Source organism: Glycine soja, chromosome 7 (assembly GCF_004193775.1).
Source record: "Glycine soja cultivar W05 chromosome 7, ASM419377v2, whole genome shotgun sequence".
Classification (NCBI taxonomy): Eukaryota; Viridiplantae; Streptophyta; class Magnoliopsida; order Fabales; family Fabaceae; genus Glycine; species Glycine soja.
In genome coordinates, this window is record NC_041008.1 from 27341198 (window position 1) to 27413286 (window position 72089).

Genomic DNA, 72089 nt, shown 5'->3' on the forward strand with positions numbered 1-72089 from the left:
AACTAAATAATTGACAATGTTAGCAAACCAGGGAGTAGAAAGAGAGTCAGAAATACTATACAGTATATACAAATGATCATCCGGGAAATCATCCCGAATGGGTGAATCCGTATCAAATACACGTTCGATCCGACTCAAATGATCAGCAACTAAATTTTGTGCTCCGCTCCTATCACGGATCTCCAAGTCAAACTCTTGGAGCCAGAGCATCCATCGAATCAACCTGGGCTTAGAATCAGCCTTCTTCAACAAGTACTTTAGAGCTGCATGGTCAGTATAAACAATAATGCGGGTACCAAGCAAATAAGATCAAAATTTTTCAAGAGCAAAAACTATGGCTAGAAGCTCTTTCTCAGTAGTAGTATAATTCGCTTGGGCAGCATCTAAAGTCCTAGAAGCATAGTATATCACCCTGGGCAATTTATCAATTTTCTGAGCAAGGATAGCCCCCGATGCATAATTTGATGCATCACACATAAGCTCAAAAGGGGTTGTCCAGTCGGGTGCCTGGATGATAGGGGTGGTAGTCAACGCTCTTTTGAGGCAATCAAAAGCCTCTTTGCATCTGTCATTAAAGTCAAACTCCACCTCCTTTTGCAACAAGTTGGACAGTGGAAAGGCTACTTTGCTAAAATCTCTTATAAAGCGCTTGTAGAATCTTGCATGACCAAGAAAAGATCGCACCTCTCACACACAAGAGGGGTAAGGCAATTGTGAAATAACAGAAATTTTTGCAGGATCTACTTCAATACCCTTCTTGGAAATAATGTGGCTTAAAACTATACCTTGCTCAACCATAAAATGACATTTTTCAAAATTTAGAACAAGATTAGTTTCGATGCATCTATTCAAAACTTTTTCCAAACTATCCAAACAACCATCAAAAGAGGATCCATATACAGTGAAATCATCCATAAACACCTCTATGCAATTTTCTAAAAAATCACTGAAAATACTAATCATGCACCGTTGGAAGGTACCAGGGGCATTGCACAGGCCGAAAGGCATCCTCCTATAAGCAAAAGTGCCGAAGGGGCAGGTGAATGTGGTCTTTTCCTGATCCTCAGGAGCAATAGTAATTTGCATATAACCAGAAAAACCATCAAGGAAACAGTGGTGAGATTTACCTGCCAGGCGTTCAAGCATCTGGTCAATGAATGGCAGGGGAAAATGGTCATTTTTGGTAACCTGGTTCAGCCTCCTATAGTCAATGCAGACTCTCCAATTGTTCTGCACCCGAGTAGGAATCAGCTCCTCCTTCTCATTTTTTATCACTGTGAGGCCTATCTTCTTCGGGACTACCTGGACGGGACTCACCCATTGGCTGTTGAAGATAGGATAAATGATTCCAGCTTGCAAAAGCTTGGTTATCTCCTTCTTCAGTACATCAAGAATCACCGGGTTGAGTCTTCTCTATGGCTGTCTTACTGGTTTAGCTCCATCCTCTAAATTTATTCGATGCATACATGTGGATGGGCTAATACCAGGAATGTCCGCCAGGGTCCAGCCTATAGCCTTCTTATGCGTCTTGAGAACAGACAACAACTTCTCCTCTTGCGCATCAGCAAGGGAGGCAGATATAATCACTGGAAAACTTTTGCTATCATCCAAGTAAGCGTATTTTAAATTTGATGGCAGAGGCTTCAATTCTGGTGTGGTCGGCTGGATAGTGGTAGAAGGAGATGGTTTCTCAGCCTGTACCTCATAAAGAAATTCAAAGGTATGTGTACTTCCTGAAACATGGTTAGTCCTATCTGACTCTATAAAATCAATCTCGAGAGGTAAAACACCACCACCAGACATGCAATCAATATCACTTTCAGATTCACTCTCAGCATCAAATTCAGACATATGATCAAGTACAATTTCAGACTCAATGGATGAAGAGTGAGAGGCATGCAGATTAGAGTAAAGATCAGTCATGTATTCATCAACAACATGGTCAATTATTTCAGCACGAAGTACAGAAAGATCTTCAGATGGGTATTTCATAGCATCCAGAATATTAAAATGAACAGTTATATCACCAAACTCCATGGATAGTGTGCCTGCATAAACATCTATCTTAGTTCTAGCAATTTTCATAAAGGGTCTGCCTAGAATGATGGGAACTGATCCTTGAGAAAATCCCTCCTCCATATTCAAAATATAAAAATCAAAAGGGAAAATCAGTTCACCAACTCTAACTAAGACATCTTCTATGAAACCAACAGGATAGGCAACACTTTTATTAGCTAAATGAATTACCACATCAGTTGACTGCAAGGGACCTAGAGAAAAAGAATTAAAAATAGACAGAGGCATAACACTAACAGAAGCTCCTAAATCTAGCATGGCATTGTCAAACTTACTATTCCCTATAATACAAGGTATGTTGAATGTACCTGGATCTTTACATTTTTCAGGAATTTGGGGAACAGATTTACCAATCAATGCGGAGACATTTCTGCCCATGCTAATTCGTTCACTTCCTTTAAGCTTCCGCTTATTAGTGCATAGCTCCTTCAAGAATTTAGCATATCTCGGAATTTGCTTTATTGCATCCAGCAGAGGTATGTTTACCTCTACTTTTCTAAATGTTTCCAAGATCTCTTTCTCTGCCTCTTCCATTTTTTTGTTGGAAACTGCTCTTGGAGGGAATGGAAGAGGAGGGATGTGCTGCTTTTGCAAATCAGAATTACCAGTGGAAGAAGATTCACCTGCACAAAAATTGTTAGGTAAATTTTTGTTATCACCTTTTTTTGGAGTAGAGTGAAGTTTGGCAGGTTCATTTGCAAATGAGGAAGGTGCTACAGGTTGAGGTCCTTGACACTGCTTTCCCGACCTCAATGAAATGGCACTGACATTTTTGGGATTTTGGACAGCTTGAGAAGGCAGCTTGTCAGAATTCTGGGACTGTTGTTGATTCAATTGTGTAGTTAATTGTCCCATCTGATTAGTTAAGCTCTGAATGGAAGCTTTGGTCTCTTGTTGAAACTGCATGTTCTGCATAGTCATTTGCCTCACAAGTTCTTCGAGGGAAGGTTGTGGAGGAGCCTCAACTGTTGGTTTTTTCTGGGGTTGTTGCTGTTGTTGGATTGGTGGAGGAATGTATGGTCTGCTTGGGCCAGCAGCATTTTGGAAGGAAAGAGCAGGCTACTGTTGTTGTTGCTGAGAGCTAGACCATCTGAGATTAGGGTGATTCCTCCATCCAGGGTTGTATCTGTTGCTAGAGAGGTCATAATTGTTCTGTTGTGGTTGATTTTGCTGCTGAGGTTGAGGAGGTCTATTGTAAATGTTTGCAGTATAAGCTTCGGGCTGCTCAATTGCTCCAGGTTGCTGCATGGAAGGGCAAAGGTCTGTATGGTGGTCAGCAGAGGAGCACAAACCACAGACCCTTGCGACAGGTGGAGATTTCTGGTTCAAGGCTAGCTGGGTTACCAAGTTAACCAATGCATCCAGTTTGCCTTCAAGCTTCTTAGTTTCAGATGATGTAGCTGAGTTTGTAGCTACCTTATGCACTCCTCTAATGACTATAGCATCATTTCTGGCGCTAAACTGCTGGGAGTTGGAAGCCATCTTCTCAATTAAATTTCTGGCTTCAGCAGGAGTCATGTCTCCAAGGGCTCCACCACTGGCAGCGTCTATCATACTTCTCTCCATATTACTAAGTCCTTCATAAAAATATTGGAGAAGCAGCTGCTCTGAAATCTGATGGTGAGGGCAACTGGCACATAGTTTTTTAAATCTCTCCCAGTATTCATACAGGCTCTCTCCACTGAGTTGTCTAATACCTGAGATATCCTTCCTGATGGTTGTGGTCCTGGAAGCAGGGAAAAAATTTTCTAAGAATACTCTCTTAAGGTCATCCCAGCTCGTGATGGACCTTGGAGCAAGGTAATACAGCCAGTCATTTGCCACTCCCTCTAAAGACTGAGGAAAAGCCTTCAGAAATATGTGATCTTCTTGGACATCTGGGGGTTTCATGGTGGAGCAAACAATATGAAATTCCTTCAAATGTTTGTGCGGGTCTTCACCTGCAAGTCCATGAAACTTTGGAAGCAAATGAATCAATCCAGTTTTAAGAACATATGGGACATCCTTATCAGGGTATTGGATGCACAAGCTTTCGTAGGTGAAATTAGGTGCAGCCATTTCCCTTAGAGTCCTCTCACGGGGTGGAGGTTGTGCCATGTTCTCAGAATGTTCAAAATCAGAATGCTCAGAATCAAAATGCTCAAAATTATAATGCTCAAAATCAGGATGTTCAAAATCACCAATAACAGAATGCACAGATTCACCAGTAATGGAATGCTCAGGTTGATCAAAAGGTATAAAATGATGCCTAACTAATCTATGAAATGTCCTATCTATCTCAGGATCAAAGGGTTGTAAGTCAAATGGATTGCCTCTAGTCATACACTACATTCAGCATGCACAACTAGTTGTCTTGTCATGTAAATAAAGGTGTAGGTTTGAACTACAGCTACCCTCAAATGATATCCAAATGACTTGAAATTTTGTGAGCAACCTTATAAAATGATGAGAAGATAGCACAAAAAAATTTCAGGCAAAAATTCAAAGTCTAACTATGGAAGCTAAAAATGGTAGGTTAAGAAAAATAAGTGAATAAAACTTAAAAAATAAAAAACTTTTGACAGAATCACTTTTTTTGGACGATGGAGACCTCAGCCGGCCTATGGCCAACCCCCACGATGTAGGAAATTTTTTTCTACCCCAAATACATATATAATAATTGCGATTCTGATAACTGGAGCAAAAGTTATGGCCGTTTGAAGTTTTGACAAACACAAAATTTGCTATTTTTTTGGAACTTTCAAATCTGACCAAACTAAAGGCTCTAGCTATTTTTCCCACAAAATATGGATTGAAAGAAGTTACCACAAAATAATTCAGCCAAAAATAACAACCCTAGCTACTAAAACAAAAAATCCAAAATAATTCAGCATGGGTGGTCGCTAAAATCCGTCGCTACATGATTTCTTCTACTACTTTGTTTTGCCGCAACCAAAAGTGGTCGCTAAGTCCATTGCAAAACACTATTCACAGCAAAACACCCAAAACTGAAATAGGGGAAACGCTTAAAAGGAAAACTGAAACAGAACACACACTAAACAAAATACCATGACATTAAACAACACTAACACACATACTAACAAAATACTAACAAGTAAACATAAAACACGAAGGAATTAAACACACAACGCTAGCTATTATGAACCTTTGGACACTGCTCCTCGGCAAAAGCGCCAAATTTGATCGAGGCCGTACCCGAATCAAATAAACATGAAAATGCAGTAACTAGGAAGTGATCCTAGGTCGTTTCCCAACGAGCAATGATAAACCTAATGTTCATAATACACTTGCAGTAACAGCAATGATTGGGGGGGTTTGTTTATTTTGTGATTTAAAGGACAGAACAAGTAAACTGGAATACGAAACTACTAATATTAAAAATGGGCTGTTTCCTCTGATTCAGAAGCCATTCTCTTATCTTGGGTTATGGAGAATTCGTCCCTAACAGTTAACCACTTAATCCAACCCTATTTCAATTCACTAAGCGAAAATCAACTTAGGGTTGTCAATACGTGATTAGGCACCACATACACCAGTTAGCCCTTCGTCCATTAAGCATGAACGCAAGTTAGGTTCAGAGGCAATTAATCGAACACGAAGCGTGCACTGATTAATGTTCACGAATTTGGGTTAATTGGTGAAGGGAAAACTGCCAGGGAACCACATTATAAACGAAACCTCAAAGAGAGTTGGGCTTTGTCCTCAAAAGGAAACAACACCAGAATATTTAGCCTTCCATAGATTCAAACAGAAAACGTAAATGAAACATGAAGCAGAAACGTAAATAAACAGAAACGTAAATGAGATAGAAACGAAAATGAAAACAGAAACGTAAATGAAAGTAGAAGAAGAAACAAGAACGAAATTGTAATTAGAAGCAGGAAATAGAAAATTGCATTACGTGAACAGTAGCATCCAAGCAGAAAAACGTAAAACCCTAAACAAAGCTCTGAATAATGAATGGCATAACAGAATAGCCTTCCACGAATCCCAAGGCTGCTATTTAAAAAGAGTCACTCAAAGTCACTGGGCCCTATTACAATACTCTGGCCCAAAACGAAATAAACACTAAATCACATAAAATAAAATTGTGAAATTTCCTAATTAGAAATTAACTAAGGTAAGCGCTACTTTATTTGCCCTCTTCAAGTCCACAACCAAAATCCGAATTAAGCTCAATGTTTCATTAATTCCTGAAATTAGATTAAAAACATCAAATTAGCTAAATGAGCCCAAATAATAAAATTGCCTAATTAATTGACAATTAAGACCAATCAGTAATTAAAATGATGCAAAAAGGGTTTAGAAGATAGAAGAAAATGATGGCACATCACAGAGATTCAAGGGACTAACCGCCTAAGAATTCTTTGTCTTAACACATTGGAGGGTACATCCTTTGTGGTACAAGTAGAGCATACATCTACTTGGGTTGTAATACTGAGAACAAGAGAGGGTACATTTCTTGTGGATCAGTTCAAGTGGAGTGTACATCCACTTGGTTGAACAAAGAGAACGAGGGTACATCCCTTGTGGATCTTTGCTTGTAAAGGATTTTACAAGGTTATTGGAAATCTCAAGAACCGGTGGTTGCTTGGGGACTGGACGTAGGCACGGGTTGTGGCCGAACCAGTATAAATCTTGTGTTTGTCTTTCTTCATCCCTACACTCTTTATTTTTCCACTGTGTACTTTTTATTTTCGCTTTACTTTTGTCTAAGTTATTGTTTATGTTCTTTACTTTCTCATAACTTATTAGTAAAGCCAAATTGAATCTAGTAACATTAAGAAGGATAAATTTTTAATTAGTCAGGACACGTTCATAATTAATTCAACCCCCCTTCTTAATTATTGCGAGGCCACTTGATCCAACAAACATAATCATCAATAACAACATCAACTCATATTGACATAATCATCAATAACAACATCATTTCATATCAATATCATCATAAACATCAACCTCACCTCATATCAATTAATGTCATCAATAGCAACATCAACAATAAGTCACATTCCGCATATATATACATCTATAGTTCATGCTAGAGATTCACACTTCCCAGGTTTCAAAAACAAGGTTAATAACCATATTCGGAGTCAAATACCCCTGTCAAAACATAAAGGGCTGAGGGGTGTTTCGGATTCTACTAGAAGGAGACATCATTTTAAAATTTTGATCACGCCAATGTGACCGGGGTTCAGTTAAGGTCACGAAAATAACATCAATGTTATAAAAAGATAACTTTTACGATGTCTCATTCTCTAGGGTTTTTCAAAGGAAGTGTAAAAACACCCTATTACAGTACCCAACACACAAGAGACACTAAGAGGAACTCAAACTAACTAGGAGAAGGGCTTAGAAGTCAAGATTACCTTAGAGAAGCTATGAAATGGAGGATTGGGGGAATTTTTTCTACTGAATCCTTGAGGAGGATTCTGAGGATTCCGCTCCAATTAAAGTGTTCCTCTTGGTGTAGGGGTTCGGGGGCAAGAAATGGCGGCTTGTGGCGGCCATCGATTGTCGTGGGTGGTAGAGAAGGAGGTGTTAGGGTTTGGATGGCATTTTGGAGAAGAGGAGAGTGAAAAATCACGTTTTTCATGCCGAGGAACGTTTTTATAATCTACAAATCTCACTTAGCAAGCTCATCTCGATAACCGGGAGTCCGCTTTTCTCGCTTAGCACACAAATTCACGCTCAGCGCAACTTCCTCTACACTATGGCTCGCTCAGCAGGCCATTTCTCGCTCAGCGCAATTCCCTCTCGGTTTGCAATTGCACTTGGCGCGCCCTTCGCGCTTAGCGACACATCAAAAGTTGTTATTTTCAAAATCACAAGGGTCAGGCTGTGGAGAAATGTCTTAGGAAGCTTCAGAAAACATTTTAAGACGATCCAACGGTTAACGAATCCAGGATCACGATTTTGCCGGAATAGGTTTAGAAATCTCATAATTTCAACTTAGATCAACAAAACTCCACATAACTCAACATCCACATCAAGAAATTCACACATGAATAATTCAAGTCATACCTCCACTCATTCAAGTCAACCATATAGTCAAATAACACAATAAATGTAATCAAACATCGATTTATAAATAGTAATATTTCAAGGTGTTACAAGCATACCTGTTATGTATATGTAATATGTAATTAGGGGGTTTCGGTTTTCTTTTTCTTTCTTCTTTTTTTATCTCTCATTTCCATTGGAAATTTCCTTCTTTTTCTTAATGGGAATTGCATATCCAACTATCAAGGATCCATCTTGTTAACCTATCATGTTCAATTGTACAAAATTACAGATTCCACGTGTTAACTATCATATTATACTTTTTTTTCTTCTCTGCTAGCTAAACATTGTTATTACTATCGTAACTTGATTTATTATGCGATGCGGCATGTCTCTTATTTGGTTCACGGATTGTTTAGTGATTATGTTAATTCGAGTATTTGTTCTGAACTTTGATACATGTGACTATTCCCATGTATTGATATTAAGGGTGTAATTTTGTTTTAGAAACTACAGAGTGAGTGACTGATCAATTAGGGATTTTATCCTTGTCAGTTGTCATACAATTAATTTCACTAGATTCTAGCAAATACGTATTCAATCTTTAAACTATTTTTAATACTTATTTTACCTTTTTGCAAGAACACAAGGATGGGACATGGCCTTCACAACCTACAGGTTTTAATTGTTATGCGAGGTGCTTCTTAATTGCTTTCTGTTTCTAATTTAGGGCCTACCAACATTAGTCTTGTGTTTTGTTTCCTTATATGATGCTATCCTCATATTCTTGTTTTTCCAGCTAGAAAATTAGTAATAGCCAATAGGGGCAGTCTCACATTGACCTTTTGTTCAAGACATTTGCTTTAGGCAATATATTATTTCACTAATCACTAGAAATCCTTGCTGAAGGAAAAGGCACCATTGTTGTTAAAACTCAAAATGGTAGCCAAAAATATATCCATGATGTTTTTTATGTTGGATCAAGTGGCCTCAGAATAATTAAGAAGAGACGGTTGAATTAATTATTCCTAAACCTTTACTAATTAAAAATTTACTCTTCTAAGGCTTTTACTATGTTGTTAAGTAAATGAAGAATAGAAAAGAAACTTAACCAAAAGTAAAAGCGGGAATTAAAGTGCACAACGGAAATTAAAAGAGTAGGGAAGAAGGAGGCAAACACAAGAGTTTTTATATTGGTTCGGCAACAACTTGTGCCTACATCCAGTCCCCAAGCGACCTGCGGTCCTTGAGATTTCTTTTCAACCTTGTAAAAATCCTTTTACAAGCAAAGATCCACAAGGGATGTACCCTCCCTTGTTCTCTTTGAACAACCTAGTGGATGTATCCTCCACTAGAACTAATCCACAAGAGATGTACCCTCTCTTGTTCTCAGTCAACAACCCAAGTAGATGTACCCTCTACTTGTACCACAAAGGATGTACCCTCCAATGTTTTAAGACAAATTTCTCAGGCGGTTAAACCTTTGAAACTTAGTGAACGGGGATACAAAAGAATTCTCAGGCGGTTAGTCCTTTGAAATCTTTTGTATATGGGAAAGGGAAGAATCAAAAGAATTCTCAGACTGTGTCGTTTTGAATTCTTTGACAAGGGAGAAGGGAGACACAAAAGAATTCAGGCGGTTAGTCCTTCGTTCTTTTGGAAAAGGGAGAAGAGAGACACAAAAAGAATTCAGGCGGTTAGTCCTTGGCGAATTCTTTTTGGCAAAGGGAGAAGGGAATGAAAAAGATGAATAGCACAGTTTTCAAGGTTTGGAAAACCAGAAAACTTTGGAAAGCTTTTGGCAAAAGGAAGAAGAACAAGTTCAAAGAGATTCAGAAATCAAAGTGGAAAAGTTGTTGTCAAAAGAATTGTTGAATGAATATTTTTTAAATGCAAATCAAAGTGTTGCTTTTATAGACTCTTCATGTCTGGTCAAGAAAACCATTAGAAGAGTTATAACCTTTAGAAAAACTTAAAAACCATTTGGAAAAGTTACAACTTTTATAAAAACTTGAAAACTATTGGAAGAGTTACATCTTTTGATTTTGTCCAGAAACTATCACTGGTAATCGATTACCAAATCAGTGTAATCGATTACACAAAGCTTTTTTGTGAAAGGATGTGACTCTTCACAGTTTAATTTGAATTCCAACGTTCAAACACACTGGTAATCGATTACCAAATCATTGTAATCAATTACAACATTTTGAAATCAATTGGAACGTTGTAAATTCAATTGAAAGCTTTTTGAAAACCATTTTGAGACTGGTATTCGATTACAGTAATCTGGTAATCGATTACCAGAGAGTAAAAACTCTTTGGTAAAAGATTTTGAGAAAAATTCATGTGCTACTCAGTTTTTGAAAAAACTTTTTAATACTTATCTTGATTGAGTCTTCTCTTGATTCTTGAATCTTGAGCCTTGAATCTTGATCTTGATTCTTGGAACTTGAATCTTGAAACTTGATTCTTGATTTTTGAAATCAAATTTCCTTTTGAACCATGAAGTGTTCTTGATTCAATCTTGAACTCATTCTTTGATTCTTGAAGCCATCATCTTTGTTATCATGAAGTGTTCTTGACTTTTGAGCTTTTTGTCATCATCTTTGTTATCATCAAAACTCCTTGAATCAATCTTGATTCATCATGAAGCTTGCTTCTACATTTTATGTGCTAGGTCTTACTCAAAATCTTCTAAGTGTTGGTCAACTTATTCATAAAAATTATAAAGTCATCTTTGATGATGATAAATGTAATATCATTGATAAAAGAAAGGGCCAAATTATTTCTATCAAAATGGCTCCTAATAAAGTATTTCCTCTATTTATGCCATTTGGGCAAAACAATGCATTGAAATGTGAGAATATGGATGAGTCCATACTGTGGCACTTGAGGTATGGTCATCTAAACTTTAATGGCCTCAAATTATTAAAACAAAAAAATATGGTGCTAGGGCTTCCTTTTATTTCATCTAACCTTAAAGTTTGTGAAGGCTGCATTTATGGCAAGATGCACAGGTTACCATTTCCAAAAACATCTTGGAGAGCTAAAGCTCCACTTCAATTGGTGCATGCTGATATCTGGGGACCATTAAGTACCCCTAGCTTTGGTGGAAGAAGATATTTTCTCTTCTTTGTTGATGACTACACTCGAATGATGTGGGTGTACTTCATCCAACAAAAATCTGATGCATTCTCTTGCTTCAAGGAGTTCAAGGCCCTAGTGGAAAAGCAAAGTGGGCATTCCCTCAAAATCTTGAGAACAAATCGCGGGGGAGAATTCAATGGGCACATATTCATCAATTTTTGCAATGATCATGGCATCAAGAAGGAGATGGTTGTTCGTCACACTCCACAACAGAATGGTGACGCTTAAAGGAAAAACAGAACCATTGTAGAAATGGCTCGATCGATGCTACAACATAAGAACCTGCCAAAGAATCTATGGGTGAAAGCTGTTAGCACAATAGTATACATCCTCAACTGTTCTCCAACTAAAGCAGTCTTAAATATGATGCCATATAAAGCATGGTTCAACAGAAAACCAACAGTTGATCATTTTAAAGATTTTGAATGTGTTGCTTATTCGCACATTCCAAAGGAGAACCGAGAAAAGCTCGATGAAAAAGGAGAAAAGTGAATCTTTGTCGGCTATAGTGACCAATCTAAAGGTTATCAATTATTCAAACCAGATTCAAGGCAGCTGATCATTTCAAGAGATGTCATCTTTGACGGAGGAGCAAGCTGGCAATGGAGTACTGAAGTCAATGAGATGCAAGAAGTAACCAATCCAAGCCCGTGCACACTGCCACCATCACTAACACAGCATGACCAACAGCACCAGCAAGAAGAAGTAGAAGAAGTCCCACAACAACAACTACGAAGATCAGGAAGGCCACACAAACTGATGCAATCCTCCCTAGGAAAGGACCAGTTACTAGAGCCATGAGCAAGAGGCTCCAAGAGGATTGGGCTAGGGTTGATAAAGAAGGCCTTAGGGTTCTCATGAACCTTAGGGTAGATTTTTGAGCCCATGGGCCAAGGTTGGGTCCACTCTTCTTTGTAAATAGTAGAATAGGTTGTTTTCTTATTTTGGGCCTTGTATTTTGGCCATTCTAGTAGTATAGGGTTTTAGCCTTGTATTTCAGGGCATTTTGAGTAGTCTTTGTAGTAGGATTTTTTTTTGTATTTTCATGTTTTTTTGTCATGGGGGTGAGCTTAGCTATTATAGGGGTGTGTAGCTAAGCTCTAGCTTCTCAAGAAAGCTTCTCAAGGAGGTGAGCTTAGTTTTTAGATGGGTGTGTGTAGCTAAGCTCTAGCTTCTCAAGGAAGCTTCTCAAGGAGGTGAGCTTAGTTTTTAGATGGGTGTGTGTAGCTAAACTCTAGCTTCTCAAGGAAGTTTTCTCAAAGAAACTTCTCAAGGAAGTTTTCTTAAGAAAGCTTCTCAAGGAAATTTTCTTAAGAAAGCTTCTCAAGGAAGCTACCTAGTCTATAAATAGAAGCATGTGTAACACTTGTTGTAACTTTGATGAATGAAAGTCTTATGAGATACACTTCAAAGTTCCACTTCTTTCCTTCTTTTATTCCTTCAATTTCGTGCTCCCCCCTTCTCTCTTTCTTTTCCTCCATTAAAGCATCCTCTTCAAGCTTCTTATCCAAGGCAATTCTTGGTGGTGAAGCTCCTTCTTCCTTGGCTTATTCCCTAGTGGATGGTGCCTTCCCTGTCCTCTTCTCCTTTGCCTTCCGCTGCATCTCCATGGTGAAAAATCACCATTGAAGGACCTCATTGAAGCTCAAAGATCCAGCCTCCATAGAAGCTCCACAAGCAAGCTTCCATCAAGTGGTAATCAGAGCACAAGAGCTTCAAGTAGGTGCTCCTTAAACCTCCATTAATTGTTTTTCTTTACCTTCTCTTCCATTGTTGTTTCTTCATTTTTTCTCCATGTATCTCCTCACATGTCTTGTTCTAAATGTTGTTAACATGATTCTTTAGAGTTTCCACCTATTAAACTTGCTATAGAAGCTAGATTTGATTTTCTATGGTTCAAATTTCTTGTTCTTGTTCTTGAACCATGAATTGTGTTGAGTTTAGGTTCCTTTGAGTTTTGTCTTGTTATTTTTTTTGTGGCTGAAACCTAAACCATAAAATTCTTACAAAAATATTAAAGTAGAAGAAAACCTCAAAAATCTAGAGTGACTTGTTCACCTATTGTAGTTTTGTCATAGAAGTCATGTCTAGTCATGAAACTTGTCACATAAGATTTCTTATGTTGTGCTGAATTTTATTTTCTTGTTTCTTTGTCTAACTCATTTGTTCATGAGTGTATGAAATTCTTTTAGCCTATTATTTGATTTGAGTCAAATCTTTCATGTTAATTAGTCCTTAACATGTTCATGCAAAATTCTTAGAGAGTCTTTGATTGTGAACCTTTTCTTGAACTTTTAGGTTTCTTTATGATTGTGTCTATTGTGAATTTGAGTTTTGGTGATTGAATTGCTGGCTGAAATGTTGATCCTAAGTGAATATTGAACTCCTAAAACTGTGGTAAACAATCCTAGTGAGTTCAACATACATAGGAAGGTTGAAAGTAAGCCCAAGGCAATCAATATACCATGCTTAAAGAAACAAATCGTTGGTGCTGGCAGCTTGGACATACAAACTTGTAAAAATTACTGAGAATTGGCTACTTCGAATTTTGAGCTGAAATTTTTACTGAATTTTCTAGACATCTGGAAAAAGTTATAAAAAAGAAACAAGTGATTTGGATAAATGGAAAAAATATGAAAAATCGCACAAGTTGGCAGGAAAATCAGTATCCAGAAAAAAAAGGTGAAAGGGAAGGGTGCTTGTTGTTTTGGCTCAAAATTTATTCTATAATTGGAAATTTCAATTCAAAATTAGTGTGAAGACAAGTGCCAAAGCTAGAGTTTTGTTGAGTCTTTTTTTTTCAGTTTTTTTTTACTCTACTCTAGAGCCATTCTAAGTTTCTCTTTGAGTCCTAGCTTGCTTTTATGTCCTTTTCATTGCTTTAATTGTTGAATAATCCTTGAAAAATTGTCTTGTTAAAACTCCATTGGTTTAGCTTTCATTTCATTTTTTTTTTTTGGTCTTTGGTTATTGCTTGTCTCTTTGTTTCCTTGTTTGTGGGTTGCCATATAGGGAATTGGAAGGAGGATTGGTGCCATCCCTTGAAGAATTTGAGTCCAGAAGCAAGGGGCCAACCACCTTAAGAGCTATTGGACTAAGAAGCACTCCAAATTGAGTGAATCACCAAAGAGAGAACAACCACCAAAATTGAGGACCATTTTGTAATTTTGTAATTTTCAATTTACTTACCTTCATTGCTTTCAAGTTTTTGTAACAAAAAGGCCTTTCATTGGAAGTGTGTTGGGAGCCTCCAATAGGTTACCAAACTTCCATTTGTGTGTAATAATTTTAGGCAATTTTTGCTTAGGATAGTGAGTGTTTTGTTGGGAACCTTGAATGTGGTCATCCAAACACTCTTAGGATTCACCTAGTTTACATTTCTTGCTTACTTTCATAGCTTATTTCTTTTACCTTCCATTGTCAAATCGCCTAGATAGCTTGCATTTTACCAATTAGTTTTTTTTTACCTTATCTTTCACACCTCTTTTAGTGTTTATTTTGGCTAGTTTCAACCATAGTTTCTTTTACCTTTTGTTTTCAAACCTCCAACAAGAAAGAACCACAACTTAGAAACCAACATGAGTCATCATTCAACTAGTGTTAATGATGAGGGTACTAGTCATAAGGACCCTCTATCTAGAATCTTAGATGAGTTGAGTTCTCTCAAGTTATGGAAAGAAAAACAAGAGAGAAAAGAAAAAGGAAAAAAAAGAGTGGAAGAAACAAGTCAAGATGAAAGAGAGAAAATAAGAGAGGAAGAAAGAAGAAAAATAATAAAAGAAATGAAAAGAGAAAAACATGCCTCCTATAGTAGTCATGACTCTTGCAAGAGTTTAAGTGAAGAACTTAGCGACTATTATAGAGGGCGCCATAGTTCACATACTAAACATCACTCCCAAAGAAGGGAAAGGGATAGAAGGCCTCAAGAGGTTAACATTAGTCTTCCATATTTCCATGGAAAAGATAATGTTGAGGCCTACTTAGATTGGGAAATGAAGGTTGAACAACTCTTTGCTTGCCATCATATTAGCGAAGAGAGAAAAGTTCCATTGGCTACCCTTAGCTTTCAAGGGTATGCCCTCTATTGGTGGACTTCCCTTGTTAGGGAACGAAGGATTCATGGGAATCCTCCAGTAGAGTATTGGAATGATCTTAAGAGTGCCCTTAGGAAGAGGCACATTCCTCCCTACTATGAAAGGGAGCTTATGGACAAGCTCCAAAGGCTTAATCAAGGGAGTATGATTATTGAAGAATACAGACAACAAATGGAACTACTCTTTTTAAGAGCTGGACTTAGGGAGGAGGAAAGGACAAGCATAGCGAGGTTCCTTAGTGGGCTTAATATGGAAGTAAGGGACAAGGTTGAACTCCTTCCATATAGGGACCTAGATGAACTAGTCCAACTTTGTATAAGAGTGGAACAACAACTAAAAAGAAAGCCTTCTTCAAAATCTTATGGCTTTCACTCTTATCCAAGGAAGGACCAAGCCCAAGGAGTTTTGGGGGCTACACCTTCAAAACCCAAGGAAGAAAAGGGTAAGACCATAGAGAAATACACCCCTAAGACTAGTTCCCAAGAAAGGACTAGCAACATTAAATGCTTCAAATGTCTTGGGAGAGGTCACATTGCCTCTCAATGCCCCACCAAGAAAACCATGATTATGAGGGGTCAAGACATTTATAGTAGTCAAGAGGAAACTACTTCTTGCCCTTCCTCTAGTGGAAGTGAAGATGAAGTAAGGGGTGAAGAGTCTAGTGAGGAAGTCTACCCCCATGAAGAAGGTGACCTCTTAATGGTTAGAAGGCTCCTTGGAGGTCAATCTTGTGATCTATCTCAATCCCAAAGAGAGAACATATTTCATACAAGATGCAAAATTTTAGATAAAACTTGTTCTCTCATTGTGGATAGTGGATCTTGTTGCAATTGTTGTAGCACAAGATTAGTTTCCAAGTTGAACCCCACTATCATTCCCCACCCAAAACCTTATAAACTTCAATGGCTCAAAGAGCAAGGGGAAATGATAGTTAACCAACAAGTGAAGGTACCTTTCTCCATTGGGACATATAAGGATGAAGTTAATTGTGATATAGTTCCCATGGAGGCAGGACATAAGGAAGGCCATGGCAATTTGATAGGAAGATCATTTACAATGGCCTAACTAATGAGATTACCCTCACCCATCTTAGCACTAAATTTGTGTTGCATCCTCAAACACCTTCACAGGTGGCCAGAGATCAACTAACTATGAAAGATAAGAGGGATGAGGAAGAAAAACTAGAAAAAAAAAATAAAAAGAAGGATCGTAAGGCCTTGTCTTCAAAGGCCAAGGGGAAGGAAAAAGAGGAAAAGGATTCCTCCAAGAAGATTGTTAAGAAGGAAAATCATTTTGCAACAAAAGGTGATATTAAAAGAGCACTCCTTCTTAAACAATCTTTCTACCTTTTCCTATCAAGGGAAACATCCCTTAGCACTGCCACAATTCCTACATTTGAGACCTTACCCCCAAAGGTCCAAGAACTCTTACATGAATTTGGTGATATATTTCCCAAAGAGATACCCCCTGGGCTACCTCCTTTAAGGGGAATAGAACACCAAATAGATTTAGTCCCAGGAGCAAGCCTTCCTAATAGGCCAGCCTATAGGACTAATCCTCAGGAGACTAAGGAGATAGAGTCTCAGGTAAAAGAATTGTTGAAGAAGGGCTGGGTCCAAGAGAGCCTAAGCCCATGTGATGTGCCAGTGTTGTTGGTGCCCAAAAAGGATGGTACGTGGAGAATGTGTACAGATTGCAGGGCCATCAACAACATCACTGTAAAGTATAGGCACCCCATTCCTAGACTTGATGATTTGCTTGATGAGTTGCATGGTGCCAATATCTTTTCAAAAATTGATCTTAAAAGTGGGTATCACCAAATCAGGATGAAAAAGGGTGATGAGTGGAAAACCGCTTTCAAGACCAAGTTTGGTTTGTATGAATGGCTAGTGATGCCTTTTGGGCTCACTAATGCACCAAGCACCTTTATGAGGCTTATGCATCATGTCTTAAGGGATTTCATAGGTAGATTTGTAGTTGTTTATTTTGATGATATTTTAGTGTACAGTAGGAGCCTAGATGATCACTTAGGACATCTCAGGCAAGTTCTTTCAGTCCTTAGGAAAAACACCCTCTATGCAAATATAGAGAAGTGTACTTTTTGTGTAGATAATATAGTTTTCTTAGGGTTTGTAGTTGGTAGAAATGGGGTCCAAGTGGACCCTGAGAAAATCAAGGCCATCCAAGAATGGCCCACCCCAAAAAGTGTGGGAGATATTAGGAGCTTCCATGGGTTGGCAAGCTTCTATAGAAGGTTCGTTCCTAATTTCTCTACAATTGCATCACCTCTCAATGAGCTAGTGAAGAAGAATGTGGCATTTACCTGGGGTGAAAAGCAAGAGCAAGCCTTTGCTTTGCTCAAAGAAAAGCTTACTAAGGCACCTGTTCTAGCTCTTCCTGACTTTTCTAAAACTTTTGAGCTAGAATGTGATGCCTCTGGAGTGGGAGTTGGAGCTGTTTTGTTGCAAGGTGGGCACCCTATTGCTTATTTTAGTGAAAAACTTCATGGTGCGACCCTTAACTACCCCACCTATGATAAAGAGCTTTATGCCTTAATAAGAGCACTCCGAACTTGGGAACATTACCTTGTTTCCAAGGAATTTGTCATTCATAGTGATCATCAATCACTTAAGTTCATTAGAGGGCAAAGCAAGTTAAACAAAAGGCATGCAAAATGGGTAGAGTACCTAGAGCAATTTCCATATGTTATCAAATACAAAAAGGGAAAAACAAATGTGGTAGTTGATGCCCTCTCTAGGAGACACACATTGTTTTGCTCACTAGGAGCTCAAATTTTAGGATTTGATAACATTAGGGATTTGTATGCTTTAGATGAACATTTCTCTCCCATTTACAAGAGTTGTGGGAAAAAGGCCCAAGATGGATACTATTTGGCTGAGGGGTATTTGTTCAAAGAGGGAAAGCTTTGCATACCCCAAGGAACCATCAAGAAATTACTTGTGAAGGAGAGCCATGAGGGTGGGCTCATGGTCCACTTTGGGATAGACAAGACCCTTGTCTTACTCAAAGAAAAGTTCTCTTGGCCCCATATGAAGAAAGATGTCCATAAGCATTGCACTAGGTGTGTGGCTTGTTTACAAGCCAAGTCTAGGGTGATGCCTCATGGGCTATACACACCCTTACCCATTCCATCTGCACCTTGGGTAGACATTAGTATGGACTTTGTCCTTGGGCTCCCTAGAACCCAAAGAGGTGTAGACTCTATCTTTGTAGTGGTGGATAGGTTTAGCAAGATGGCACACTTTATACCATGCCACAAGGTGGATGATGCTTCCCATATCTCAAAACTCTTTTTTAGGGAAGTTGTGAGACTCCATGGTTTGCCTAGGACCATTGTGTCAGATAAAGATGCTAAGTTCCTTAGCCACTTCTAGAAAACATTATGGGCTAAGCTAGGAACTAAGCTTCTTTTCTCTACCACTTGTCGTCCACAAACTGATGGGCAAACAGAGGTAGTGAATAGGTCTTTATCCACTCTTTTAATGGCTCTTCTAAAAGGCAACCATAAGTCTTGGGATGAGTATCTTCCTCATGTAGAATTTGCCTACAATAGGGGGGTTCATAGAACCACCAAGCAATCCCCTTTTGAGGTTGTCTATGGGTTCAATCCCTTAACACCCTTAGACCTCATCCCCCTCCCACATGACACTTCTTTTATACATAAAGAAGGGGAATCTAGGTCAGAGTTTGTAAAGAAGTTGCATGAGAGGGTTAAGACCCAAATAGAGAACCAAACAAAGGTGTATTCAACTAAGGGCAATAGAGGAAGAAAGGAGCTAGTTCTTAATGAGGGGGACTGGGTTTGGCTCCATCTTAGGAAGGAAAGATTCCCTACTAAAAGGAAATCCAAGCTTAGCCCAAGAGGGGATGGACCTTTTCAGGTCTTGGAGAGGATCAATAATAATGCCTATAGGTTGGACCTCCCAAGAGAGTATGGAGTCAGCACCACTTTTAATATTTCTGATTTAATTCCTTTTGCAGGTGGAGCTGATATAGAGGAGGAGGAACCAACAGATTTGAGGTCAAATCCTCTTCAAGGGGGAGGGGATGATGCAATCCTCCCTAGGAAAGGACCAGTTACCAGAGCCATGAGCAAGAGGCTCCAAGAGGATTGGGCTAGGGTTGATAAAGAAGGCCTTAGGGTTCTCATGAACCTTAGGATAGATTTTTGAGCCCATGGGCCAAGGTTGGGTCCACTCTTCTTTGTAAATAGTAGAATAGGTTGTTTTCTTATTTTGGGCCTTGTATTTTGGCCATTCTAGTAGTATAGGGTTTTAGCCTTGTATTTCAGGGCATTTTGAGTAGTCTTTGTAGTAGGATTTTTTTTTTTGTATTTTCATGTTTTTTTGTCATGGGGGTGAGCTTAGCTATTATAGGGGTGTGTAGCTAAGCTCTAGCTTCTCAAGAAAGCTTCTCAAGGAGGTGAGCTTAGTTTTTAGATGGGTGTGTGTAGCTAAGCTCTAGCTTCTCAAGGAAGCTTCTCAAGGAGGTGAGCTTAGTTTTTAGATGGGTGTGTGTAGCTAAGCTCTAGCTTCTCAAGGAAGCTTCTCAAGGAGGTGAGCTTAGTTTTTAGATGGGTGTGTGTAGCTAAACTCTAGCTTCTCAAGGAAGTTTTCTCAAAGAAACTTCTCAAGGAAGTTTTCTTAAGAAAGCTTCTCAAGGAAGTTTTCTTAAGAAAGCTTCTCAAGGAAGCTACCTAGTCTATAAATAGAAGCATGTGTAACACTTGTTGTAACTTTGATGAATGAAAGTCTTATGAGATACACTTCAAAGTTCCACTTCTTTCCTTCTTTTATTCCTTCAATTTCGTGCTCCCCCCTTCTCTCTTTCTTTTCCTCCATTAAAGCATCCTCTTCAAGCTTCTTATCCAAGGCAATTCTTGGTGGTGAAGCTCCTTCTTCCTTGGCTTATTCCCTAGTGGATGGTGCCTTCCCTGTCCTCTTCTCCTTTGCCTTCCGCTGCATCTCCATGGTGAAAAATCACCATTGAAGGACCTCATTGAAGCTCAAAGATCCAGCCTCCATAGAAGCTCCACAAGCAAGCTTCCATCACAAACTGAATCCAAAGTACACAAATGTTGGATTTTTTGCCTGTGAACCTCAAAAGTTTGAGGAAGCATCGAAAGAAGAAGTTTGGAGAAAATCCATGGACGAGGAAATCAAAATGATAGAGAAAAATCATACATGGGAGCTCATGCAAAAACCAGAAGACAAGGAGATCATTGGCCTGAAATGGGTTTACAAAATTAAATATAATGAGGATGGAACAATCCAGAAACACAAAGCACGACTTGCCGCTAAAGGCTATTCACAACTGCTAGGAGTTGATTTCAACGAGACATTTGCTCCTGTTGTGCGCATGGAAACAATCAGAACTGTACTAGCCTTAGCTGCACAGTTGAAGCTACAAGTCTACGAACTAGATGTAAAATAAGCTTTCTTGAATGGAGAGATTGAAGAAGAAGTCTACGTGGAGCAACCACAAGGATACAAATTTCAAGGAGAAGACAAAGTATATCACTTGAAAAAGGCGCTTTATGGTCTCAAACAAGCTCCCTGAGCATGGAACAGCAAAATAGACAAATACCTCGTCAAGCATAGATTCCTCAAAAGTCCAAGTGAGCCGTCACTATATGTGAAGATGCAAGGTAATCATTTCTTGATTTTGTGCCTATACGTAGATGATTTAATCTACACCGGCAACAACTCACAAATGATGGAAGAATTCAAAAAGGCTATGATGAAAGGGTATGAAATGATCGATCTTGGACTCATGAAATATTTTCTCGGCATCCAAGTCAAGCAAAGACCTGGACAAATATTTATCTCGCAAGAAAAATATGCGGATGACTTACTAAAGAAGTTCAACATGCAAGATTGCAAACCACTTGCCACACCTATGGCGATGAACAAGAAGCTTTCAAAAGATGATGGGCAAAACAAAGTTGATGCAACAGTTTATAGAAGCCTAGTTGGTTCGCTAATCTACTTAACCAACTCAAGGCCAGACATCGTACATACAGTTATCATCGTGTCTAGATTCATGAGTAACCCAAGCAAAGCACACTTTGCAGCTGCCAAGAGAATCCTAAGATATGTCAAAGGCACAAAGGATTTTGGCATTTTGTACGGGGCAGATAGAGACTTTAACTTGACAGGTTATACAGATAGCGACTGGACAGGAAGCACAGATGATAGAAAAAGCACAAGTGGATATGTGTTTCTTCTAGGCAACAAAGCAATATCATAGGCATCAAAGAAGCAAACGAAAATTGCTCTATCATCAGCAGAAGCAGAATACATGGCTGCAACAAGCACTGCATGTGAAGCGACATGGCTCAGAAAAATTCTGCAAGACGTACAACAAGACTCTAAGACTCCAACAATTATTCATTGAGATAATATGTTAGCTATTGCAATGACTAAGAATCAAGTATTCCACAGCCATACAAAGCACATTGAGATTAGATACCACTTCATTAGAGAGCTCATGGAACGTGGAGAAATCAAAATGGAGTTCTACAAGACTGAAGAACAATTAGCAGACATCTTCACTAAGCCTATTGCAACAGAGAAGTTCATCAAATTCAGAGACATGCTTGGAGTTCAAGACTTTTCTAGATTAAGGGGGAGTGTTGAAGATTAATCTAGAAAAGTGTAGATGTATAATTGGTGGTCCATTACCTAGAGAGTTTTATACCTATGGAGATGTTGTAGTGTGTAGAAACTTCTTGATGGATGTAGAAAAATATCTTATTATCTAAAGTCATAGAAGCACCTAGAACATTATAGAGATGGATGGTAGATGAAAGATGAGTCTAGAAGACTCTAGGATTAAGTAGTATAGAAGGGTGTAGAAATCACCTATGTAACCTATATAAAGGCATAAGTTGTAGCAAGCCATGTAATGTAAGTCAAGAAGCTAATAAGCACAATTCAAGTTAAGGTGTCAATTTTCTGAAAACTCATCCTCTTCCTACTCCCATCATTTCTATCATACATTTCTACCATATCCTTCCAAAAGAAAAGGCATAACCATGTTCCATATCCTAACATGTTCTGTGCTTTTTTCCAAATTTTTCAAAGAGAGCACATTTGAATTATGTTGAACCTGAAGGACCAGACCAGTAATTTTCCAAGAATGTATATTTTAGATATACAAAACAATGATTGTATTTCTGAATAAATCTGGTTTTAATGACCAGATTTGTTGTACAGGACTATAGACACTCAGCACACAAGAGTTTCCCTTCAAGAAATATTCTCCTATTTCTTATTTCTCCTGACATATACTTTCAAAGGCTTATTACCCTCCATCTATACTTTGTTGAAGCCGTGCTTTTTTTTAGCTTTCCCCTTAAAAGTGCTTTGATATATTAATATCAACAAAAAGATTAATTACATTGATTTGAAGCATGGTTTGATTTCTAAGATTAATTACATCCTATTCCTCATTCATTGCTTTGGCTGTTTGTAGTGTAACAATTCTATGTAGTTTTCTCCTTCTTTTTCATCCTTAGGAGTCCGGATTTATAATTAGTGTTTGTAAAGGTAATTGCCACTTGTCTTTTTAATTTATTTCCTTTTGTATTGTCTTTTTAATTTATTAAAAGTTTTGTCAAATTTTATTTACTAAAAGTATATATTACTTTAAGAAAGATAACGAGAGATAGAGGAATTATTATTATTATTATTGTATGTTATTATTTTGGGGATAATGGTTTGGTGGAATTTAATTATGTGTAGGTGGATGACAAGTACCAATATTCATGTCACAACAAAGATAGCCAAGTTCATGGATGGGAAGACGCTAAACTACAGGTTTAATATTAATTTACTTTATCTATCTAATATATAAGTATATATTATATAGCTTGATTTTATAACTTAGCTAATAGTGACACTAGCATACATATATATGCCTAGCATACGTATATATTATCTATCTAATATATCACTTTTATTTTCCCATAAGTCCATATCTGATTATTAGTAGTATTAATTTATTGATTTTTAATTGGTTTTGATTTGGTTTTTGGCATTGAACATGTGTAGCTCAATAGAATTATCTCACTAATTCCTCTTAATTTTGCCAGTTCAGCTGATTATATTCTGTTTTGTTTATTGATTCACAAATGCTAACCAGTGTCTTTAATAAGAATACTATTTAATTTTTTTAAAATAATTAAATGCATAAAAATATGCTTGCAGTGATTTTGAATTGCACTTCTATGTTATTTTTAATAATTTTTTTTGTTTAATTTCTTAACCACTGGTTAGCTGGACTAGACCATATATTTTACCAAATAATTAAATTTTGATATGGAAATCACTAAGACATTAAACTCTTCATTCAATTGAAATGGATATATCATTAGGGTCCAGTTAGTTAGATGAAAAGTATTGTAATGAGTATCTCTTTTTGTTGAGTGTAGACTCAGAACTTTGTGTGCAAGTTACTAGACCGGAGTCATGGAGCAGTTTGGACCACTACAGCTCCACCAAGTGGACCTTTGACTTTAATATCTACTGGACAAGACAATTACAAGGTAATATAATTCCAAGCACAAGGAACTTGATCCGTTAGATCGTTTACTACCGCTAAAAGCTCTTTGAGAAGTTAGAGCTCAGGTATTAATATTTTATGTTTTGTTTATTCAAATTTTTGTTTATTTAATTTGATAAATTAATATATGAATACTTTTGCATCTCATGACTAGAAACTAGATAAATCCTCTTAGTCTATGTTACTGATCATCTTTGGTGTTTCTCTCTTTTTTTTTATAATGCCTTTGGCTATTTTAATTTTGTCTTATGTAAATAATTTTGAAGATTCTTAAAACCTTAAAATTGTCATTGCTAACATGTATATTTTTGTTATAGGTAGATGCAAATTCAAAAGGTCGGAGTCACAGATTGTTCAGGGAAATTATCATATCAGACTCAATTCCAAATGATAAGGATGAAGAATGTTTATCACTCCCCACCATTCAATGGGAAACACTTGCTTCCAATCTTGAAGATTTTTCAAAAGTAGCTGTAAGATCATGTTAACCATCTTTTGTCTTACTTTTCCCCCTGGATTTGAAACCTTATTAACTTTACCTTTAAATGTTAACTGTAGGAAAAATTTGCAATCAGCAAGTCTACTGTGGAAGTTGCTGATAGCATGAAACTTCAAGATGATGCTATTCCTACTCTTGAAAAGCTTCGGAAGGTATGGACATCCTTTAGTTTAGTGTTTGATTGGTGTACATTCTAGGGAACACCCTCATCTTTGGTTGTGATATTTTGATGTAAGGGAATATTGCCTTTGATTTATGCAGAAGAAAAAAAGAGCAATAAAGCAAAAACAAAGGCAGGATATGCTGTTTAAAAAAGATTTTCAGAACTCTCATTATTCCAGAAATACACGCTCTTGTCGCCCAATTAACCGATGTAGAATGTAGCTTTTCTAGTAGTGAGTATTCAGTAATTAGTTTTACCATGTGATGTGACTGCAACTGACTGTTTGTGAAACAACAACAACAATGTGAGTTTGTAATTTTAGTACTAAATTGTTTATGTAAGTATGAGGGATAGAGGGTTCCATGCCTTGCAGCGATCTGGATGATAATGCTAAATTTAGAAGGTTTAGAGTCAGATTTATAGTTGTCCTCTTATATGTTATGTTTGAAGTTAAATTATGAGAGAAGACCTACTTGTCTAGTAGCTTAGATGCATAACTATTCATTTTTATCAATCTGAACTTTTCAAAAAAAAATGAAAGTTCAAGTTCTAATGTTCAATAAGAATTGCTTAAACAACTTATATGCAGCCACATGAATACCTAAGCAAGTATAAGTATTCACTATTATAGCACTACTCATAAATTATACTACGAACTTTATCCAAAAATATAGATAATAGGTCTTGACTTTATCTAATCCACTAAATTCCTACCAAGTACCAATTAACATGTGCATGCTTCTTTCCTAAGGTAAACAAGAGGCTAATGGCCAACATAGGTCAGCAAGTATTGATGACATTTGCAACCTTGCTTTTTCACGGGAAATATCACTTCTGTTTCACTCCTCTCATTTTGAATGAGATTGCCATATGCTATGGAAAAGTGCCAAAGTGCAACATTCTTTTTTGACAAAAAAAAAATGAAACAGTGACCTTATACTATAATCAGTTAAATGGTAAACACATTGTATATAATAAGTCATTTAATCAAAAGGAAATCTCAGGGTTTTTTTTTCTTTTCCTAGAAAATTAATGCATATATTGAGCATGCATTAAACATTTAAAAATTACTTATACCTCCACCGAACCAACATATTGTGATAAACCATTCGCTATAGCTGGATTTATAGTGTATTTTGCAATGTATCGTTTGATCGGGAAGTTGTCATTATCTGATTCACCAGCTGGAGCGGTCCTCATTGTACCTTCATCTTATTGGCAGTTTGCCAAGTTTTTCTTATCATCTAAGGAAGAAATAATGCAACTTATCAAAGCCTGAGGGTTCAAAAAGGGAAAAAAAACTAGATTTTCACCAGCATTGATTCATAGAAACATTGATTTCCCAGGCAGGAACAAGATTCAGATCTTAATGCCGAATTAACAATCATTTATCATGTGTTTATAAATATGCAAGCTACATTATCCATTTTTTAAAATGTCAGTGCATCAAGTGAGTCATGTGATTTTGAATCTACGGTGGAAAGGAATAAAAATAGGGAAGTAAAAACCCTAGAAAAAGGATAGAGGGAATACTTGTCAAGAGCGGGAGCCATGTTATTGGTGAGAGTGCTGACGATGATCAGATTGGCGGGGGCTGGGCCTAAAAATGATGTCAAAGCGGTGCCGGTGTGCATCATTTCGACTATGCAGCATGCGAGGCCGAAGGTCATGGGCCAGATGGAGCTGCAACGAGCCCAATTCATCAAATCGTCAACCTTCAACATCACGAACTTTGCTGCCTTCAACGCACCGACAGGAGAGGAAGCACCACTACTACAAAAATGTCTTTTTACGTCGTCTTATCTACATCGGTTATAAAAAACCGATGTAGATGGAATTTTTAAAAATAAAATAAATTTTTTTAAGCTAACGACAGCGGTTTTATAGAACCGCCTTCAATGTGAAGGTTACAAAGGCGGTTTTATAAAAACCGTCTTTGTTAGTCACCAAACTACTACGGTCTTTTCAAAAACCGCATTTAATTTGAAGTTATAAATTTTTTAATTATTTTTTATTTCAGTTTTCCCTCTTTATTAATAAAATATATTATACAAAACGTCTTCATTTATGCGAATTTGGATGGAAGATTCTGGAAACGTTCCCTTCACCCTCATCAGATCGATAACAGAGGAAGAGGAAGAGTCTGAGTCGCTCGTCAGTCGCCGCAACGGGATGATGATTGTAGTCAAATGCAAAGCCACGTGGACCGCCCATGCCGGCGCATAGAACAAAGTCGTAGTACAAAAAAAGGTTTCCCACAGAACCGCGCCGGTAAAGTGCTGGAAGGGGAATCGAGCGGATGCGACTGCGGCGAGGGCAAGGTTGAGGTCTAGAGGGGAGGTGTGACATCCTGGAAATTTCTACCCGTAATTTTTTGTAAACGGTGCATTTTGAATGGCTATATATATATGAGTATTATTCAGAGTATGTATATGTATATATATTCCTGGTAGAAGTAGGTATTTTGGGGGAAAGATACGCGGGTTAGGCTAATTAAGGAAGAGAAGTCCATAACTGGATAGTTATAGGTTAATTCTCAATTAATTAGTCTAAAAATCATCGTTTTGTGTGCCACTTAAAATTTAACAAAACCAACCTCTGAACCACACTCGGGGTTTTATCCTGAGCGTTTTGATATATATATTGCCTACTTTCGAAAACTGGCCCCGATGGGCACAGAGAAACGCGAGGGACTGGAACCAGAGAAATGGCACGCAAACCGAGGCAAGATTTTAGCATTTCAAAAGGTCAGATTTTTCTCTTCATGTGGCTGAGCATGAGTCACATCAAGAGAAAAAGGTGGGCCCTTTTTGTTCCACTCAAAATGGGACAAGTGGCAAGTGCTTTTGAAAAAAATAAAATAATAGAAAAGAGAAAAGCTTTTTTTTTTAACCAAAAAGCAACACTCTCTCTCTCCTCACTCAACCCCAAAATTTCAGAAAGCTTTTTCCTCTCTCTCTCACGTTGCCATTCTCTTCTTCTTCCTCCACCATTGAAGCTCCAACAAAGCTCCAACCTTTGGTAGCCATTTCTGCTCCAAATCGCGAAAGGAAGGCATTTTCGGAGTCGTGAAGCGTATCTCTACGTGTGTGACTTCGAAATTTCAGGTTTGGGTAGACTTCCTTCTCACTTGATTTTCGTGGGTATTGGGTTCTGGGAGATGTGATGGGTAGTTTTGCTAGGTTTCTGCTTCATGATAGTTATTTGTGAAGAAATTTGTTGAAAGCATGTTGAACTTGCCATGTTGGTGTGAGTCAAGCTTACCCATTCTGTTTTAGGGTTTTTATGATGATGCTTGTGATGTTTATGTGCTGAAATTGCTGATGGAAAATTGCTAGGGATGAAGGGTAGAGTTAACCTAGGGTTAGAAAGTGAGAATGTAGTGTTATGAGTAGAAAAAGAGTGAGGCTTTGAGAGTTGGAAGGCTAAAACGGGATTCAGTGGTAAATGGAGGTGAAAGTGAGTAAATCCTAGTTTAAAATGTCATCTAGGACTTATGAGAAAGCTTGGGCTGTGCAAGAGAGAAAAACAAATGGCCAAAGTGAAGGCAAGAGTCATTTCTAGGGTAAAATTGGGTGTTGAGGAGTCAAATTTTGATTTGGTAGAGTTTTCGTCGTAAAACCAGTTTGAGCAAGTTTAGATTGATGATATAGACTTGTTTGAGGTGAGAGTTTCTCCAAATTTACCCCATTCTCATTTTCACTTCTCAAACCTTGAAAATCCACTAAATTGAGGGGTTTTAGATGCCTAGATTTTGAGTTGCTTTGGTCTGAAGCTTGTCCTTGGTTTAGACATGATTGATACATGATTTGGGACTTGTAGGATTCAATTTGGGCAAAATTGGATGAGGGAAAGTGTGATTTCGAAAATCTGCACTTTATGCAGAATTTTGCTGTCAAATAGGTGCAGCAGAATTTTGGCTTTGTGCAGAAAGTGTTGTGTATTTGCTGGTTGTGGAAAGAGTAGTATAGATTGGGTTTTGGACGTTTTCTAGCAGATCCCAACGGTCATAATGTATATTTATGTGCTAGAGACTTCCAGTAAAATTTTCGAGTCGATCCAACGGTTAACGAATTGGAACGAGGATAATATTACAGTGGTATTTGAGTGTGAAAAGTTGTGATGTTGGTTTGCGTTTTGGGCAGAGTTTTCTGCCTCTGCCCTGTTTTCTTGGTTGTGTTAGTTCATGATGCTTGGATGTTGAATTACTTGGATGTTGTGGAAGCTTGGGAGGATTGATGGGGACCCGGCGTTGAGAGGAACGAGGATAAGGGCTACGTGGGAGTACGTGAGCTCAGTTGAGGTGGGCAACAGGGGATGGTGGGTTTATACGTGATTTGTGAATGTGGAGAATTGTTTTGCACCATCGCCTGACCGCCACCTAGTACCACATGTGATGGGTACCCCATAATCCTACAAGCTTGAAATGAGGAAGTGTGGAAGGGTGAGACTTCCTTCTTTTATTGTTGACCACAGAGTGGTACCTGGAGATATGTCGCGGGAGTCAGGAGACCTTGGGGACGTCAGGTGGGGTGCTATTTCCCAAAACCAAGCTTGACCAATCCCGACCCAACCCGGGCATAGTCAATCAGTGAGAACCTGTGATGTACCTAAACAGGCGAGCTCCTGGCAGTCAACAGATAAAAGAACAAAGACCACAAAGCAAGGAGGCTTGTGTGGTAGCTGGCCAGCTGTGAGCTTTGAGTGTTACATGGGATATGGCCTCTGGTAATCGATTACCAAGGGTGGGTAATCGATTACAAGGCTTAAAAGTGAAGACAGGAAGCTAAGATGGCCTCTGGTAATCGATTACCAAGGGGTGTAATCGGTTACCAGGCTTAAAAACGAGATCAGGAAGCTAAGAGGGCTTCTGGTAATCGATTACCAAGGTGTGTAATCGATTACCAGGCTTAGAAATGAAGGCAGCATGTTTTGGAGGCCTCTGGTAATCGATTACCAGGCTGTGTAATCGATTACACAGAGGAACATGCCACTAGTAATTGATTACCAGTTATGTGTAATCGATTACACAGTGCATTTTTGCATGTTTCATGTCCTGAGGCTGTGTAATTCGAGTTTAGCCTCTGGTAATCGATTACCAAGGCTGTGTAATCGATTACTAGAGATGAAAAGCCTTGAGATACCCCTTTTACTTACATGTAGTGGTTATGAGACGCATTGTGTTGCTCCGTAGTTAGATATCACGTGAAAGAGTCTACCCCTTTCTTTTATTTCTTGTAGATCGTGATGGCGGCGCAACTAATCCATGACCGAGTGGAGATGGAGTGCCTAGAGGGAGCTTGGGAGACCCTCGAAGGCAATGTGAGGTGCCGATTTCGGGGCATGATTCAATTCACGGCTACTTCATTGGTGCATCCAGATGAACCCGCGCGCACGCTTCAGCGCACTGTGGAGTGGATACTACCCACGCCTACACCATACCGTCTAGTGGAGCCAGTCCAAGTGATCGAGGTGACGTCATCTGAGGAAGACCCTGAGGAAGACCCAGAGGAGCTACCTCCTGAGCCTGTTGTGGATGCTCTTGACTTTCTAGAGGGTGATGAGGACCCACTCCTTGAGGTGGATTCTCCCGAGGACGTCATGTCGGCATCTGAGGCAGACTCTACGGAGGAGAGCGGCCCTGGAGAGATGGCGATTAGTGGAGGCTCTTCATCATAGTAGACAGCTCATTGGACCAGTTTTATATACTTTTTGAGGGTGGGTGTATCTAGGACTGACTGTTAGGTTTACTCTTTTGTTTTGTATGGGTAGACCTATTGTATAGGAATTTGATGATTGTATACATGTGGCTGAAGCCACCACAGTGGACACCTTTGCTCTGGATGACACCATGTATTTTGCAAAACTCTTATATTTTGGACAACTTTAAATGATGAATGCACTTATGTTTAATCTTGTTATTTGGAAAGAATGTGTTAACAGACCTTATTTGAAAGAGATTTCACCGACCGTATTTTATTTTATTATTTTACACGTGACGACCTAAAATGATGGCTGGTATACTTTTATTTTTGAAGAAGCAACATATTTTAGACGTTATGAGTGAGCAGAAAGAAATGACTCCGAATAGAGTTGTGAACTGGCCATTCAGGACTCTATAGTGATAATTTTCCTTCTGAACTTAATTATTGTGAAAAGTGAAAGAAACGAATAAGAAAAAAAAAATTCCCACGGTTTTTGTTGTTTAAATTATTACTATTAAACCAGTCATTATTTTGGGGACGCCACATGAGGAATCGGCGGCGACGTCGCAGTCGCGGCTAGAGGACTCGACGATGCTGCTCTAACTGGGGCTCAAGTTCTTAACATTTTCCAAAGGGAGAGGGAAGTTTTTCTTGGCCTTAGGGCCATGAAACTCTCGTGCAGCGGCGTCATAGGCACGCACTGCCGCCTCCGCAGTGTCGAAGGTTCCGAGCCAGACGCGGCTCTTCTTGCTGGGATCTCTGATCTCTGAGGCGTATCTCCCCCATGGCCTCTTTCTCACTCCACGAAAATGCACCTCCGGTGATATTGATGATACATGCAGGAGCCATCAGCCATGCTCATGTGGGATCTGCATCTGTGTTGGTTGGTGATATTGATGATGCATTGGACTCTGAAAAAAGGTAACGTTCTTCACATTATTATCTGATTCAAGTATTATTTGTCATTCTGGCCTTGTTCTTATCGTAATATTGCTGCTACCATTGTATCTGCAAGTTGCATAGCAAGCAATATTCTTTGATATCAAGAATTATCTGTATTTTGCAATTTGCAATGATATTTGGTTTTACATTGTGTCTATCTGGCTAAAATAGTAATGGTTGGATTATTTTTCTTTGTCATGAATTGTTTCTGCAGGTACTTGAAAAGGGGTGTGAATGATCGGGGGAGGGTTGCTAATGATGTTGAGACAGAGCAGATTGTCCTTGATGAAGAATCAGGCTCTTGCAAGGGAAAGATGAGTTCAGTTGTGCAAATGCGTGGATCAATACCACTTTTCTGGTCACAAGAAGCATCAAGATTTAGCCCCAAGCCTGATATAATTTGTATGAGAGTAGTTGAGATTAATATTTATACTGTTCATTGTTAAATTCTATGTTGTTATAATACATCTAGCTCTCTTTTGATCCCCCCCCCCGTTTTGACTTCCAGTGCAGAGGTATGATCCAACATACCAAGCAACAAAATTGCATTTTGAAGACCTAGCTAAGAGATATGGCAATCCAATTATTGTTCTGAATTTGATTAAGTTAATTCCTCATATAAAAATAGTTAGTGCGTTAACAAATATGAATTTACATGTTTTTTTTATTCCTTTCCCATTTTTTCTTTGCATTAATGAATTGCTTCTTTTATAAAAAGATAATTTATAGTTGAGAAGCGGCCTCAAGAAATGATGTTGAGACGTGAATTTGCAAATGTTGTTGGGTATCTGAACCAAATTCTACCAGTGGAGAACCATCTTAGATTTATTCACTGGTATTTTCACAGTAACAGTCTCTTCATCTTTTGTTTTTTTGCATTTCAAATTTAAATCTGACTATTTCCTATTCTTCTCTGTCATTTTCAAAGCAAGTCTGCCAATGTTTTGGCAGTTTTAGGAGCTGTAGCAAGTGAAGTGCTTGATTTAACTGGTTTTTACTGCAGTGGTAAACCCAACATCATTAAGAGAGCCAACAAGAGCAATCAAACAAGTACAGGGAGGTATGTCCATCATTGAAATTGTTACTTAACATTAAAACAGTCTTTTTCTTGTTTCTTCATGTAAGTTTTAGTTGAATCATAACTCTTAACTTGAAAGAAAGCAAAGATATAAAAAATGCAGGGATCTGTGACCTTTTCCCCTTCATAACATTTGTTATGTGACCTTTTCCCCTTCATAACATTTGTTATGTTTAACGACATGTTCTTCTAGAGACAGACTCGCTGTTATATATGCTCTTTCCACAATTAGAGGATATAGAACTAGTAGTCTCCATTAAAATGATAAAATGATTGAATTAGAATTACACCAGTAGTCAACTATCTATGTTATCTCTCCTATTAGGGCCTTTAAGCCTGGGCTCCATTTTGGGGATAAGATGTAGTTTAAAACTGTAATTTGATTCTGGTTTTATATTTGTATTGCACAAGGATTTATAAAGTAAATTGTAATTTTACATTTAAGTCTATGTTGTTGATTAGATGTATGATTTAGATTTTATAATAACACATAATATTGTTACCATAACTTCAAACTTAAATGCATAAATAATTCAATGAGTATTTTATTTTGATGGTGGTAAGGTAACAACACTTGTGGCTATATCAGTAGAGTCTCTACTGGAAAAATGGAAAATGTTAGAGATTTAATATAAAATCATTGATGCCAGTGTTATTTCTGGGTGATTCTTATTTTTACTGAATATTATTGCAGTTCTATTTTATAATTGTAAAAGTGCAAGATGTTGCTTTAGAGAAAGGAAGTTCTATTTTTATTTTCAACTCATTATGTATTTTTATAGGGATACTTCAATGAGAGATCTGAGAGCTAGTTCTGTGGATCTTGTGAGGATTGGGAACAGTAATGAAATGCTAAATTCTGTGGTTAATCAAGACAAAGAGACTGACATGAATTTAAATATAGCTCCATCATTAAGCAAGAAAAGGGTTTTTTGATTGGACAAAATTTAAATATAGTTCTTAACATGTTGTTTGTCATGTTATGTTATTAGAATTGAAATTTATCTCAAAGTTTGTACTAAAAAAATATGTAGATTAAATTAAACTCCAATAGGAGAAAACTGCATCTCGCAATTCACACTTAGTTGAAGATACTAATAGTGATTCACTCATTATAAATAACATATCAAACTGTTGAAGTGTCGAGGATGTTATAAAGTACCTCTCAAGTGAGGGTGGTTGTCGCTGTTGATGGAGATAAAAACCAAATTAATTAGTAAGAATTAGCAGTCTGATTTTATGGTTTTGCCATTATCTTTTAAGCTAATTATTCTAGCTTCCATGTTCAAATTAACCTTTTAGATTAAGGTAAACGATTAAGCACCATTGGATGCATATACAGCCATTAATGATGTCTCTTCTCTACATATAATAATTTGTGGGATAATGTTATTGAAACATACGTACGTTCAGTAATTCATAGCTACAAAGGTACCTGAACTACATTTTACTGTCTAGTGAAACTAATATAATTGCAAACACCCATATAGTTATAGAAACCGTTTGTGACTTCAAAACATATATATAGCATGAAAATGTAAATAACATCACTCTTATATATTAAACTATGCACCAGGAAGATCATTCCTTTTGTGAGATAACTCTCCCTGGCTCGCAGCAACACTGAAGGGTGCACTGTGTTTCAAAGCTAATGTAAAATATGTTGTAATTACGAAGCCACAGCTATTGGACTCCCTCCTTCAATGATTGGCATAAAACTCACCCTTTTCTGCAAGAATTGTTAATCCAACAAAATCATCAATTTAATGGGTACGTACAAACTCTTCTAATCATGCTGATATGAAATGTTAGTTAGCTACAAATTAATGAAAGCATACAATTGTGTACTGAATAATTTTATTTTCGCAACCACTCCTCCATAAACAATAATAGTCACAGTATAAAAAAAATAAACAATAATAGTCACACCATGCAAGTTTGTTTTTAATAAACTATAAATTATACAATATCTGTTGAAGAATCTTTATCCTGTGCAGACCCAACAACTTGAAAAGGACATAGCACTTAACCCTTTGGATATCAATACATTGGTTATACATGAAATATTTGATGTTTAATTAAATTGCTTGGCCATTACACATTATCCATTCTATTTTTCTTGTCGCCAACTATATCAATATGAATATGGACGGAAAGGAATCTGTTCTTGTGCTTTAGAATTGTTCAGATGGTACGTTACTTGGTATGTCATTGCTCTTTGATTTATGATGTAAATTCATTTAAGTACTAAGCAGGTGAGGATTGATATCTATAAAACAGGGGATATATATAATATGATCTTATAAAGTTGCAAATTATATGTAGGTCGAAGACTCGAAGTTAGTTGACATGATTTACAATGTTTGAATAATCAATAAAAATACATGTTAATGAAAACATTATTTTAATAGGTAAAATGTTCAAAATTTGCGCGCGATAAATGATGTTCTGCATGGTAGATTCATTTTTCCTTACTATATAACGGTAAAATATCTTAGGAACTTTCATAAGAAAAAAGAATCCTGAAATGATTGCTATAGTGCTAAAATTTTATAAGAAACGCTCTTAAATTATATTAATGTAATTATATCTGTGGACCATTTTGTATGAATATTACAAATTAGTTGCGCAATTGGTGTTGTGAATAGTAAAATAAAATATATTCAATAGATAATTGATATTTTAATTATTACCATACAACTTGTATCCCTATAATAATCTTTTATATCTAATTAGTGCATTTGGGGTCAACTCATATTTATTTGATATTAATTAAAAGTAATAAGAAGTATTTAAAGTCGATTATAATTTTATATACATTTTTTTGTTACATGAGCTAAAGTATAATTTTATATACAGAAAGTTAAGAAATATTTAAAGTATATATATATATATATATATATAAGGAAATAAATATTAATTAATAAATGATTTTGTCCTTTTATGTTTATCTTTAAAATATATGCATGATTAACAAAATGTCTTGATAGTTTTGTCCGTTTTTATATTTTTCTATAAATCATTGAACAACCGAACAAGTAATCGATAATAATAAATATTTTATAAAATAACTAAAGCAACAAATTCCTTTTATAATAGTATAGATGATGATTGCACCCGCTACGTCAACTTACTGCAAAAGAAGAGTTGATTCTACTAAGCATTGACTCAAATATTATTAATCGAATAATAATGTAAGAAATATACTATGCGAACTCTTTTTTGTTAAATAAATGGAAAATTTGAAGTCTCTAGAACGTACTGTATGCTAAAACACATTACGTAAAGCTGGTATTAGGCATATGGATGATTAATTATAACACTAGAAAATTACTATCCAATAAAACGTATGAAGTACTTACAAAACTGTGAGGTTGGTTTGTTAGAAAGAGAAAAAAGTTACTTCGGTTCCATTTTTTTACAAATTTTAACTCTCATTAATCATTTATTCACATATTTCCTTATTTGAAATAATAAAATTTAATCTTTAAGAAAATACTGCTTCAACAAACAACAAACCACATTTACATCCTAATATTTTATTTTATCTATCGCTGCTATTTATAAAGAAATCTCTCTTAATTTTACTCCGCTTCTATTCTTAAAATCCCTCCACTTGTCGTCCTTGGTTTGATTTAAAGACAGAGTAAACGAAATAAATTGTAACAAAATGAACTGTACTTGACAGTATGCGAGAATTTAGTCAAATGTTAAACACAAAGAAACTCTTTTAAACGAAGATCAAACTAGCACAAAACAGGAACAACCATTAGTATTTACTATAGTAATATTTGAATAAATTTATCTACCATATTTGTAGAAGAAAAATAAAAGAATAAAATAACATAAATTTTTATATACGTTAAAACTAATTTATATATCTGAATTTTAAGAAAAATTAAATAAAATAACTTATATAATAGTACTCAAAATATACAACTTGATTTTATAGTTCAATTTTTTAAAATATTGTTAGAATAAAAGATTTTAACATTATTAATTAATTAAATAGAAATCATAATAAATATTATTTTTAAAGCAATTATAATAAAAGTTAAATTTGTAATTATCTGAAGATCAGAAATTATTAATTAATTTGGGACCACTTTGTGTTCCTGGTCTGAACCAATATCAAAGTAACACACGACACATCTAAGTTATTGAATTTACAAACAAAAAAAATTTAACAATACCGGATTAATAATCATATAGAAATTAATTAATAGAAATCATCATAATTGTGAACCACTTAATAATTTTTCACAAAATGATGCTGTAAAAATGCAAACTATTTATTCTTGATTTTAACCTAGAAGAAAAAAATAATTTTATTTTATTTTCTTTTGTTAATGTAAAATTTCATTATGTCTAGTTTGTAGGAAGCATACCTCACGTGCCTTAGTACTTTCCCCAGCTCTGGCTCTAACACCCTTCCAATGTTTCACCTCCCCATTTCCATTCCCACCATTCACCATGCAAAGTCCCATAATCTTCTCCGCAGCCTCAGCCTCTGTCTCGCACCCTCTCATCAGCCTCTCCACCTCGGCCTTCGGCAGCCTCATCTTAAGCCTCAGTCCCCCATTCTCTGCCGGCTCACTCGACAGCGGCTTCATGATCGTAAGATCCGAAGCAGACCGCCGAGCCAGAACTAGACTCTCGAGCCTGTCCTTGGCGCTCATGTTGATCCCCGAGCGAACCCTCCTCGGCGCCACCGTCGCCTCCTTCGGAAGCTCCACAAGGAAGTAAAACCTCTTCGGCATCAACTCCTTGTGGGCCTCCAAAGGCTTCGCTCTTATACCATAATGCTTCACAGCCTCGGACTCCAATAAAACAAGACCAGGGTGGTTTTTTAGCACATCACAAACTTTTATTGGGGTTTTAAGCTTGAAGGTTTCCCCATCAATCTTCATCACCTTTGTGGTTTTCTTTCCCCCCAAGGCATTCCCCATTGGAGTATTAATTACAACAAACAATATTTGGTGCAATTAATTCAACAATAGTTGTTGTTGCTGTTTTTGATGGGTTAGGGATAATAATGCTACAAAACCAAACTAAGGTGTAATGTAACGTTCACATGGGGGAGATGGTGGTTGTGTTGGAGTTGGACTTGTGGTGTGTGGGTGGTTGTGGATTTATTATGTGTGGTTTGGTCAATAAAATAAGGCAGGGTTTGAAAAACTTTTTATCAAGGGATTTTTGACATTAAAAAAAAAAAAAAAAAGAAGAGGGAGTTACACTAAACTAAGTTGAAGGTTTCGCTTTCGGAAGGGGAAAAATAGTAGACCTAATTGGCTGGTTGTTTAATTGCTACAGTGTTGCTACTTGTTGTGTCATAGGCCTTGTTGTCTCCGTTCGGGTTTCAACAACTACCGTGTTTTGAATTAATCCTCAACGCGCCAGGCCCAGTTTCTGGATTTTTATATGCAAGAGTTCAGTTTTGTTTTCTTACCTCTTCGACGATGCGACAAACGGCAATCACGGAGGGAATAGAGAAATTTTCTTACACTGAGATGAAATGGAAATGAGATATAATGATACTATATTTCACTCTTTAGATTAACTGGGGGTTGAATCTAATCATCTGCATATGAATCGAGTCCTAAATATATAATTGTGTTAAATATTTAGTATGAGAGTTTTATTATCTACATCGATTCTAATTTCTATTGAATTTAAACAAGATTGTTTCTTATGATTGATATCTCATGATGGAGAGGTGCAATCAGTCCATCTAATGATTTTTTACATGAGATTGAAGGTCTTATGACAAGGTCCAACATTAAGAAGATGAAACAAACATTACAAGGTTTGATTCTAAATATCAAAAAGAAATAAGACCAATGTGAATTAAGGATTGCACCTAATTGGATCGGTTTCCTACAAATTGATGAAGATGGTTTGAGGTCAACTTCAAAAATAGGATTTATTTTCATTTTTAATTATATTTTTTTTGGTCTATTTTCGACATGTAATGAGCTGCCACGACCTTTTATTGTTATTTTAAAGTCTTTTAATTATTAAATTAGTTATTGAGCCTTTGGTCTAAATCAGGATCATCAGTAGGTCTGTAAATAGACTCCTTAAACACTTTGTTGGGGGATTTTGAAGATTAATGAAAAATTTGAGAGTTTCTCTACTGAGAGAGCTTTTCCTTTGTTCTTGGGCTACTGATAGTGTTGGCTCTATTGGTAAGTCACGGTTAGGGTCAAGTTATTTTTCTTTTTATACTTACTTTCAAAACGATCCTAGGTGTTCTCTTATCATTTGGTATCAAAACTGGAATCATGTGTTATCAAATTCTTTGTGTTTTCTTTCTTCTTGTGTGTTTCCTCCTTTGTTTGTTTCCTTTTGTTTAACTCTATATTATTTATATTATTATTTCATCTTCCTTTATTTTATTTCTTTGAGTCTATCTTTCTTTTTTGAACTCTATCTAGTATTAATATCTTTTTGTCTTCTTTTATATATATATATATATATATATATATATATATATATATATATATATATATATATATATATATATATTATAAAAAATTCGTGCAAAAAAAATCCAATTTTCAAATTTGGAATCACTTCTAACACAATTCTTGTAGCAATTTTAACCATGAGTGGAGAAGAAGGAGTGGATCTCAAGTTGTTTCTTAAAGTTATTAATGAATAATTTTAAGCTTTAAACTTGAGATTGGATAGTTTGTAATCTCCATTCTAATCTAGAAGTCATAGACAATCAACTTCAGAAGAAGAAGAGAATGATGGGTATTCAAATGAAAGAAGTCATGGAAGTAGGTGAAGAGACGAACCAAGAAGAGATAATCATTTGGGGAGCATTAAGATGACAATCCCTACGTTTCAAGATAAAAATGATCTTGAATTGTATTTGGAGTGGGTGAGAGAGGTTGAACATGTGTTTGATTGCCATAATTATTCTAAGGAGGAAAAGGCTAAATTAGTTGTTCTTAAATTCATTGATTATGCTAGTATTTGGTGAGATCAACTTGTGACTAGTAGGTACAGGAATGGTGAAAGGCCTATTAGTATATGAGAAGAGATGAAGACTGTCATGAGAAGGAGATTTGTACCTAGCCACTATCATAGGGATTTGCACAAAAAATAGCAAACTCTAACTCAAGGTTCCACGAGTATGGAGGACTACTACAAGAAGATGGAAATAGCCATGATTAGAGTCAATGTTGAAGAAGATCGTGAGACAACTATGGTCAGATTCATTGGAGGTGTAAAGAAGGAGATAACTTATGTGGTAGAATTGCAACATTATGTGGAGATGGAGGACTTGTTGCACAAATCTATTCAAGTGGGGAGGTAATTGAAAGCTAAGAGTACTTCCAAATTTTGTTCCACTTTTTCATGGAAGTCAAATTGGCAAAACAAAAAATCTGTGAGAAAGTCAAAAGATGAAGCTAAGTCCAAAAAATTCATTTATTGTACCTAAAGGTAGAATGGAAATTAATTCATCTTCTAGACCTCATGTCAAATGTTTCAGGTGTCAAGGAGTTGGACATATTGCTTCTCAATGTCCAAATAAAAGAGTCGTGATATTGCTGGATAATGAAGACATAGAGAATGAGAGCTCAAGTGATGATGAAATGTCACCATTGGAGGATTACATTGATGTTGATGTTGCTAAACTTGTAAATGGAGATGTGTCTGTTACTAGATGTGCTCTTAACATGCAGCCTGAGGTGATGAGTAAGCATATTTTTCATACAAGATGTCACATAAAAGACAAGGTATGCAATTTGATCATTGATAGTAGAAGTTGTACTAATGTTGTTAGAACCTTGTTGGTTGAGAAATTGGGTTTGCCCAGATTAAAGCACTTTAATCCATATAGACTTGAATGGCTGAATGATTGTGGAGACGTAAGGGTGAAGTTCTTTGTGATGTGGTACCTATGTATGTTGGTATATACTTCTAGGGCATCCATGGCAATTTGATAAAAAGGTTATACATGATGGTTACAAAAATATATCTGCTCTTGTTTTGAACAATCACACCATTGTGTTAACATCTCTCTAGCCTGCTGAGGCCTGTGTCGATCAAATCAAAATTGTAAGAGAGTGTAAGTTGAGAGAAGAACAATTGAGCATTCAAGAAAAAAAGAGAAAAGAAAAGAAAAAATGAGAGTGAGAAAACGAAAGAAAAGAATAAAAAAGAAGACAAAGAAAAGAAAATTAAGAAAGTGAGTGCATTTGCAAAAGAAAAGAGAGGTTGAGAGTGTTTTGATGGCTAGAGAGCAGTTACTTGTACTCATGTACAAGGATGTTGAGCATGACCCTGACTACGACCTGCCAGAAGAACCAGCACTATAAGTTCTTAACTTAAGAACAAAGGAAAATCTCTCTCAATAGAAAAACTCTCAATTTTCATTAATCTTCAAAATCCCTCAACAAAGTGTTTAAAAAGTCTATTTATACTCTTACTAATAACCCTAATTTAGACACAAGGCCCAATATTAACTAATGTAATAATTAAAAAACTTTAAAATAACAATAAAAGGTTGTGGGAGTCCATTAAAGTCCGAAAATAAGTCCAAAATACAATTAAAAAAGAAAATAAATCATATTCTTCAAGTTGACTTCAAAGCATCTTCATCAATTTGTAGGAGAGTGATCCAATTAGGTGCAACCCTTAATTCACATTGGTCTTCTTTATCTTTGATCTTTAGAATCAAACCTCTTGTTTCATCCTCTAATCCCATGTAAAGGATCATTAGACGGGTTGATTGCACCTCCATCATTTCTATTGAACTTAAACAATATTGTTTCTCATTATTGATACCTGGTCTTTATAAAAAAAAAAAAAAAAATTGAATCTAACTAATGAATGAGACTAATTCATATGAAGTGTTTTATTATCTAACAATGTATCAACAAGATTTTTCCCAAAAAAAAAACATGTCAAAAAACATATATTGATAAAATGATAATTAGTTGGATTTTATTTTAGCTTATTTAGAAATACATCCATTATTATTTTCTAAACACGCCTTGTATTAATGTTAGTCATTGTAGTGGTTGCCTCAAAGGCTACAATTGACAAATGTTTATATTCTTTGGACATGTTTCCAAACACATATTTCATCTTGTTTCATTGTTTTATTTTCATATCTCTCTCTTCCTAATTTAGGAGAAATGAGAATTTTGTTTCTTTCCATCAAAATATTTCTAAACAGTTTAACAATAATTTTTGTCATTAACCCTATGTTACGCACGCCAAGTAGAAGCTAAAATTTGTGGATTTTACATCTTTTAACTAGATTTGACGTGATTTCATGAAACGGGTGTACTCGAAGCTAAACCAAAATCACATATTTCATTCTAATTCATTTTGTTTCTTTTTATCAATCTAAACATAACTTGACGCAGGACAATTGTTGCATGTGCAGTGAAATTGGTTGACTTTTTCTTCCAGGTATATTTGAAACACTAAATTTCACCACCATCGGGTTCCTCCTAATTGTGAGTAGTTCAAAAAGCGATTTAGGTTCAAATCAAACTTTCACAATATTCAGTAATCGGCATCCCGAAAGTCAAATAAAGTAAACGTGGAATATTTTAGGTAATTGGGTAACATTTGTCAAAGTGAAGAAATGTGACACTAATAACGATGAAATATTATAAACAAACGATTAAAAGTATGATAAGACACTAAAGTCCAAATGTGAAGTCCAACTTGATAGTCGGTTCATCAAATTGGATGTAGTGCACTTTCAAGCACTATATTTGGCTAAGGATGAATTTTTTCATTTCATTTTGAAAAGTTACTTATGGTTGCTTGACTGACTGCCTGAAACAAATCTATCATTTGGAGCTTCCAAAATGACCAAAATCCCCTCCCTTCCGGTCCCACAAAATGCAGGAAGAACTGAGAGCAAAGACCAAGCATGCGTTTGAAATTAAACGCATAAATTATTATTACTTAATTCTAAAGTGAAGCACGCTTATTCTGCAATACGGAAAGCCAAACACGCTTAGTATACCCGACCCACCTTCAAATCGTCGTATACCTTTCATTTTTTTTTAAAATAAAGCAATAATATTTGGACATTTATTATCTTAAATACCATATTAACATCTTTCATTTTCTTTATATTCCTTTTTTTCTATATATATATATATATATATATATATATATATATATATATATATATATATATATATATATATATCATTCTTATATTTAACGTAATAATATTTAAACATCCTCTCATTTTAAACACTCGGTTGGCATCTTTCATTTTTTTTTTCTACCTAACATATCATTATCATTATTTAGTATTATATCATACTTATATTTTTTTTATCCTTTTTCTTTCTTTTTCTGTCTGTGTCAACTAGTATATATGGTGTTCACATTTATATATATATATATATATATATATATATATATATATATATTCTTTCTTTTTTTTTTCACCAGATATTGAATAGCATTTTTGGTATTTAAGTATATTTTCTTTTAGAAAAAAATATAGTACGCTTCTCTATCAGTTCGTGGGTTTTTGTTTGTTTGTTTGTTTGTTTTTTTACAGAATGCTCTATCAGTTCTTCACTTCTTCGAGATATACGACAACCGATTTCAAGACCTCACTTGCTCAATTTGTTGGGATCTTGATTTTTAATGCCATCAACACATCACAGGGTAATGATGACGCTAATTTAATGCTGAGGAATCGAGTTTAATTAATGAGAATTGTACGAATTATCAATATTCGTAAAATATTAAATTGAGTACTCTAATAATTCTTTTAATTACGATTATATTTTTTTAAAAGCAATTACAATTATACTTCCTCGTTTTTTATTATAAGACATAATTTAAAGACATAATTTAAAAAAATGATGATTCTTTTGACACAGGTTGTTTGTCTAATTTTAAAGTGATTTTATATTAAATAATAGAATTTTATAACTATACTTAAATTACATAACTTAAGTTATTATAAATAAATAAATTATTCTTATAAGAAATTATTTTTTACATGATAACATAATTTTTGTCATTAATTAACATTTTTCTAGGCAATAAAAATAAATAAGAAAAAAAATCAATATATAGAAAACGACCATTCACATATATAATATATAAAAATATACTACTGCAAAAATGTTATTCTACATCGATTATTTGATACATACAACATCGGTTATTGACCGTCATCGTAGCAGACGTCGTAGAAAAGAACGCGTCTATGATTATGGTTTTTAACGATCGTCTTAGAATGTGCGAATATTCTAAGACGGTTGTCTCTATGATCGTCTTAGAATGTAACACATTCTACATCAATCCTATTCATGAGACCGTCTTAGAATGTAAGTCGTGGGTCGTGGAGACAACCGTCTTAGAATGTATTATTTTTAAATAAAAAAAATATTTTTTATACTTTAGTAAGCTTTGCAAAAATCTCTTGATCATGAACAATATATGAAGGAAATGATAAATCTTATAATTAAACAAAGATACTACTACTATGTTTCTATTGATGCTTGTATCTGAGTACTAAAAAGAAAGCGTGTTATAATGGGAAGATCAACACATAAAATTACTAGAAAGAGTGTCATTAGTGTATAAAAAGTTGGCATATCATTTATAATCCCAAAAAGTGAATTTTTCCTAACACTAAGTGAATTTTGCCTTCCAGTACAAAAAGTTGGCATATCATTTATAATCCAAAAAAGTACAACAGAAATTTATATTACAACAAGCAAGTTTTCCCACCAGGTGAGGTAGCACATGGATCAAAAGATACCATTAGTGTATAGAAAAATCCTTATACAATATCTTTTCTCCATATAAAAAAACCCATGGTAAAGGGAAACAATTTTGGGAAATTCTGCAGAGAGAAAAAACACACAGCAAAGAGAGAGAGAAAACACACGATGCAGCCCAAGGGTCAAGAAAAAAATATATATTCATTCTTAAAACACGATAAACAGAATGAGTGATAGAGGATATATCAAAAGCTACTCTAAGATCATTAGTTAGCAAGTGATAGTTATTGACACCAAGGAATAACAAGCTGAGATGGCTAGTGAAGATAAAGTACAAATCTCAACAAATTAAAAACTAAAACCTAGTCCATTCCTTAAAAAGGCAGGAAGCATCATAATTCATTATGCAACAAAATCAAAGAATAAGTTTCAGTAGAAACCCTTTAGTAAATGATTTGGAAGTCCACAGTAAACTTATGAAAAACTAGGTGTTAAACATTACATAACCAATATTTTTAACAGACAAACTAACAAAGACAAAACACAAGGATAACCTGAGAAATGCAAATATAAGAGATAAAAAAACTAACCTCTACTTGGAATTTTCGGTTCTGAAGAGTGCTGATATCTAAATCTACTTTCTTTAGATGCACATAGTTCCATGTATAAAAACAAACATGCAATTTTACATAACAAACAAGGGAATTTTACACATATTTGTGAAAGAAATATTTTACAGAATTTTTAAACCTTCTCCTCAAGATTAGTCCTAGAACCAGAGGAAAGCAATTTTCCTTCTTTAACTCAATCTTGAACTCTATCTGAGACTTTCAAATTTCCATAAACATCTCTTTGCCCAGTAAATATCCTGTTTTCTCCTATATCTCCTATCACTCCAAGAAGGGCATATTCCAGTCCAGCCCAATGTGTCTTTAAGGTGTATGAAAAGATGAAGAGTGGTGCCAAGTGCACCCAGCAAAATTTATAAATGGCAAAAATGCCCCTGGCTTCTTTTTTCCTTATAAAAGCTTTTTTTTTCCAGAAATGCACACATCTCCATTTTTGGTAGCTATTTTTCTCTGCTTTTGTGTTTTTCGTGTGGCATTGTGATGTAAGCTCCATTGGAGCTTGTAGGCCTAGGATCTTCTTCATCAATGGATTCATTTGCTTCTTGAAAGATGAATGGCAGCGGAATGGAGAAGGAAGAGAGAGAGGAGACGCCACTTCAAGGAGAAGATGAGTCTAGAAGAAGCTCACCACCATAGGAGGTCATGGATAAGAGCTTGGAGGAAGAAGGAGATGAATGAAGGGAGGGGGAGAGAAGAGCACGAAATTTTGTGCTCTAAAAGAGCTTTGAAATATGAAGATTAATATTCAAATGATCAAAGTTCAAAAAAATGTACACACATGACCTCTATTTATATCCTAAGTGTCACACAAAATTGGAGGAAAATTTGAATTTCAATTCAAATTTCACTTGAATTTGAAATTGAATTTGTGGAGCCAAACTTTGGAGCCAAAATTTCACTAATTATAATTAGTGAATTTTAGTTATGGTTCAGCCCACTAATCCAAGATCAATTCCAAGATTCTCCACTAAGTGTGCTTAGGTGTCATGAGGCATGTAAAACATGAAGGACATGCACAAAGTGTGACTATATGATGTGGCAATGGGGTGTAGTAAGAAAATGCTCACCTCCCCCTCTAAAATTTAATTGGATTGGGCTTCTACCAATTCAATTAAATTTATTTCCAACCACACACATCAAATATTCACTTAGTGCATGCGAAATTACAAAACTACCCCTAATACAAAAACTAGTATAGGCACCCTAAAATACCAGGGTTGGAAAATCCTATAATTCTAGGGTATCCTACCTATATTATGGAGCCCTAAATACAAGACCCAAAATTAATGAAATCTTAATCTAATAGGTACAAAGATAAGTGGGCTCATACTTAGCCCATGGGCCTGAAATCTATCCTAAGGCTCATGAGAACCCTAGGACCTTCTTTTGCATCTTTGGCCTAATCTTCTTGGAGTTTTCTATCCAATGCCCTTGGGGGATAGGATTGAATCATTCCCTCCCTCTTGAAAAGGATTTGACCTCAAATCCAGAGGTTCTTGAAACTGATTAATTCTTTCCTCAACACCTGTGTCATACCCTAATTTCGTCCGGGGACCTTTGCTTGGTGACATGCTGTGGCGTCCCTAAATTAATGACTAAGAGCCTCCGCTGATCGCCATCTCCCTCGGACCACTATCCTCCGTAGAGTCTGCCTCAGATGCCGACATGACTTCCTCGGGAGAATCCACCTCGAGAAGTGGATCCTCATCACCCTCTAGAAAGTCAAGGGCATCCACAGCAGGCTCAGGAGGTAGCTCCTCCAGGTCCTCCTCAGGGTCTTCCTCGGATGACGTTACCTCGATCACTTGAACGGGCTCCACTAGACGATATGGTGTAGGCGTGGGTAGTATCCACTCCACCGTGCACTGAAGCGTCCGTGCAGGTTCATCTGGATGCACCAAAGAAGTAGCCGTGAATCGAATGGTGCCCCGAAATCGGCACCTTGTGTTGCCTTCGAGGGTCTCCCAAGCTCCCTCTAGGCACTCCATCTCTACTCGATCACGGATTAGCTGCGCCGCCATCACGATCTACAAGAAAGAAGAGAAAGGGGTAGACTCTTTCACAAGAATCTAACTGCGCTGCACACAATGCATCTCATAACCACTACATGACGTTAAAAGGAGTATCTTGAGGCTTTTCATCTCTGGTAATCGATTACACAACCTTGGTAATCGATTACCAGAGGCTAAACTTGAATTACACAGCCTCAGGACATGAAATATGCAATAATACACTGTGTAATCGATTACACATGCCTGGTAATCGATTACCAGTGACCCATTCCTCTGTGTAATCGATTACACAGGCTGGTAATCGATTACCAGAGGCTCCCTAAGTTTTCTGACTTCGTTTTCAAGCCTGGTAATCGATTACACCCCTTGGTAATCGATTACCAGAGACCATCTTAGCCTCCTGTCCTCAATTTTAAGCCTTGTAATCGATTACCCACCCTTGGTAATTGATTACCAGAGGCCACAATCCACATATTACACAAAATTCACAGCTGGCCAGCCACCACAAGCCTCCTTGCTTTGTGGTCTTGTTTTCCTTTTATCTGTTGACTGCCAGGAGCTCGCCTGTTTAGGTACATCACAGGTTCTCACTGACCGACTATGCCCGGGTTGGGTCGGGATTGGTCAAGCTTGGTTTTGGGCAATAGCACCCCACCTGACGTCCCCAAGGTCTCCTGACCCCCGCGACATATCTCCAGGTACCACTCTGTGGTCAACAATAAAAGCAGGAAGTTTCACCTTTCAACACTTCCTCATCTCAAGCTTGTAGGATTATGGGGTACCCATCACATGTGGTACTAGGTGGCGGTCGGGCGATGGTGCACAACAAGTTTTCCACATCCACAATGCGCGCATAAACCCACCATCCCCTGTTGCCCACCTCCAACTGAGCTCACGTACTCCCACGTAGCCCATATCCTCGTTTCTCTCAACACCGGGTCCCCATCAATCCTCTCAAGCTTCCACAACATCCAAGTAAAACAACATTCAAACAGCACAAGCTATCACAGCCAAGCAAAAGCAGAGCAAAGTCAGAAAACTCTGCTCAAACACCAACCAAAATCACAGCTTTTCTCACTTAAAGACCACAGTAACAATTCCTTCGATCCAATTCGTTAACCGTTGGATCGACTCCAAAATTTTACTGGAAGTCTATAGTGCATAAGCCTACATTGTGACCGTTGGGATCTACTAGCAAACATCAAGAACTCATTCTGTACTACTCTTTCCACAGCCAACCACACACAAGCATTTTCTGCACCAAGCTAAAATCCTGCTGCACCTATTTTGACAGCAAAATTCTGCATAAGTGCAGATTTCGAAAATCACACTTCCCCTCATCCAATCTTGCTCAAATCAAATCCTACAAGTCCCAAATCATGTATCAAACATGTCTAAACCAAAGCCAAGCTTCAAACCACAGCAACACAAAATCTAGGTGTCCAAAACCCCTCAATTCAATGGCTTTTCTAGGTTTGAAAGGTGGAATTTAGAATGAGGTAAATTTGAAGCAAACTCTCACCTCACACAAGTCCATAACATCAATCTAAACTTGCTCAAACTGAATTTACACCAAAAATTCCACCAAACCAAAATTTGACTCTTCAACACCCAATTTTGCCCTAGAAATGGCTCTTGGTTCACTTTGGTCATTTGTTTTTCTCTCTAGCTCAGCCTAACCTTTCTCACATGTCCTAAATGACATTTCAAGCTAGTATTAACTCACTTTAACCTCCATTTACCACAGAATTCAGACTTAGCCTTCCAACTCTCAAAGTCTCACTCTTTTTCCACTCATAACATCACATTCTCACTTTCTAACCCTAGGTTAGTTCTACCCTTCATCTCTAACAGTTTTCCATCAACAATTTTTCAGCCCACAACATCACAAACATCATCACAAAACCCTAAAATAGAATGGGTATGTTTAACTCATCCAAACATGGCAATTTCAACAAGTTTTCAGCAAATGTCTTCACAAATAATCATCACACAGCAGAAAACTACCAAAACCACCCATCATATCTCCCAAAACCCCATACCCACGAAATTTAAGAGAGAAAGAAGTCCACCCAAACCTGAAATTTCGAAGTCCCACTCGTAGCCACGCACTTCACGACTCCAAAAATGCTCTCCTTTCACGATTTGGGGCAGAAATGGTGGCCAAAGGTTGAAGCTTTGCTTGAAGCTTCAATGGAGAATGAAGAAGAAGAAAGCTACGTGAGAGAGGGAGAGAAAAGGCTTCTGAATTTCTGCTTTGGCTGAGTGAGGAGAGAGAAAAGCTTTTTGGTTTTAAATAAAAAGGGTTTTCCCTTTTTCCATTATTTTATTCAAGCTCTGCCACATGTCCCTATTTGATTGGAGCAAAAAGGGCCCACTTTCTCTTTTTGACTGTGACCCATACTCAGTCACAAAAGTGAGAAAAATCTGACCTTTGAAACGCTACAATCCTGCCTCGGTTTGCGTGCCGTTTCTCTGATTCCAGTTTCTCGCGTTTCTCTGCGTCCGTCGGGGCCAGTTTTCGAAAGCAAGCAATATATATATCAAAACGCTCAGAATAAAACCCCGAGCGTGGTTCAGAGGTTGGTTTCGTTAAATTCTAAGTTGCACGCAAAACGATGATTTTTAAACTAATTAATTAAGAATTAACCCATAACCTCTCAGTTATGGATTTCTCTTCCTTAATTAGTCTAACCCGCGTATCTTGCCCCCACTATTCCTACTTCTACCAAGAACATATAGGCATAGACACTGAATAATACTTATATATATAATCATTCAAAATACATCGTTTCCAAAAATTCCGGGTAGAAATTTCCAGGATGTTACAATACTCCCACCCTTTTAGGAATTTCGTCCCCGAAATTAACTACTCTATGAACAAACTTGGGTACAATTCTCTCATCCTATCCTCCAACTCCCATGTAGAATCACCCTCATCGGTTCCCCACTGCACCTTCACCAACGCGATCTCCTTTCCTCTCAACGACTTCGTCCTTCGGTCAGTGATCTCCTGAGGTTGTGCTCTATAGGTGAGGTTATCCTTCACCTGTACCTCGTCCACTGCAAGTATATGTGATGGATCTGGGTTGTACCGTCTCAGTTGAGAGACATGGAACACAGGATGCAAATTCGATAAACTCGGAGGTAAGGCGATATGATAAGCTACAGGCCCAATCTTCTTCAAAATCTGATATGGACCTAGATACTTGGGTGTCAACTTCCTAGCTTTAAGAGCTCTTCCGACTCCGGTTACGGGAGAAACCTTCAAAAACACATGTTCTCCTTCCTGAAAATCTAGTGGCTTCCTCCTTCTATCATAGTAGCTCTTTTGCCTATCCTGAGATGCTTTTATCTTCTCTCGAATCAACCTCACTTGTTCATTAATCTGTTGTAGCATTTCAGGTCCAAGAAGTACTGCTTCTCCATCATCATACCAACAAATAGGAGTTTTGCACTTTCGTCCATATAAAGCTTCAAAAGGAGCCATACCAATACTGGCTTGGTAACTATTGTTGTAAGTAAACTCAATCAATGGAAAACAATCCATCCAGCTACCTTGTTGCTCTATAATACACGCCCGAAGTAGATCCTCTAGAGTCTGAATGGTTCGTTCAGTCTGACCATCTATTTGAGGATGATAAGCTGAACTAAGCTTCAGCTTTGTCCCCAAGGCTTCATGTAGACTCGTCCAAAATCGCGAAGTGAACCTCGGATCCCTGTCAGATACAATACTAGAAGGAATTCCATGCAACCTTACTACTTCCTTGATGTACAACTCCACTAGTTTCTCCATTCTATACTTCATATTCACTGGGATAAAATGAGCAGATTTGGTGAGTCGATCAACTATGACCCACACAGCATCATGTCCACGACTAGTCTTGGGCAAACTAGATACAAAATCCATAGATATGCTCTCCCATTTCCATTCCGGAATCTCCAATGGCTTCAATTCTCCCGATGGTCGTTGGTGCTCAACCTTAGCCTTTTGACAGGTCAAACATCTTGCTACATATTTGGCTACATCTTTCTTCATGCCATGCCACCAAAAACTTCTCTTCAAATCTTGGTACATCTTAGTCATTCCTGGATGGAAACTAAGACGACTTTTATGAGCTTCTTCCAAGATCTTAACTCTCAAATCATCTGAAGATGGCACACATATCCTCCCCTTGAATCTAATTAACCCGGTTGTGTCCTTCTCAAACTCCACATCCTTATCCCCCATTACATCTAACACCTTGCCTTGCAAAAACGGGTCATCCTCTTGAGCCTTGCGTATGTGATCTACGAATTCATTGGTAATCTGCAACGCTCCCACAAATAAGCTCTTTGGTCGCATCTCGATTGCTAGATTCAAATCTCGGAACTCCTCTATCAATCTCTACTCCAAACTCATCATAGTCGCAACATGTAAGGATTTCCGGCTTAGCGCATCGGCTACTACATTAGCCTTTCCTGGGTGGTAGGAAAGACCAAAATCATAATCCTTAAGGAACTCCATCCATCTTCGTTGCCTCATATTGAGCTCCTTCTGATCGAACAAGTACTTGAGACTCTTGTGGTTACTAAAAACTTCGAAACGAGTACCGTACAAATAATGCCTCCAAATCTTTAAGGCAAAGACCACCGCTGCTAGTTCCAAGTCATGAGTCGGATAGTTAACTTCATGAGGACGTAATTGACGTGAAGCATAAGCCACTACTCTTCCCTCTTGCATCAACACACATCCCAAGCCTTGCCCGCTTGCATCGCAATACACTTCAAATGTCCTCTTAGGGTCGGGCAAAATTAACACTGGAGCTGTCGTCAACCGCCTCTTCAACTCTTGGAAACTTTGATCACACTTCTCATTCCAGACAAACTTCTCGTTCTTACGAGTCAACTTAGTTAGAGGCAACGCCAATTTAGAAAATCCCTCAATGAACTTTCTATAATAACTAGCCAACCCCAAGAAGCTTCGAACCTCCGTTGGAGTTGTCGGTTGTTGCCACTCCATAACCGACTCCACCTTGTTCGGATCCACCGCAACCCCATCCTTGGAAATCACGTGCCCCAAGAACTGTACTTTCTCCAACCAAAATTCACATTTCGACAGTTTGGCGAACAACTTCCTATCCCTCAGGATATGCAACACAATCCTCAAGTGCTTCTCATGCTCCTCCTTATTCCTCGAATACACTAGGATATCATCAATAAACACAACCACAAACTGATCCAAGTAATCATGGAATATACGATTCATATAGTCCATGAAGATGGCAGGAGCATTAGTCACTCCAAATGGCATGACTAAATACTCGTAGTGCCCATACCGAGTCCGAAACGCAGTCTTTGGGATATCTTCCTTCTTAACTCGGATTTGATGATACCCCGATCGCAGATCGATCTTCGAAAATACCGTCGCTCCCCTCAATTGGTCAATCAAATCATCTATCCTTGGTAGAGGATATTTGTTCTTGATAGTGACCTTGTTTAACTGCCGGTAGTCTACACACATCCTCATACTTCCATCCTTCTTTTTAACCAACAAGACCGGTGCTCCCCACGGTGATGCGCTTGGACGAACAAATTGTTTGCTCAAAAGATCCTGCACTTGTGCCTTCACCTCTGCTAGTTCTACCGGAGACATTCTATAAGGCGCAATCGACACTGGATTCGCCCCCGGCACCAAGTCAATAATGAATTCCACTTCTCTCTCAGGTGGTAATTCACAAATGTCGTCAGGAAAAACTTCCGGGAATTCTGCCACCACCGGTATACTACTAACTTCAGCGTCCTCTTCCACATACATAGAGAACAACACCATGTAAGTTTGAACATCACCCGTTCCTTCGTTGGCCGCATTCCCTTTCAACGATTCACTTGGAACTACATCTCCACCAAACACTAGCATCTTCTCCTTACAGTCTAGAAAGATATGGTTAGTAGATAACCAATCCATCCCCAAGATCACATCTAGATGAGCTAAAGGTAGGCAAATCAAGTCCGCCATAAAAGATCGACCCTCAACAATTATGGGACACTTCAAACACACCCGAGAGGTGGTTACAGGCTCGCTCGTCGGAGTAGACACCACCATATCACATGGCAACTCCGTCGCACATAACCCCAACCTCTCCACACATGCATGAGATATGAAAGAATGCGTGGCACCTGAATCATAAAGTACATCTAGTAGTTTATCAGCTATCAAACACTTACCCCGTATCAAATCGTCGGAGGCAGCTGCTTCTGATCCACTCATAGCAAATACCCGAGAGGGTACTTTTGGTCTTCCACCACTAGTGTTGTTGTTGCTAACATTACCACTCCTTGTGGAATTAGTGGGTCCACGATTGACGGTGTTGGAATTGGCTGTTACCGTCGGTCTCCCGGTCACCCTACATTCTCGAGCATAATGGCCCACCTTGCCACACACATAACAACGATTCTCCTGTGTCTGCTGGAGCTGTGGGCAATTTTTCTTAATATGCGGTCCTCCACACTGAAAGCACTGTACCCCAGTCCCCCTTGACTGGCTCATGTTGGAGGTAGCCATAGGTTGCTTCCCCTTGTTGCTAGCATACGGCTTCATCCTCTTGTTACCATTCCCCTTAAAAGGATGGTTTCTCTGAGGTCCTCCAACACCTCTAGCTTGCCTCTCCTTCATCTTATCTTCAAAAATCCTCCACTTTGTCACCAACTGATTAAAATCCGTAATCTGCATATAACTAACCGCCTGTTGGATCTCCAACCGAAGCCCATTCTCAAACTGAGCACATAAATCTTCCTCATTCCGAGCATCTTGGTATTGAGGCCAATACTGCAGAAGCTCATTAAACTTAGTCGTGTACTCCCCAACAGACATGTTTCCTTGCTTCAGATCCAGAAATTCCCTCGCCTTTCTCTTCCTGAGATCTCGTGGAAAGTAATTCTCCAGGAATTTGTCCTTGAAGGCATTCCAAGGAATCACGCCTCCAGGTGCAACAAATGAAGGCTTCACGAACTTCCACCAATTCTCGGCCTCCCCTTGGAGCATAAATGTTGCATAAAGGACCTTATGCTCCTCAAGGCAACCCATCGCCTCGAAAATCTTTTCCGTCTCAGCTAACCACAACCTAGCACCTTCCGGATCATAGTCTCCACTGAACTTTGGCGGGTGGTTCTTACGGAAAGCCATGAGTCCCCGATACTCCGCCGGCTCCACATCACGTTCCTGCACTAGAGTTTCCAGCACAGTTGTGATGCGGTCAAGGACATCACGATTCTGATCCCTACCACGTCCTGCCATACCTATCCTGTAGGGAAACTATTAGCACCCAAGAAATCCTAAAGAGAGAGAGTACCACACAGGCTATGACAGTTATAACAACCTCCTTCTCTTTATACATACTCATACACACAACAATCCTGTGAATCAGTCACACATCCATGCTCAAAACAAAAAGGCAGAAATACACACAATGTGTGACTTAACGTCACTCCCCGAAACCTACTCCCAAGTTTCAGAGATACACAACATTCACACAGCAAGACCATAACAGGTTCACTAGAATCCAACTTTTGCTCTGATACCACCATTTGTGGCGTCCCTAAATTAATGACTGGTTTAATAGTAATAATTTAAATAACAAAAACCATGGTAAATTTTTTTTTTCTTTTTTTTCTTCTTTTCCCTTTTCATATCTTTCTCTTTTCACCATAACTAGGTTTAGAAGGAAAATCCTCACTACAGAGTCCTGAATGGCCAGTTCACAACTCTATTCGGAGTCATTTCTTTCTTACCACTCACAATCTCTAAACTATTTTGCTGTTTCAAAAGGAAGAATGTACCAGCCATTACTTTAGGTCGTCACATGAAAATAAAAGAATAAAATACGGTCGGTAAACTCTTTTACAAATAAAGTTGCAAATGCTTTCTTTTCGAGTAACAAGATTGATCATAAATACATTCATCATTTAAGGCTGTTCAAAATATGGGAGTTTTACAAAATACAGTGTCATCCAGAGCAAAGGTGTCCATAGTGGTGGCTTCAGCCACATGTATACAATCATCAAATGCCTATACATCAGGTCTACCCATACAAAAACAAAAGAGTAAACCTAACAGTTAGTCCTAGATACACCCACCCTCAAAATATACAAAACGAATCCAAAAAGTTGTCCACTAGGACGAAGAGCCTCCGCTGATCGCCATCTCCCTCGGGCCACTATCCTCCGTAGAGTCTGCCTCAGATGCCGACATGACTTCCTCGGGAGAATCCACCTCGAGAAGTGGATCCTCATCACCCTCTAGAAAGTCAAGGGCATCCACAGCAGGCTCAGGAGGTAGCTCCTCCAGGTCCTCCTCAGGGTCTTCCTCGGATGACGTTACCTCGATCACTTGAACGGGCTCCACTAGACGATATGGTGTAGGCGTGGGTAGTATCCACTCCACCGTGCACTGAAGCGTCCGTGCAGGTTCATCTGGATGCACCAAAGAAGTAGCCGTGAATCGAATGGTGCCCCGAAATCGGCACCTTGTGTTGCCTTCGAGGGTCTCCCAAGCTCCCTCTAGGCACTCCATCTCTACTCGATCACGGATTAGCTGCGCCGCCATCACGATCTACAAGAAAGAAGAGAAAGGGGTAGACTCTTTCACAAGAATCTAACTGCGCTGCACACAATGCATCTCATAACCACTACATGACGTTAAAAGGAGTATCTTGAGGCTTTTCATCTCTGGTAATCGATTACACAACCTTGGTAATCGATTACCAGAGGCTAAACTTGAATTACACAGCCTCAGGACATGAAATATGCAATAATACACTGTGTAATCGATTACACATGCCTGGTAATCGATTACCAGTGACCCATTCCTCTGTGTAATCGATTACACAGGCTGGTAATCGATTACCAGAGGCTCCCTAAGTTTCCTGACTTCGTTTTCAAGCCTGGTAATCGATTACACCCCTTGGTAATCGATTACCAGAGACCATCTTAGCCTCCTGTCCTCAATTTTAAGCCTTGTAATCGATTACCCACCCTTGGTAATTGATTACCAGAGGCCACAATCCACATATTACACAAAATTCACAGCTGGCCAGCCACCACAAGCCTCCTTGCTTTGTGGTCTTGTTTTCCTTTTATCTGTTGACTGCCAGGAGCTCGCCTGTTTAGGTACATCACAGGTTCTCACTGACCGACTATGCCCGGGTTGGGTCGGGATTGGTCAAGCTTGGTTTTGGGCAATAGCACCCCACCTGACGTCCCCAAGGTCTCCTGACCCCCGCGACATATCTCCAGGTACCACTCTGTGGTCAACAATAAAAGCAGGAAGTTTCACCTTTCAACACTTCCTCATCTCAAGCTTGTAGGATTATGGGGTACCCATCACATGTGGTACTAGGTGGCGGTCGGGCGATGGTGCACAACAAGTTTTCCACATCCACAATGCGCGCATAAACCCACCATCCCCTGTTGCCCACCTCCAACTGAGCTCACGTACTCCCACGTAGCCCATATCCTCGTTTCTCTCAACACCGGGTCCCCATCAATCCTCTCAAGCTTCCACAACATCCAAGTAAAACAACATTCAAACAGCACAAGCTATCACAGCCAAGCAAAAGCAGAGCAAAGTCAGAAAACTCTGCTCAAACACCAACCAAAATCACAGCTTTTCTCACTTAAAGACCACAGTAACAATTCCTTCGATCCAATTCGTTAACCGTTGGATCGACTCCAAAATTTTACTGGAAGTCTATAGTGCATAAGCCTACATTGTGACCGTTGGGATCTACTAGCAAACATCAAGAACTCATTCTGTACTACTCTTTCCACAGCCAACCACACACAAGCATTTTCTGCACCAAGCTAAAATCCTGCTGCACCTATTTTGACAGCAAAATTCTGCATAAGTGCAGATTTCGAAAATCACACTTCCCCTCATCCAATCTTGCTCAAATCAAATCCTACAAGTCCCAAATCATGTATCAAACATGTCTAAACCAAAGCCAAGCTTCAAACCACAGCAACACAAAATCTAGGTGTCCAAAACCCCTCAATTCAATGGCTTTTCTAGGTTTGAAAGGTGGAATTTAGAATGAGGTAAATTTGAAGCAAACTCTCACCTCACACAAGTCCATAACATCAATCTAAACTTGCTCAAACTGAATTTACACCAAAAATTCCACCAAACCAAAATTTGACTCTTCAACACCCAATTTTGCCCTAGAAATGGCTCTTGGTTCACTTTGGTCATTTGTTTTTCTCTCTAGCTCAGCCTAACCTTTCTCACATGTCCTAAATGACATTTCAAGCTAGTATTAACTCACTTTAACCTCCATTTACCACAGAATTCAGACTTAGCCTTCCAACTCTCAAAGTCTCACTCTTTTTCCACTCATAACATCACATTCTCACTTTCTAACCCTAGGTTAGTTCTACCCTTCATCTCTAACAGTTTTCCATCAACAATTTTTCAGCCTACAACATCACAAACATCATCACAAAACCCTAAAATAGAATGGGTATGTTTAACTCATCCAAACATGGCAATTTCAACAAGTTTTCAGCAAATGTCTTCACAAATAATCATCACACAGCAGAAAACTACCAAAACCACCCATCATATCTCCCAAAACCCCATACCCACGAAATTTAAGAGAGAAAGAAGTCCACCCAAACCTGAAATTTCGAAGTCCCACTCGTAGCCACGCACTTCACGACTCCAAAAATGCTCTCCTTTCACGATTTGGGGCAGAAATGGTGGCCAAAGGTTGAAGCTTTGCTTGAAGCTTCAATGGAGAATGAAGAAGAAGAAAGCTACGTGAGAGAGGGAGAGAAAAGGCTTCTGAATTTCTGCTTTGGCTGAGTGAGGAGAGAGAAAAGCTTTTTGGTTTTAAATAAAAAGGGTTTTCCCTTTTTCCATTATTTTATTCAAGCTCTGCCACATGTCCCTATTTGATTGGAGCAAAAAGGGCCCACTTTCTCTTTTTGACTGTGACCCATACTCAGTCACAAAAGTGAGAAAAATCTGACCTTTGAAACGCTACAATCCTGCCTCGGTTTGCGTGCCGTTTCTCTGATTCCAGTTTCTCGCGTTTCTCTGCGTCCGTCGGGGCCAGTTTTCGAAAGCAAGCAATATATATATCAAAACGCTCAGAATAAAACCCCGAGCGTGGTTCAGAGGTTGGTTTCGTTAAATTCTAAGTTGCACGCAAAACGATGATTTTTAAACTAATTAATTAAGAATTAACCCATAACCTCTCAGTTATGGATTTCTCTTCCTTAATTAGTCTAACCCGCGTATCTTGCCCCCACTATTCCTACTTCTACCAAGAACATATAGGCATAGACACTGAATAATACTTATATATATAATCATTCAAAATACATCGTTTCCAAAAATTCCGGGTAGAAATTTCCAGGATGTTACAATACTCCCACCCTTTTAGGAATTTCGTCCCCGAAATTAACTACTCTATGAACAAACTTGGGTACAATTCTCTCATCCTATCCTCCAACTCCCATGTAGAATCACCCTCATCGGTTCCCCACTGCACCTTCACCAACGCGATCTCCTTTCCTCTCAACGACTTCGTCCTTCGGTCAGTGATCTCCTGAGGTTGTGCTCTATAGGTGAGGTTATCCTTCACCTGTACCTCGTCCACTGCAAGTATATGTGATGGATCTGGGTTGTACCGTCTCAGTTGAGAGACATGGAACACAGGATGCAAATTCGATAAACTCGGAGGTAAGGCGATATGATAAGCTACAGGCCCAATCTTCTTCAAAATCTGATATGGACCTAGATACTTGGGTGTCAACTTCCTAGCTTTAAGAGCTCTTCCGACTCCGGTTACGGGAGAAACCTTCAAAAACACATGTTCTCCTTCCTGAAAATCTAGTGGCTTCCTCCTTCTATCATAGTAGCTCTTTTGCCTATCCTGAGATGCTTTTATCTTCTCTCGAATCAACCTCACTTGTTCATTAATCTGTTGTAGCATTTCAGGTCCAAGAAGTACTGCTTCTCCATCATCATACCAACAAATAGGAGTTTTGCACTTTCGTCCATATAAAGCTTCAAAAGGAGCCATACCAATACTGGCTTGGTAACTATTGTTGTAAGTAAACTCAATCAATGGAAAACAATCCATCCAGCTACCTTGTTGCTCTATAATACACGCCCGAAGTAGATCCTCTAGAGTCTGAATGGTTCGTTCAGTCTGACCATCTATTTGAGGATGATAAGCTGAACTAAGCTTCAGCTTTGTCCCCAAGGCTTCATGTAGACTCGTCCAAAATCGCGAAGTGAACCTCGGATCCCTGTCAGATACAATACTAGAAGGAATTCCATGCAACCTTACTACTTCCTTGATGTACAACTCCACTAGTTTCTCCATTCTATACTTCATATTCACTGGGATAAAATGAGCAGATTTGGTGAGTCGATCAACTATGACCCACACAGCATCATGTCCACGACTAGTCTTGGGCAAACTAGATACAAAATCCATAGATATGCTCTCCCATTTCCATTCCGGAATCTCCAATGGCTTCAATTCTCCCGATGGTCGTTGGTGCTCAACCTTAGCCTTTTGACAGGTCAAACATCTTGCTACATATTTGGCTACATCTTTCTTCATGCCATGCCACCAAAAACTTCTCTTCAAATCTTGGTACATCTTAGTCATTCCTGGATGGAAACTAAGACGACTTTTATGAGCTTCTTCCAAGATCTTAACTCTCAAATCATCTGAAGATGGCACACATATCCTCCCCTTGAATCTAATTAACCCGGTTGTGTCCTTCTCAAACTCCACATCCTTATCCCCCATTACATCTAACACCTTGCCTTGCAAAAACGGGTCATCCTCTTGAGCCTTGCGTATGTGATCTACGAATTCATTGGTAATCTGCAACGCTCCCACAAATAAGCTCTTTGGTCGCATCTCGATTGCTAGATTCAAATCTCGGAACTCCTCTATCAATCTCTACTCCAAACTCATCATAGTCGCAACATGTAAGGATTTCCGGCTTAGCGCATCGGCTACTACATTAGCCTTTCCTGGGTGGTAGGAAAGACCAAAATCATAATCCTTAAGGAACTCCATCCATCTTCGTTGCCTCATATTGAGCTCCTTCTGATCGAACAAGTACTTGAGACTCTTGTGGTTACTAAAAACTTCGAAACGAGTACCGTACAAATAATGCCTCCAAATCTTTAAGGCAAAGACCACCGCTGCTAGTTCCAAGTCATGAGTCGGATAGTTAACTTCATGAGGACGTAATTGACGTGAAGCATAAGCCACTACTCTTCCCTCTTGCATCAACACACATCCCAAGCCTTGCCCGCTTGCATCGCAATACACTTCAAATGTCCTCTTAGGGTCGGGCAAAATTAACACTGGAGCTGTCGTCAACCGCCTCTTCAACTCTTGGAAACTTTGATCACACTTCTCATTCCAGACAAACTTCTCGTTCTTACGAGTCAACTTAGTTAGAGGCAACGCCAATTTAGAAAATACCTCAATGAACTTTCTATAATAACTAGCCAACCCCAAGAAGCTTCGAACCTCCGTTGGAGTTGTCGGTTGTTGCCACTCCATAACCGACTCCACCTTGTTCGGATCCACCGCAACCCCATCCTTGGAAATCACGTGCCCCAAGAACTGTACTTTCTCCAACCAAAATTCACATTTCGACAGTTTGGCGAACAACTTCCTATCCCTCAGGATATGCAACACAATCCTCAAGTGCTTCTCATGCTCCTCCTTATTCCTCGAATACACTAGGATATCATCAATAAACACAACCACAAACTGATCCAAGTAATCATGGAATATACGATTCATATAGTCCATGAAGATGGCAGGAGCATTAGTCACTCCAAATGGCATGACTAAATACTCGTAGTGCCCATACCGAGTCCGAAACGCAGTCTTTGGGATATCTTCCTTCTTAACTCGGATTTGATGATACCCCGATCGCAGATCGATCTTCGAAAATACCGTCGCTCCCCTCAATTGGTCAATCAAATCATCTATCCTTGGTAGAGGATATTTGTTCTTGATAGTGACCTTGTTTAACTGCCGGTAGTCTACACACATCCTCATACTTCCATCCTTCTTTTTAACCAACAAGACCGGTGCTCCCCACGGTGATGCGCTTGGACGAACAAATTGTTTGCTCAAAAGATCCTGCACTTGTGCCTTCACCTCTGCTAGTTCTACCGGAGACATTCTATAAGGCGCAATCGACACTGGATTCGCCCCCGGCACCAAGTCAATAATGAATTCCACTTCTCTCTCAGGTGGTAATTCACAAATGTCGTCAGGAAAAACTTCCGGGAATTCTGCCACCACCGGTATACTACTAACTTCAGCGTCCTCTTCCACATACATAGAGAACAACACCATGTAAGTTTGAACATCACCCGTTCCTTCGTTGGCCGCATTCCCTTTCAACGATTCACTTGGAACTACATCTCCACCAAACACTAGCATCTTCTCCTTACAGTCTAGAAAGATATGGTTAGTAGATAACCAATCCATCCCCAAGATCACATCTAGATGAGCTAAAGGTAGGCAAATCAAGTCCGCCATAAAAGATCGACCCTCAACAATTATGGGACACTTCAAACACACCCGAGAGGTGGTTACAGGCTCGCTCGTCGGAGTAGACACCACCATATCACATGGCAACTCCGTCGCACATAACCCCAACCTCTCCACACATGCATGAGATATGAAAGAATGCGTGGCACCTGAATCATAAAGTACATCTAGTAGTTTATCAGCTATCAAACACTTACCCCGTATCAAATCGTCGGAGGCAGCTGCTTCTGATCCACTCATAGCAAATACCCGAGAGGGTACTTTTGGTCTTCCACCACTAGTGTTGTTGTTGCTAACATTACCACTCCTTGTGGAATTAGTGGGTCCACGATTGACGGTGTTGGAATTGGCTGTTACCGTCGGTCTCCCGGTCACCCTACATTCTCGAGCATAATGGCCCACCTTGCCACACACATAACAACGATTCTCCTGTGTCTGCTGGAGCTGTGGGCAATTTTTCTTAATATGCGGTCCTCCACACTGAAAGCACTGTACCCCAGTCCCCCTTGACTGGCTCATGTTGGAGGTAGCCATAGGTTGCTTCCCCTTGTTGCTAGCATACGGCTTCATCCTCTTGTTACCATTCCCCTTAAAAGGATGGTTTCTCTGAGGTCCTCCAACACCTCTAGCTTGCCTCTCCTTCATCTTATCTTCAAAAATCCTCCACTTTGTCACCAACTGATTAAAATCCGTAATCTGCATATAACTAACCGCCTGTTGGATCTCCAACCGAAGCCCATTCTCAAACTGAGCACATAAATCTTCCTCATTCCGAGCATCTTGGTATTGAGGCCAATACTGCAGAAGCTCATTAAACTTAGTCGTGTACTCCCCAACAGACATGTTTCCTTGCTTCAGATCCAGAAATTCCCTCGCCTTTCTCTTCCTGAGATCTCGTGGAAAGTAATTCTCCAGGAATTTGTCCTTGAAGGCATTCCAAGGAATCACGCCTCCAGGTGCAACAAATGAAGGCTTCACGAACTTCCACCAATTCTCGGCCTCCCCTTGGAGCATAAATGTTGCATAAAGGACCTTATGCTCCTCAAGGCAACCCATCGCCTCGAAAATCTTTTCCGTCTCAGCTAACCACAACCTAGCACCTTCCGGATCATAGTCTCCACTGAACTTTGGCGGGTGGTTCTTACGGAAAGCCATGAGTCCCCGATACTCCGCCGGCTCCACATCACGTTCCTGCACTAGAGTTTCCAGCACAGTTGTGATGCGGTCAAGGACATCACGATTCTGATCCCTACCACGTCCTGCCATACCTATCCTGTAGGGAAACTATTAGCACCCAAGAAATCCTAAAGAGAGAGAGTACCACACAGGCTATGACAGTTATAACAACCTCCTTCTCTTTATACATACTCATACACACAACAATCCTGTGAATCAGTCACACATCCATGCTCAAAACAAAAAGGCAGAAATACACACAATGTGTGACTTAACGTCACTCCCCGAAACCTACTCCCAAGTTTCAGAGATACACAACATTCACACAGCAAGACCATAACAGGTTCACTAGAATCCAACTTTTGCTCTGATACCACCATTTGTGGCGTCCCTAAATTAATGACTGGTTTAATAGTAATAATTTAAATAACAAAAACCATGGTAAATTTTTTTTTTCTTTTTTTTCTTCTTTTCCCTTTTCATATCTTTCTCTTTTCACCATAACTAGGTTTAGAAGGAAAATCCTCACTACAGAGTCCTGAATGGCCAGTTCACAACTCTATTCGGAGTCATTTCTTTCTTACCACTCACAATCTCTAAACTATTTTGCTGTTTCAAAAGGAAGAATGTACCAGCCATTACTTTAGGTCGTCACATGAAAATAAAAGAATAAAATACGGTCGGTAAACTCTTTTACAAATAAAGTTGCAAATGCTTTCTTTTCGAGTAACAAGATTGATCATAAATACATTCATCATTTAAGGCTGTTCAAAATATGGGAGTTTTACAAAATACAGTGTCATCCAGAGCAAAGGTGTCCATAGTGGTGGCTTCAGCCACATGTATACAATCATCAAATGCCTATACATCAGGTCTACCCATACAAAAACAAAAGAGTAAACCTAACAGTTAGTCCTAGATACACCCACCCTCAAAATATACAAAACGAATCCAAAAAGTTGTCCACTAGGACGAAGAGCCTCCGCTGATCGCCATCTCCCTCGGGCCACTATCCTCCGTAGAGTCTGCCTCAGATGCCGACATGACTTCCTCGGGAGAATCCACCTCGAGAAGTGGATCCTCATCACCCTCTAGAAAGTCAAGGGCATCCACAGCAGGCTCAGGAGGTAGCTCCTCCAGGTCCTCCTCAGGGTCTTCCTCGGATGACGTTACCTCGATCACTTGAACGGGCTCCACTAGACGATATGGTGTAGGCGTGGGTAGTATCCACTCCACCGTGCACTGAAGCGTCCGTGCAGGTTCATCTGGATGCACCAAAGAAGTAGCCGTGAATCGAATGGTGCCCCGAAATCGGCACCTTGTGTTGCCTTCGAGGGTCTCCCAAGCTCCCTCTAGGCACTCCATCTCTACTCGATCACGGATTAGCTGCGCCGCCATCACGATCTACAAGAAAGAAGAGAAAGGGGTAGACTCTTTCACAAGAATCTAACTGCGCTGCACACAATGCATCTCATAACCACTACATGACGTTAAAAGGAGTATCTTGAGGCTTTTCATCTCTGGTAATCGATTACACAACCTTGGTAATCGATTACCAGAGGCTAAACTTGAATTACACAGCCTCAGGACATGAAATATGCAATAATACACTGTGTAATCGATTACACATGCCTGGTAATCGATTACCAGTGACCCATTCCTCTGTGTAATCGATTACACAGGCTGGTAATCGATTACCAGAGGCTCCCTAAGTTTCCTGACTTCGTTTTCAAGCCTGGTAATCGATTACACCCCTTGGTAATCGATTACCAGAGACCATCTTAGCCTCCTGTCCTCAATTTTAAGCCTTGTAATCGATTACCCACCCTTGGTAATTGATTACCAGAGGCCACAATCCACATATTACACAAAATTCACAGCTGGCCAGCCACCACAAGCCTCCTTGCTTTGTGGTCTTGTTTTCCTTTTATCTGTTGACTGCCAGGAGCTCGCCTGTTTAGGTACATCACAGGTTCTCACTGACCGACTATGCCCGGGTTGGGTCGGGATTGGTCAAGCTTGGTTTTGGGCAATAGCACCCCACCTGACGTCCCCAAGGTCTCCTGACCCCCGCGACATATCTCCAGGTACCACTCTGTGGTCAACAATAAAAGCAGGAAGTTTCACCTTTCAACACTTCCTCATCTCAAGCTTGTAGGATTATGGGGTACCCATCACATGTGGTACTAGGTGGCGGTCGGGCGATGGTGCACAACAAGTTTTCCACATCCACAATGCGCGCATAAACCCACCATCCCCTGTTGCCCACCTCCAACTGAGCTCACGTACTCCCACGTAGCCCATATCCTCGTTTCTCTCAACACCGGGTCCCCATCAATCCTCTCAAGCTTCCACAACATCCAAGTAAAACAACATTCAAACAGCACAAGCTATCACAGCCAAGCAAAAGCAGAGCAAAGTCAGAAAACTCTGCTCAAACACCAACCAAAATCACAGCTTTTCTCACTTAAAGACCACAGTAACAATTCCTTCGATCCAATTCGTTAACCGTTGGATCGACTCCAAAATTTTACTGGAAGTCTATAGTGCATAAGCCTACATTGTGACCGTTGGGATCTACTAGCAAACATCAAGAACTCATTCTGTACTACTCTTTCCACAGCCAACCACACACAAGCATTTTCTGCACCAAGCTAAAATCCTGCTGCACCTATTTTGACAGCAAAATTCTGCATAAGTGCAGATTTCGAAAATCACACTTCCCCTCATCCAATCTTGCTCAAATCAAATCCTACAAGTCCCAAATCATGTATCAAACATGTCTAAACCAAAGCCAAGCTTCAAACCACAGCAACACAAAATCTAGGTGTCCAAAACCCCTCAATTCAATGGCTTTTCTAGGTTTGAAAGGTGGAATTTAGAATGAGGTAAATTTGAAGCAAACTCTCACCTCACACAAGTCCATAACATCAATCTAAACTTGCTCAAACTGAATTTACACCAAAAATTCCACCAAACCAAAATTTGACTCTTCAACACCCAATTTTGCCCTAGAAATGGCTCTTGGTTCACTTTGGTCATTTGTTTTTCTCTCTAGCTCAGCCTAACCTTTCTCACATGTCCTAAATGACATTTCAAGCTAGTATTAACTCACTTTAACCTCCATTTACCACAGAATTCAGACTTAGCCTTCCAACTCTCAAAGTCTCACTCTTTTTCCACTCATAACATCACATTCTCACTTTCTAACCCTAGGTTAGTTCTACCCTTCATCTCTAACAGTTTTCCATCAACAATTTTTCAGCCTACAACATCACAAACATCATCACAAAACCCTAAAATAGAATGGGTATGTTTAACTCATCCAAACATGGCAATTTCAACAAGTTTTCAGCAAATGTCTTCACAAATAATCATCACACAGCAGAAAACTACCAAAACCACCCATCATATCTCCCAAAACCCCATACCCACGAAATTTAAGAGAGAAAGAAGTCCACCCAAACCTGAAATTTCGAAGTCCCACTCGTAGCCACGCACTTCACGACTCCAAAAATGCTCTCCTTTCACGATTTGGGGCAGAAATGGTGGCCAAAGGTTGAAGCTTTGCTTGAAGCTTCAATGGAGAATGAAGAAGAAGAAAGCTACGTGAGAGAGGGAGAGAAAAGGCTTCTGAATTTCTGCTTTGGCTGAGTGAGGAGAGAGAAAAGCTTTTTGGTTTTAAATAAAAAGGGTTTTCCCTTTTTCCATTATTTTATTCAAGCTCTGCCACATGTCCCTATTTGATTGGAGCAAAAAGGGCCCACTTTCTCTTTTTGACTGTGACCCATACTCAGTCACAAAAGTGAGAAAAATCTGACCTTTGAAACGCTACAATCCTGCCTCGGTTTGCGTGCCGTTTCTCTGATTCCAGTTTCTCGCGTTTCTCTGCGTCCGTCGGGGCCAGTTTTCGAAAGCAAGCAATATATATATCAAAACGCTCAGAATAAAACCCCGAGCGTGGTTCAGAGGTTGGTTTCGTTAAATTCTAAGTTGCACGCAAAACGATGATTTTTAAACTAATTAATTAAGAATTAACCCATAACCTCTCAGTTATGGATTTCTCTTCCTTAATTAGTCTAACCCGCATATCTTGCCCTCACTATTCCTACTTCTACCAAGAACATATAGGCATAGACACTGAATAATACTTATATATATAATCATTCAAAATACATCGTTTCCAAAAATTCCGGGTAGAAATTTCCAGGATGTTACACATGCGACCTTTCTTTGGTCCTTGTGAGGTGCTTGGCACCCATCATTAGGCAATTTGTGAAATTCCAGGACATGCCGGAAAACCAAAAAAAATATTGATGCACAATCCGTAAGTTTCCGTGACACACCGGAAATCAAATGGAAGCATCGTTGCATAATTAAGTGAGGTTCCGTAACATTCCGTAAGTCAAAAAGGGGATGATTATGTAATCCGCAAGGTTCCGTAACATTACGGAAAGAAAACAAGTATCGTTACGAAATTCGTAAGTTTCCGTAACTTTACGAAAAAAGAATCACAAAAAAAAAAGCAGAGGGGGGTGTACTTAGTAAAAATGGGGGTGCAAATAGCACTCAGGCCCACTTGGGTCCTCCAGAATATTCCTCCAGAAGAAGCAACCTGGCTCGCCTGGGCGAGCTGGGCGGCAACCACCTCCCCTATTTTACTATAAATAGGGGAGGAAGTGAAGAAGAAAATGGTTCAGCCCCTTTGGCACTTCTCTCTCTTTCGAATTTGCTTGGAAAAATTGTTTCCGTGAAGAAAATCTAAGCCGAGGCGCTTCCGAAACGTTTCCGTAACGTTTTCCGTGAGGAATTTCGCAAAGGTTTCAACCGTTCTTCGACGTTCTTCATTTGTTCTTCATCGTTCTTCGATCTTCAACGGGTAAGTACCTCGAACCAAGCTTTTCGATTCATTCTATGTACCCGTAGTGGTCCACATTGTGTTTCGTGCATTTTTATTCTCGTTTTGTTTACTTTTTATACCCGCTCTTGACGTGCTTAAGCCATTTTACTTAAGTCATTTCTCGCTTAACTTAAAAATAAAATAAATTTCCACCGAACGTTTGAATTGTATTATCCGTTAACTTCGGTTAAAATGAATTCCGACCGTTCGGTCGTGCCGTAACCACGTTGGAAATCAAAAAGAGGTAAAAAATAATATAATAATCAAAAAACATCTTTTAGTAAAATAAAGCGGAAAATCAATCGGACGTTTTCTCTTTGGGATTTCTCATTCTTAATCGAATTGATTAATAACTAAAGTGAAACTAAAGGCTAAAATCAATTCGCCTAGTCAAGCTCGTCCATAAAAATAGGCTTTTGAAGTTTGTCATTTCAATTTCTCACTAAGTAAAATGGATCATTTTTAAGGTCCAACGCCTTAAAATGATCACCACTTAAGTAAAAAAGAATCACTTGACAAAAAGAAAGAACTACGTAGGTCTGATTTCCTCATCGCAATTGAGGATACGTAGGAGCAAAAGCCCCGCTTTTGTCGACCACCCCAAGAGATCGTTAATGGTCCAATGCCTTAACGTTTCTCTCCTTTCAAAAAACAAGAGATCGTTAATGGTCCAACGCCTTAACGTTTCTCTCCTTTCAAAATCAAAAGACCGTTTAATGGTCCAACACCTTAAATGACCTTTTGTTCAATAAAAACATATTTTGCAAAAAAGACAAAAACAACTTAACCAAACACTTTGTTCCGAAAGAACTACGTAGGTCTGATTTCCTCATCACAAATTGAGGAATACGTAGGAGCAAAGGGAAACACCCTTGTCGACCACAAAAAAGAAAAAATATAAAAAGGGTATAAAGGATATAAGGACATAAAAGGGAACGTAAAAATCAAAGTCATGTTTGCACATTCGATTAAAGGCTGCCGTCCCTTGTGACGGACGTATGGGGTGCTAACACCTTCCCCGTGCGTAAATACAACTCCCGAACCTTTCACTTAAAAGTTCGTAGATCGCGTCTTTTCCGATTTTTCCGACGTTTTCCTCAAATAAACGTTGGTGGCGACTCCGCGCGTATTCCTTTCGTGGAACACGCATCCCGCGAGTCACGCGTCGCCCTCCCGCCGAAGGGTAGGTTGCGACAACCTGTAAAAAGAATAAAAACATATGTATTAGTGATGTTGCGTATGTTAGAGTACGGTAAGGACTGAAAACCCCTTTCTTGGCCATCTTCCCATGAGAGAACATAGTTCCTCACCAACTCAATGAGTGGTGCTACAAGTATAGAAAAATATGGGACAAACCTTTTGTAAAAGTTTGTTAAGTCATTGAAGCCCCAAATTTCCCTTATACTTGGTGGAGTAGGCCACTCAAGAATGACCTTTATTATACCTAATGAGTCCTTATGTACATAAATCATGAAGATGTTGGGTGAATGAGTGATTTTACAAAAGAGTGTTACACCACTCAACTCATTCATCATACCACCTATCACAGGGATTTGGTGCCTAATAATACCTATTTTAAGCTCTTGCGAACCAAACCCTCATCCAATAACTCCTTTACTTGAGGAATAACCTCAAGCTTAAGAGGTATGGCGGTGCTAAGGGATGTTTCCCTTGATAGGGGAAGGTAGAAAAATTGTTTAAGAAGGAGTGCTATTTTAATATCACCTTTTGTTGCAAAATGATTTTCCTTCTTAACAATCTTCTTGGAGGAATCCTTTTCCTCCTTTTCCTTCCCCTTGGCCTTTGAAGACAAGGCCTTACTATCCTTCTTTTTCTTTTGTTTTTCTAGTTTTTCTTCCTCACCCCTCTTATCTTTCATAGTTAGTTGATCTTTGGCCACCTGTGAAGGTGTTTGAGGATGCAACAGAAATTTAGTGTCAAGATGGGTGAGGGTAATTTCATTAGTTAGGCCATTGCAAATGATCTTCCTATCAAATTGCCATGGCCTTCCTAAAAGAATATGCCTTACCTCCATGGGAACTATATCACAATTAACTTCATCCTTATATGTCCCAATGGAGAAAGGTACCTTCACTTGTTGGTTAACTATCATTTCCCCTAGCTCATTGATCCATTGAAGTTTATAAGGTTTTGGGTGGGGAATGATAGTGAGGTTCAACTTGAAAACTAATCTTGTGCTACAACAATTGCAACAAGATCCACTATCCATAATGAGAGAACATGTTTTATCTAAAATTTTGCATCTTGTATGAAAGATGTTCTCTCCTTGGGATTGAGATAGATCATAAGATTGACCTCCAAGGAGCCTTCTAACTATTAAGAGGTCACCTTCTTCATGGGGGTAGACTTCCTCACTAGACTCTTCACCCCTTACTTCATCTTCACTTCCACTAGAGGAAGGGCAAAACGTAGTCTCCTCTTGACTACTATAAATGTCTTGACCCCTCATGATCATGGTTTTCTTTGTGGGGCACTAAGAGGCAATGTGACCTCTCCCAAGACATTTGAAGCATTTAATATTGCTAGTCCTTTCTTAGGAACTAGTCTTAGGGGTGTATTTCTCTATGGTCTTACCCTTATCTTCCTTGGGTTTTGAAGGTGCAGCCCCCAAAATTCCATGGGCTTGGTCCTTTCTTGGATAAGAGTGTGAGCCATAAGATTTTGAAGAAGGTTTTCTTTTAAGTTGTTGCTCCACTCTTATACAAAGTTGGACTAACTCATCTAGGTCCCCATATGGAAGGAGTTCAACCTTGGCCCTCACTTCCATATTAAGCCCACTAAGGAACCTAGCTATGCTTGTTCTTTCCTCTCCCTAAGTCCAGCTCGTAAAAGGAGTAGTTCCATTTGTTGTCTATATTCTTCAACACTCATACTCCCTTGTCTAAGCCTTTGGAGCTTGTCCATAAGCTCCCTTTCATAGTAAGAGTGAATGTGCCTCTTCCTAAGGGCACTCTTAAGATCATTCCAATACTCTACTGGAGGATCCCCATGAATCCTTCGTTCCCTAACAAGGGAAGTCCACCAATAGAGGGCATACCCTTGAAAGCTAAGGGTTGCCTATGGAACTTTTCTCTCTTCGCTAATATGATGGCAAGCAAAGAGTTGTTCAACCTTCATTTCCCAATCTAAGTAGGCCTCAACATTATCTTTTCCATGGAAATATGGGAGGCTAATGTTAACCTCTTGAGGCCTTCTATCCTTTTCTTTTCTTTGGGAGTGATGTTTAGTATGTGAACTATGGCGCCCTCTATAATAGTCGCTAAGTTCTTCACTTAAACTCTTGCAAGAGTCATGACTACTAAAGGAAGCATGTTTTTCTCTTTTCATTTCTTTCATTATTTTTCTTCTTTCTTCCTCTCTTATTTTCTCTCTTTCATCTTGACTTATTTCTTCCACTCTCTTTTTACCTTTTTCTTTTCTCTCTTGTTTTTCTTTCCACAACTTAAGGGATCTCAACTCATCTAATATCTTATACAAGGGGTCCTTAGGACTAGAACCCTCACCATTAACACTAGATGAAGAATGAAGACTCATGTTGGTTCCTAAGTTATGGTTCTTTCTTGTTGGGGGTTTGAAAACAAAAGGTAAAAGAAACTATGATTGAAACTAGCCAAAATAAACACTAAAAGAGGTGTGAAAGATAAGGTAAAAACTAATTGGTATAGGGCAAGCTATCTAGGCGGTTTGACAATGGAGGGTAAAGGAAATAAGCTATGAAAGTAAGCAAGAAATTAAAGTGCAAGAAATGCAAACTAGATGGATCCTAAGAGTGTTTGGATGACCTCATTTAAGGTTCCCAAAAAAACACTCACTATCCTAAGGGAAAATTGCCTAAAATTATTACACACAAATGGAAGTAGGGTGACCTAGTGGAGGCTCCCAACTTACTTCCAATGAAAGGCCTTTTTGTTACAAAATTTGAAAGCAAAGCAAATTGCCAATTACAAAATTACAAAGAAAAAAGTCCTCAATTGTGGTGGCTATTCTCTCTTTAGTGTTTCACTCAATTTGGAGTGCTTCTTAGTCCAATAGCTCTTAAGGTGGTTGGCCCCTTCCTTCTTGACTCAAATTCTTCAAGATATGGCACCAATCCTCCTTTCCAATTCCCTATATGGCAACTCACAAGCAAGGAAACAAAGAGACAAGCAATAACCAATGACAAAAAAAATGAAATGAAAGCTAAACCAATAGAGTTTTTACAAGACAAAATTTCAAGGATTATTCAACAATTAAAGCAATGAAAAACACACAAAGTCAAGCTAGGACTCAGAGAAATCTAGAATGGCTCTAGAGTAGAGTAGAAAAACTAAAAAAAAAAGACTCAAGAAACCTCTAGTTTTGGCACTTGTTTTCACAATAACTTTCAATTGAAATTTCATAACTAGGATTGGTATAAAATAGGCACCAATTATAGAACAAATTTTGAGCCAAAACAACAAGCACATTTCCCTTTCACTTTTTTTTTCCTGGACACTGATTTTTCTGCCAACTTGTGTGATTTTTATTATTTTTTCCCTTAATTCAAATCGACTGGTTTTTTTTCATAATTTTGGTCCAGATGTCTAGAAAATTCAGTAAAAATTTCAGCTCAAAACACGTAGTGACCAATTCCCAGTAATTTATACAAGTTCGTATGTTCAAGCTGCCAGCACCAGCGATTTCAACCTAGAAGTCAAGAGTAGTGTTTATGTTACTTAAGGCTAGGATAGTTACAATTTATGTTTGCTTATGCTCA

At 38.5% G+C, this 72089-nt stretch overlaps 2 protein-coding genes, 1 non-coding gene and 1 pseudogene across 3 annotated transcripts; 2 read left to right on the forward strand and 2 right to left on the reverse strand.

Moving 5' to 3' along the window:
- Positions 1 to 3688: 3688 nt before the first annotated feature.
- Positions 3689 to 3795, forward strand: LOC114420778. The gene has a single exon (XR_003668411.1). It is a non-coding gene; the product is annotated as a small nucleolar RNA R71 (small nucleolar RNA).
- A 17264-nt stretch (positions 3796 to 21059) lies between these two features.
- LOC114420540 (uncharacterized mitochondrial protein AtMg00810-like) lies at positions 21060 to 21593 on the forward strand. Its single transcript, XM_028386409.1, has one exon. The coding sequence runs from the start codon at positions 21060 to 21062 to the stop codon at positions 21591 to 21593; it is 534 nt and encodes a 177-aa protein (XP_028242210.1).
- Positions 21594 to 25839: 4246 nt separating this feature from the next.
- LOC114420541 lies at positions 25840 to 31297 on the reverse strand (annotated as a pseudogene).
- Positions 31298 to 33633: 2336 nt separating this feature from the next.
- On the reverse strand, positions 33634 to 37435 carry LOC114419233 (uncharacterized protein At1g66480-like). The gene is made up of 2 exons (XM_028384871.1): positions 36685 to 37435; positions 33634 to 34025 (listed from the first exon to the last, which is right to left on the reverse strand). Exons 1-2 carry the CDS (start codon positions 37243 to 37245, stop codon positions 33966 to 33968), a joined length of 621 nt encoding a protein of 206 aa, XP_028240672.1. The 5' UTR covers positions 37246 to 37435; the 3' UTR covers positions 33634 to 33965.
- Positions 37436 to 72089: the final 34654 nt, after the last annotated feature.

Excerpts from the sequence above, each read along its gene's own strand:
- LOC114420540 (XM_028386409.1), top strand. The coding sequence starts at position 21,060 with ATGGAAGAATTCAAAAAGGCTATGATGAAAGGGTATGAAATGATCGAT.
- LOC114419233 (XM_028384871.1), bottom strand. The coding sequence starts at position 37,245 with ATGGGGAATGCCTTGGGGGGAAAGAAAACCACAAAGGTGATGAAGATT. Across the intron at positions 34,026-36,684 it reads AAAGTACTAAGGCACGTGAG|AAAAGGGTGAGTTTTATGCC; the intron begins GTATGCTTCCTA and ends CAATTCTTGCAG.